This window comes from Leiobunum rupestre, chromosome 3, assembly GCF_980474605.1.
Source record: "Leiobunum rupestre chromosome 3, qqLeiRupe1.1.hap1, whole genome shotgun sequence".
In the NCBI taxonomy this organism is placed as follows: Eukaryota; Metazoa; Arthropoda; class Arachnida; order Opiliones; family Sclerosomatidae; genus Leiobunum; species Leiobunum rupestre.
The window spans coordinates 19,323,482-19,395,570 of NC_143386.1; the positions used below are offsets into that span (position 1 = coordinate 19,323,482).

The following is a 72,089-nucleotide window of genomic DNA, read 5'->3' on the forward strand; positions in this document are numbered from 1 at the left end:
TAATAATATATAAAGAGTGAACAAATCATAAAATTTACAACGTAGCGGACGAAAGGCAAACATAAATATCAAGAATTACTTCCTAAAAACGAAGTAGAGGGCAGCATTACCTAATCACGGGACCATTTCAACCTCCCGACTTTAAAGTTTTCTTTATCCCTCGCAAAACGTGGCCCGGCTGGTTTATTTTATTTATAGGTGTATATATTTTTTAGTTGTTTAGTTTGAAATATATTATCTACTCTGTTTAAATTTACTCTTTTACCTTAAAAGCATAGTAAGAGAGTTTCAAAAATCAGGGTCAACATAACTTGGCAATGAAATAAACGTTGGCACGTGTTTAATTCTTGTCTCGCTCAAAGTACCACCTTGGCCAACCGAGACAAATTAAAAACACTCGATAAAATTACTGACTGTCCGTACTAGTGGTACTCGAACATTTCTGTAAATTATCGATGGGTGGCGGTGCGACTATTGAAACTGTCAACTTACTTAAAGCATACAAGTTGTTGACTGCAGTGACGTAATTACTGCAGCCAACAATTGTTCTGCTTTATTTAACTATTATTTTAAGGTAAAAGAGTAAATTTAAACAGAGTAGATAATTTTTGATCTAAACAATATATTTGATACAATGCGATTCTAATATTAGCCATTCTCTTTCTAATGTTTTATGGTTGTACAAAGGATTTTAACTCAGGAAAACACTTGGGACGCGCAACGTCTAGCATATTACTTCAGAGCACATCACTTGTCGACAAATAAGTCCAGTTTATGACGTTTATGGGAATATAATTACAGATCTTGCCCGTTATTTGATTTCATGACTTTTGTGCCCTACACTGAGAGAAAAAAGTTCTGTTAAAATTACAGAAAATCTGGAAGCACTTCATGCCAGAATATTTCTGTAAATTTTACCATTTATTTTGTTTTTTTAGTATAACAGTAAGAGGGTTGTATTTTTTACAGTAAAAACTAATTGCACTTTTCACAGAATATGTGTAGTGAATTTTACAAACGTTTTGTTTTTTTCTGCAGAGCTACATCTCTCAAAATTACCAAAGTGAAGTTGTAACTTTTACCACAACTTGGTTTATTGTACAGAATTGATTCTGTAAAAATTACAGAAAAAACGAAGAAAAGTTTACAACACCTTAGTTTATTTAGCACATATTTTTTATGTAATTTTTACAAAAGCATATGTAATTATTACCACACCTTTGTCTATATAAAAATTAACTTATGTAAAAATTACAGAAAAAGTTAGTAAATATTACAACAGCTTTGTTTGTCCAAAAGCTTTGCTTCTGTAAAATGTACAGGAAAGGTGTAAAGGTTGCAGAAATGCAACAGTATAAATTACAAGGAGGTTGTACATGTTACAAAACTTTTTTTTATTTTAAACACCGAATTGTTGTTAATTCTATAGTTGCATCTACATTAAGCTAAGAAAAGTTGTAATTAATACAATAAACATGTTTCGTACATGTACCACTTTTCATATGTGTAAAATACAGAAAACAAGTCTTAAATGTTACAACTTTGTTAAACAGAATGGCTTAAGTGAAAAAAAGTAGCTTGAAAATAATAAATAAAAGGTTAACTATTAATTAAAGTACAATGTTTGTCCATTTAAATTAAAAAAAAACATTCGTTTCATACATTTATACATTAGGGCATTGCATTTCAACCAGTATTCCTTGAAAACAAAAATAGTTAAATTAAAATCTATATCAATATTTGAAAACTAATTATCAAACAATTAAAATCTACATACTTTTACTGTGTCCAGTCGTATTCTGAAACTCTGTTAATTAAATTTAATACTTTTGGATTTATCGGATCTTTCACATTTTTTGGATTGAATTTCATGATACATCTAAAAAAGGAAACAAAATTTAAAAACTAATTCAATAAAAATAGGCTTAACAAATAAATAGACTATCCTAGGTCCGCAATATTTGATATAAAATAAATCTAAAACTTATTGTAAAATTTCATCTGAAATTGTAGCTTCTCCTAAAGTACCAATTCTTGAAGTACAATATGAGAAAATACCTTTGAAAAAATTCAAGTGTTGCTGAACATTTAACAGGATACTGAATGTTTAAAATATAATACATGCCAAAAAACATTGACAATGCTTTTATTATATCCCTTCGATGAAAATGATCATTGACTAATCTGCCATCAGCTGTCACAAGAAATTGTCTGGCATTAGACAATTCATCTCCTATGAAAATAATATTTTGTAACTACACACTCATAATAAATTGCGCCAATTTAACTTACCAATTACAACTACAGATGGATGTACTGGAATTTTTTTTCTATTTCACTTGGCGGGGTTCCTGGCTGCGAAAATAAATTAAAAGTTAAAAAAATTAAGGAAAAATAGTTAAAAATTATTTAAAAACTTATTTAGATTCCAAACCAGTTATTAGAAATTAACAAAGGAGGCATTTGTCAAATAAACTTTGCAAAAAAATTCAAATATTTTAATTTTGAAATCTATATGAGTTTCTTTACCAAAGGGATACACAAATTTTAAGAAATTAGTTTCACCAACCTCTACTATTGGAAATATTTCATTTAGGTCATCGTTAAAATGATTCACTATTAATTACCACCCCTGCCACCAATGACTGCTTTAATGAGGTGTCCGTGGAATCATCTTTTTAACTTGATTTTATTTCAAGCTAAATTTTCTTCGTTGTCTCTTTTTTACTATTTACAAAAAAATTGCAAAGCATATTGGATTTCACATGAAAAATGTTTGGAAGTTTTCTTCAAAATTTTTTTATGTCAGTTTTTCTAAGTAAATTGCAGCACCACTTAATTCGAAAAGAAATGGCCACTTTTCTTTCAATTGTAGGGTCTCCATGCCTTCGCTTAAGTTTTTCCGTTGTAGGTCAAAACACTGCTTCATTTTTTCTTTCATCAAATTCTCATCCGGGGACAATTCCATTGCCATTTGGACTAGTTCTTCTCTCAAAGACTCTTGCACTTGGAGATCTTTTTCGCCTATTTGAATTGCACTAAGGGGGATTCGTGTAATTTTTGAGGTTTTGGCGATTCCTTTCACACGAGGCATAGCTTTTTCCGTTGAGCGAGATAAATTATCCAATCTACGGTATAGTTTATCAATAAATCCACTATAACCGCAACCAAGTTGTTCACCGTCAATTTCGTCCTTCACAGCATTTGGAAATTTTTTCACGAAAGTCTCAGCGATTACACGTATGTCACATCTTCTCGGACGCTTGCATTTTTTCAAAGCATCATCTAATAGTGCCCTCACTGTTGATCCTAAAATAGTATAATCCAACTTTTTATTCTGTTGTAAAGCAATTTGAGTCTTTTTGTTGGAAATATTAATAGAAATGGTGTAGTTTTCTATCGAACTGTCCTTACACGGGGTATCCTCCATAGCCTATATGTATATTGAAATCAATAAATTAAAAAATAGTTCATGTTTTAGCAGCAAGTGAAATTTACTTATAAAAATTTTGAAGGCCAGTTTCATGAAGAGTCATTTGTGAGAACCAAGTTGGCATTTTTCTAGGTGCCTTTCATAAGAACCATCTTTGGTGTATAACAAATTTCTCACTTGAAACTAGCCCTTATATGAATTCAAACATATACAAAAAAATGCTTATATTTTTCTTCAAGAGTGGAACAAAGGTGATGTCTATAAGGTATAATAAGTATTTGGGTACTTTTCTTGAACAGAAGTTTTGTTCACAAACTTTAATAACTTGTAGGTGGGCCTGAAATATTATATACCCTCTTGGCGAGAACATGGCCTGAGTTTTTCATTCTGCATTATTTTACTACATCAGGTGCCACCAAAAAATAAAATATGTAATAATATTTTTAAATTATTATTCTTCCATGGACAAGATACAAATTACAATTGGTGAGAAACAATTCAGTTCAAAGTCTAAGTCCCCGTTTCCTAAAGCCTTTTAAAAAAACCTCACATTACTTGTTACATGTCTGTTCATGGGGCTGCAGTTTGACGTTTATCTAAGTGGCTGTATAGCGATGATAGTCATGTCTTGCTTTTTATTGGCCCATGAACCAACTTTCCAGGTTTAAAGAGCGCAGTGGCGTAAATAGGCCAATGCACGCCACACGGGTTCACCTTAACCTAGGGGCCCACCAAATCCTTCATCTAATAATTTTGATTATCCCATAGAACCCATCAGCCCTAGATGGAAATCTTCCTGTGAACTAAGTAAGAGATGTCATCTATCCATCTCATATGACCATAAATGCCACAAATTCAAGGTTGTAAATAGACCAATGCAACTAATGTTCTTCTTTGGGGGACCAGCATTTTAGAAATCCATCCGTATGTACATAAGGCGGCCCAATTTAGCTAGCTATGCCACAGAAAGACCTAGAGATCTAACTGATAAAGGCAATAAACTTTAGAAAAAAAAGACAAAACATTTCAGTAATATGATACGTTTCAGTGGTCATCTCCAACTCATTAACAGAACAGCTGGCAGTTGACACAGTCGATGGACAAGATGTTTTCATTGACATTGTCAATTGACATTCCATGTTTTCTAAGAGACATTTTAAGTTAATACGATGAAATATTTTAAAGTGACAGTGTGCCTTTAAGTTGGGACTTCGCATAGAGAAGAAGTTTCTTGACTTGTACTGGCTTAAGAAAATCTGATTTTAGTAGTTTTTCATCAAGTAGAGTCATGTCACTTAGGTTTTCAACCCCAAGGTCGTCTAAAATTAAAATTAATTTCTCAACCAGCTCATGTGATGACGACGGTAAAGCACCTAAAACTATTGTTCTTAGAGCGAAAGTATTATTGATTTGTTAGAAATACTTTAATGTTTAAAGTTCTACAATAATTAGTAATGATAAAAAGCATGTTTTAAAGTTATAAAACTTTTTCCTAAAATAGTGTATCATTGTAATGGATAATAATCAGATAAAACTGCTAAAGGAGTTATTTTTGGTTTAATTATGTTCAACAATTCATAAGCATGCATATCTCTATTATACTCTGACGAGTAGAGATAAATTAAACAGAACAAATTAGTTTGCTTTTCTAAAAGCATGGTTTCAATTCGACAAAATATAATTTTATCTTCAGAAACATGAACACATACAAATAATCCTTTTTTATAAGTAGTTCCTTTATACTCAATTTTCTCTGTTAGTATGGTTTGACCAGAGTTTATTTTAAGTCTAGTGATATCATTTTTAACATCATCGTCAAAAATTTCCAAATCCAAAAATTTTGAATTTGAAAATTGTATTTCAGGAGGAAATAAAGAACCTGAAGCGAGATAGGCCTGTTGAAATTGGTGTTTTTCACTTAGTGTCTTTGTAATATTTATGAAATTTTTGGTATTTCTACAATATTTCTTGTAAACCTCGTGTTTACTTTCGAAACGTAATGTCCATAGGCGAATAAGGGGCCCAAAGTGCAAAATTAATTCTGGATAATGCTCAAGTAAAATGTGGTGTTTTGGCTTGAGTTTGTAGTCGGGGAATGAATGGAGCAAGTCTAATTTATAATCCCGAAGTTTGCTCATTAGTATTGCAACACCATTTTTCGAAATTATGGGGGCAGTTACAATTTCAACAATTTGTTTTAATTGTAAATAGAGGTACCATACAGCATCTTGTTTTTAACTCTTTCTTTGATAATTAGAGACAAGAGTCTCAAGAAACACCATATTTGTGATGCATCCCCACTAAGCTTCTTACAGTTGGCTTTAGTATGACACGGCCTATTCCCAGTATCCTTCCCTTGATAAGGAAACGAATCAATTAGCCAGTTTAAATAATTCCAAGAAAACCACTTTTCTTTCACCCAATAAGATAAAAATAAATAAAGGTCATATGCTACTACGCCTTCAAACAAATCATGTGCCAAACAAGGGGCTAGTCCTGGATCACACACATGAAATGTTTCCAAATTATTGAAAGGGGAATTAAATTTCAAGCCATTTCTGATAGTCGGGTCACTGTTCTTCGTAAGCATATCAATATCCTCATCATAAGATTGCTTCGTTCTTTTAGGAAATGTTTTGAATTCTCCTATTTGGTCAGCAGTTGCGAGGCAAAAGCGACAAAAATGACCACGTGAAAATGATTTTTGCAGACCTCCAATCTCGGAGTGTCCTAGGTTATCACCCAGAAGGCTTAGAACGTGTACTTTAAATTTTACTCCATTTTTTAAAGTTATACCTTCAATTTTCAGATCAGAAACTATTTTTTCACAGCACCTTTTAATTCCAAATTTTTGAAAGTTACGGTCCTTAAAAAGTGATATCAAAGTAGAAGATACTCATATTTGAACCATTTTTTCCAAGATGGCCGCCAAAACAACCCCAAATTTATTTCCAAAAACCAATTTTTGACCTTGGAAAAATATAAAAACATATTTTTAATTTCAATCTCAAATTTCACCTTGAAGATAATCCTTGACATCGACGCTGGACCCCTGACCACAACCCCTAAGCCTCGGTCTATTACCCCAACAAGTTTGGACACGATCGGACAAGCTCGGCCCGAGATATCGGCGGTAATATGTGACCCCACCAAATACTTACGCTTATTCACTTTTGGTGTCACTTTTTTCGTTTTTTCGTTTTTTCGCCATTTAAAATGCTAATTAGTTAATTGCGAGATGGGGAAACGAATTCGCGACCTTCGTTTTATAACCTTGGCAACTTTTGGCCCCACCCAAAATACTTTAAATAACTAAACTAATATAAATAAGTTTTTTCATTTTTTTTCGCAAATATTTTAATAGTTTTATTATTTTAAGACAATGCTAGTTTTAGTAAATGTAATCAAAAACACAATTAGTTATTATAATATTTAATAACTATGATATTTCAAACAATATATTTTTTTAAACACTTAACAACATATGAAACACTACAAATAAAACTAAAATATAATCTAACAAATTAAATTAATAAATAATAAAGAATTAAAGAAGGGGGTATAAATAATTTGAATGCTAAAAAATATAAAAAAACACAATGTTAAAAATATTTTAAGTGTATAATTAAAAATAATTATAATTACATCAATTCGTAGAAGGTATTTTTCCTCTTCGGTACAAAACGACATGTCGGATTGGAAATTCGGGCTAGAATTTATAAATATAAATAAATTAATCTATTAAAAATGAATATATCTAAAAAATATTTACCACAAGAATTCTTTTACTTTTTTTGTTGCTCTACCATCGCACGAATAAAAACACTGGTTTTGGTCTTAATCACTTCGATAGTATACAGTTCAAGAATGTCTGAATTAATCAAAGTAGATCGAGCGTTATGTTGTACAGTACCAACATGTTGAATTTGATCTAACACATGAAGTTCAGACTCAAACTTTTTTAAATTCTTGTGATTCCACCACGAAATTTGACTAGTATTACAAAATATCTGCATATATTTGCTAGATAATTGAAGAATTTCGTAGCAAAACCAACCGATTAACATTACCCTACAATGGAATAATAAATCATCGTACACAGTTCCTGGACGATAACATTTGAAACTTTTATCATGCACAGAAAAAGAACAAAAGTTTTTGCGATTTTTCAATTCGCGATTCGTAGGGTGCGACAAAAAATAAGGGATTTAACTTAAAGGAATATTTAAAAAAGGGGAATTTAAACTCAATGGAACCATATGGTTCGATTACTGTTTTAGATTCTAGAAATACAGTTTTTAAACAACGTTCTTCGAATTCTCTACAAATAGTTTGTTTTTTAAAAAGATTATTCATTCTTACTACTCGAAGAGAGAGAAATGTTAACGATCGGGGCAAAGAAACTACAGGCTTTAGATAGAATTCACCAGACATCTTGATTCTAGATTTCTCCTGGTAAAAATCCTTTACATTGAGATTTTATAGTTTAAGCCTGACCTATATTTTAAAATTTAAAAATATTGCCTTTGGGAATAATTATTAATTTTGTAATACAACTAAGGTTAACTAATTATCCCTATCCTTCTTAAACAAGTTTTTATAAATTAATAAAAAACAATAATATTTACTTTTAAACAACCTAGTACAAAATGTACTTATAAAATTGCAGTTAATATATTCAACAATTACCAAAATAAACATATAAGAAAATCAAACACGATATTAGTATAGAAAAAAGTATATAGAAGACATGAAAAAAATCAAAAAAATAAGAATAATAAATGACCAATGGGTAGTTTGAAATGAGCAATAGATTGTATCCCAGAGGAACTTCGTTAACATCAGATGTAAACAATAAATTTTCAAGAAATTTTTTAAATAATAATAATAATAATAAAAGAAAATATAAAAATCTAATACTAATAAAAACAAAAAAAAGATCTTTATATCAACCAATTAATTTAACCAAAAAATTAGATACCTGTCAAAAAGATAAGAATAGTACAATTAATGGAAAATTTATTGTATAAAAAAGATGAAAACAAAGGATGTTTAATATAGAAAAAAAGGGCTTTGCACCAATCCCAACATTAAATTAATAAAGCTAGTTAAAAAAGAAAAAGTAGATTATGAAGTATTAAAAAGAGCCTCCACTGCCTGAATTAAATTAATAAAGCTAGTTATTTTCGAAAACATGATTAAAAAACACTTAAACTCTTTAAAAAGAAAACATTTTAAATAAAAAATATAAAACATTACAAAAATTATTTTCTTTCACCAAATAAACAATAAAAAAATAAAAAACACAAATAAAGTTTTTTTAAATAAAAAATGTATATTTACAAAATTTAAATTTTATGAGATTTGAGTCCTATTTTTAAAAAAAAATAAATTTAATTTTTTAAAATAAATAAATAAAAAATATTGTAAATACCTTGAGTCGTAGTTGTAAAATTCGCCGACGATCGTTTAAATTCAAATTTGGTGGAAATAATTTGCAACTAAATAAATATATTTATCTTAATTATTGTAATTATTTTTTAAAATTAGTATTCCTTACCCTAAAGTTGTAACTATTTAAACTTCTTGTCGATCCAAATCATTAATAAAAAATAGAACTATCATTCCTAATTCTAAACGGATGGTATATCTTGTTAGGCGAAAGTCATTAGTTATAGTTAATTGTTTTTTCGAAAGAAAGAAAGTTGTTGTAATTGATAGAGAATTAAAAGATCGTGTTGAAGGTTCCTACGATTTCTATGTTGTAGAAACCATGGGATCTTATTTAAATTTTGATATAATCGCATATGTTTTCCAATTAAACGTAAAATTTCGTAAGAAAACCAGCCCTCAAGAGTGGTTTGAGTGTGGAACAGTAAACCGTCAAACTCAAAACCATCGTGGGGACAGAAAAAATTATTAGAATGAACGTCAAATAGACAAGAATTTTTATTGATTCTTCTAGAAAAAACTGAAGCAAAAACGGATGGAGATAATTTAAAAGATTTTTTTATAAAGGGGCACGCAAAAATGATTTTTTTAAAAGGTTCTACTAATGCTTGACACTCAAGAAAGACTGTTTTCATACAGTAATTTTGAAGTCTAATTGAAACATCGTTAATTTTAAAAAGATTATAATTCCTAACTTTGCGTAATGCTAGATATTTAAGTGAAAAGGGTTAATAGTGAGAGGATGGGAAATCTTACTGGAAAAAGTCAAAACTTCGCGAGATCCCAAGGTTTATAAAACGAATACGGTAAAGACACTCTTTTATAAGAATCATTTTAGAAATATTTAATTTTTTACATCCTGTTTTAACCTGTTTAAAATCAAGTCAAAAGACAATTTTTTTATCAAATACACCCTGCAGAAATATAATTTTTATCCCTTCGTTTAAATTTTATACCTTGCAGAAATATATTTCTTCCCATAGAATTTTAAAACATCTAACCCTGTAATTAACAAAATTCTTACATCTGTAATCGATTTTTAAAGCAAAAATATTAAAACTCTTCGGGTGTTTTCTTTTTTGTCACGGAAAATATTTGATTCAATGATAATAAAACTGATTAAATATAAAGTCCTTCAAAAAATAATTTTTAATTTTATATTTTTTTACATGTCTATATTTAAATTGGCATTCACAAACAATTTTAAATACCATTTACATAAAGATAAATTATAACTAGGTGCTATCCTTGTAGTATTAAACATTTTAATATTCAAGGTTTTATATTTTTGAAAAAAATAATGAAAAAATAAATACTTTTGGTATAAAAGGGCAAAATTTTACTATTAAAACAACAGCCTAAAATGGCTTCCACAAGCGATAGTCAAAGCTTCGCGAGTCAAGCAGTTTCAGTTTTTGATAGGCCTGAAGAGGAGATGTTATTAGATTCGGACGAATCGGATGTAGATTTTATTCAAGAGGTACGTCGTATGTCAAATATCGAAGAAGTCGGTATCGAATAATCAGTGAAAGTGAAAAAAGTTGAGTTTCTTACGAAACTAAAACTCCGAGAAAGAAGGCGAGCGACAAGGGCATATATCTAGATATTCAAATATATTCGTATAAAAACATTAATGAGATTATAAAAGAGTGAAGTTCTTAGCCAACACCCTATCCCTGGACGTTGTTTGAATCATAAACTCAACAAACAGGCTGAAAAAATAATTGACCAGACGGAAGGAAAAATTGTTTGCCCACCTACGAAGGTAAGTTAAACTCATTAATTAATTATTCGTAATAGTAATTAGAATAACATTTTAGACCTGGAAACGAAATTAGAATATGGAAGACTCCAGTGATTACGGTTCGGACATTTTTAATTATAAAAAGTTTTATAAAATTAAAAAATTAAGTCCTAGAAATTCAAAAAAGTGGAAATGTAAACAACTTGATTTTGAATTAGAACTAATAGATTTAAACGAAATCCCCACACATTTATTTTTTACAGTATTTGAAAAGATTCTGTCCCAAATTATCAAATACGTAAAACAAGAGGCACCAGGTTTCGATTTCCTCAGATTTGCAATTCAATCGGAAAATCTAGAACATCCAATTAACATTAAATTTATTAAAATTGATCAGTTAACTGTTTCTCGAATATTTAGCCATATAGCTCGCATTGCTCAATCGAAAAAAGATTTCTTACTAGATGGAGACATTAAATTCAGTATAATTCTTTTGAAATCCCCACAAAAAATGGGTAGAAATGTTTAAGCCTTAAAAAACAGAGATATTATTGATCTTGATGCTTTTTTAAAAACTAAAACCAATTTTTACTATATAAACAACATCGATAATTTATGCGTAGCGAGAGCCCTCACAGTCGGAAAAAACTCTGTCAAATTGCCGAATACAAAAAGTTAAAACTTCCATTAACAAGTGTTCTTAAAGAATATCGCTCCTTAACACTCTTTCGTAGTAAATTACAAACTAAAGCCGCTAAACAATTGCATGATGATGTAGGAATTGCACAAGGAGCTGTAGAAATTGTTGATATAGCTAAATTTAAAACATTTTTAGGCCCAAAATATCAGATAATAATATTTAAAGCAACGGAAAATTTTAAAATTTATTTCAAAGGTTTTCCCCCTTCCGAAAACAAAATTCTACTCGTAAAAATTGGCACGCACGTTCATTTAGCTAAAAATCTACATTCCATTTGGGGCGGCGTAGCTTCGTGCTTAGACTGTGATTTTTTTTTATTCCACCACACATAGAAACAAGCACCACTGCTTTGACACTAGAAATATTAAATGTAAAAGGTGTTTAAGTAAAAATTTTCGCGAAATTTTAGAAATTCCTTTAATTCGTTGTAAACTTTGTAATAGGTATTTAAAACAAGGGGAATGTTACAATTTTCATTTTAAAAATGAAACTTGCAAGCTTTTCCACAGATGTGAAAAATGCTGTATTCAATTTGAAACTTTAAAAACTCACAAATGTGAAACGGGTTGTAACTCTTGTAAAATTGAACATCCTCCTAATCAGCATTATGTTAAACAGTCAACCTTTAAAAAGAAACAACGATCCTATGTATATTTCGATATTGAAACTGTAATCGAGCTTAATATTCATAAGCCTATTTTGTTAGTGGCACAAAGTGAAATCTTAAATCAGCCTGTTGAAACCATGGTTTTTGAAGGACAATATTGTGTAAATAACTTTCTCAATTTTTTGTTTCAACATGAAAAATTTTACTTACGGATGGGAAACGGAAAAGAATAACAATTAGACCGAAATTTACCAACCTCGTCGTAATGGCCCATAATTTGAGATCTTTCGATGGAATGTTTATTATTTCTAAATTAATTAAACATGTCATTCCCGAGATTATTTATGATGGAGCCAAAATTCTTACTATTTATATTAAAGGGGTAGACATTCGTTTTGTAGATTCTTTAAATTATAGTAGTGCACCACTAAGGCATTTTCCTAAAATGTTTTCCTTACCTAAATCTAAAGGATATTTTCCCTATATTTTTTGGACAAGAGACTTTAAACTATTCAGGTAAAATTCCGGACGAAAAATTTTTTGAACCCAATAAAATGAAAGAGATGGAATACCGATAATTTAAAAATTGGTATTCACACAAACAGCTCGAACCGGTATATTGTATTAAATCAGAATCCAGAGCGTATTGTCTTTTAGATTGTAATTTATTACGCTTAGCTATGCAGAAATTTCGCATCTTATATAAAGAACTAATTGAAATTGATATCAGTAATTATGGGGTATTTCTCTTTCTGGGGCACTTAACAATGTTTTTATTGACAAGTTTTTAGAACCATATACCTTATGTATTATCCCGGCCATCGGTTTGACAAGTAGACAGAATCAAAGTGAGATTGCATTAAAATATTATCTTGGTAGGAGAAGGAAAATAATTTAATTTTGCAAACGGTCAGATCCGCGGCCGGGGAACAGGCTGTAGGTCCGTATTTTGAAGAAGGCTACTGTGTAAATCCACCCATAGTAATTGATGTAATGGGTGATTTCTGGCTCGGTTGTCCAATACATTTTTCTGGCTCGAGCTTTAATCCAATTATCTGAAAAACATTTAAAGAAATTAGAGAAAGAGAATTAGACCGAAAAGAATTTATTGAAGAAAATTTACCAAACCACACATATATTCAAATTTTTTAATGTGAGATATTAGACTTGTTGAGAAAAAATAATGAAGCGAAAGCTTTTTTTAGTAAAATTAAAATTATTCCTAAAATTAACCCTAGAGATTCTTTAGTTGGAGGGCGTGTAGAAACAATTAAGCTGTACCATGAATTAGACCCCTCAGTTGGAGAACAAATCCGATATTTTGACTTTTGTAGTCTGTATGCGTATTGCTTACAAAAATACGAATATGGTTGTAAAAATGTTAAAGTTATCACACACAACTTTGATTATGCACCTGACGCCTATTTTGGAATAATTAGTTGTCGAATCCTCCCCCCAGACACCTCTACTTACCCGTTCTTCCCTACCGTTTTAATAAGAAACTTTATTATCCTTTATGTGGTAGTTGTGTGATAAATAATGATGAAAAATGTACCCATAGTATTGATGAACGAGCTATAACGGTGGTTTTACCTTCGGTGGAAATCTACTACTCAATAAAAGAGTGTAAATACCAGCTGTTAGAAATTTTCGAGGTGTACCATTACAGTATTACAACCAATTTTATCAAACCATATATTGACATTTTTTAGAGCAAAAGTTAAAAATTCAGGATTTCCACCTAATATTAAAACATATCAAGAACAAAAAGAGTATTTAGACGCGATATACGAAGCGGATGGAGTAAGATTAGAACCTGAAGAAATTGTTGATAACCCATCCTTACATCGCTACTCCCAAATAACCGAGATTATAGCAGACACAACGAATAAATTAACAGACTTTCATCTAAACAACAACGATGTTGCCATGGTAGGTTATAAAAAAAAGCTGGCACCCACATTTAAAAAAGGTAATGTAATAATTGCTGCCTTTGTCACGAGTTATGGGCGTATTCATCTGCATAAGTTAATTAATAAGTTGGAAAAGCGTGTAATTTATTTTGACACAGATGGTGTGCAATTTACACATTTACCAAACGATTGGCTTCCCCCCCCCCCTCGCTGGTTATTTAGGTGAACTTACGTGCGAGACCCCGAATACATATATAACCAAATTCGTGTCCACCGGGCCAAAAAGTTACAGCTTTCAACTTGAAAAAATCCGACAATTATAAAACTAAAAGGGATAACTCTTACCAGGGAGAATTCAGAAATCATCCATTTCGACGCTTTAAAACAGATGATTTTTGTACCAAATACCGAGTTTAAGGTGAAAATTCCTTTTAACGTAATAAAAGATAAGTACAAAATGCTTTTACGTGTTGGCAACTTAAGTAAAACTTACAAAAAAACATTTTGTAAACGTGTGCTAAAAGAGAATATCTCTAGTGTGCCCTACGGCTATTTAGAATGTGAAGATGGCGAATTGTAAAATAAAATTGTCATCATTTAATTATAAGTCTAAAAAACATGTAACAAAAAACACGCAAAACAGGTTTCATTTAACCACATAGTTATCGTAAATGAAAGCTCTTCCGAAAATCGAGTGAATACTTTATTTTTAAATAACCTAAGATTTAAACTTTTAACTTCCAAAATTGAATTTTTACTAAAAAACGGGAATTAATGTATAATTTTTTGGTGAAGGAATTATTATGATTTATTTTTTATTCAAAAATGTTTTTTTTTGTATGTTATTTTGAAAGTTTATATAACTGGTGAAGGAATGATTTTTGATAAGAAACATATTATACTTTAATAAAATAATTTTTTAAATTTAAAATGTGTTTGTTGATTTTTACATATATTCTATAAAACAGTCAATTTACTAACAAACTACGTAGTATGTTGTCTTTGTTTAAACAGTAATGTCTTATATAAAATTTCTTTCACCATTTCGAATGATGGTGTCAGGGCCTACTATGTCAGGCAAATCATCATGGACGAACTCACTAATTAGATGGAGGAATGAATTAATCGATAAACCTCCTATTAAAATTATTTATTGTTATTCGGTTTGGCAATCAGGTTACCATGATTTATCTCAGTTTTTAACCGATATAGAGTTTATTCAAGGACTACCTCCAATGGACAGCGAGTTTTGGGAATCAAACAGAAATTCCTTACTTATTATTGATGATCTAGCAGATGAACTTTACAAAAATGACCAAATTGCTAAATTGGTTACCGTCGACAGTCATCATTATGAAATTTCAGTCATATTAATCTCACAAACCTTATTTCCTCGAGGCAAACAATCTCGTTTAATCTCTCTTAATATGTCATATCTAAATCTGTTTAAATCTCCTCGAGATTTAAGTTAAATTCAATATCTAGCTAATCAAATATATCCAAATAATACAAAATAATTAAAATGGCCCACGATATGGCTACTAGCGAACCTCACAATTCACTATTTATAGACACATCTGTCACCACTCCAGATAACTTACGATTAAGATCGTACACATTTAATCAAAACGGACCACAAATGGTAGTTTTTTCCAATAATAAATAATTTACTATATTATTATCAACTTCATTAAAGACAATGGCTCCAAAAAAGACAGTACGTAAAAAAACGACTGCTATTGCAAATCCATCTGGCAGGTTTAAAACACACTATCCATATTTAAATTTATTGTATAAATCTAAAGGAGGGATACGTAAAAATTTATTAGCTAACAGTTCTCCAACGCAATTAAAAGCCTTACAGACCGTTTGCAAAAACTTGAAAGGGGGTGGAATTGTGTTATCTAAAGCCAAAAAAAAACAATTATCTAAATATAAAAAAACAATACGGTTTTTGGCCAGTCCGAAAATTTCACAAAAAAAGAAACGTGCTTTGTTAATTCAGAAAGGCACGGGGTTCTTCATACCGGCCCTACTAGGATCTATCGTTCCTTTACTTGCCAATTTATTCAATAAAAGATAAAATGAAAAAAATGATTTTAGTTTCCGCATCGAGTGTCGGACAAATATCTCAAGAAAATAAACAACTTGTTTCTCCCCAGGAAACATATTATAACTTATTAGATAATAAGATGCAAAATATATTAACTTCTAATTTAAATAGTCGTTCCAAATTACGCGAATTTTTAAAAATACTGAGCGAGGTCAGAGAAATGAGGAAGGCAATACCAATACATAAAGTTGAAATTACCAACTTTCAAGCACCCGTACCTGTTGCCTCATTAAATTCCCCGTTCGCCTCGCAAATTTATTCACCCTTCAAGACGCCCGAGGGAGTTAACGCTGGGGAAGCCGCAGAGCTGCGACTAAATACTATGACACGCAAAATGAAAGACTATCTCAGCGAGAGAGAACAAAAAAAGTCCAGAGTGTCGCCCGATTTGTAAACAGCCGTCCAATGAGACCCTGGAAGAGTGTCAGGATCGGTGTTGATTACGAAACAATATGATTTTTTTTTAATTAGAACTTTTGGTAATCTATTAGCGGGAAACACTCCGATAAATTTATCTCTCGAGCGGGGGTCACACTTAAGTATAGATTGGATTTGATTAGTGTTCATCTTTCACGTCACTGTCAAAATGCATAATTTATCATATTGATCTTTTGTTAAGTTGATTCCCTTGATAGACTGCTTCAAACTTCCGTCTTCTTTTTTGAAATGTCGCACGTCGAAAGTCTCGTTACATTTTACGAGGTACGTGTCTCTTCCTAGATCGTATGCTTTGTCACAAACTCCAATGTCTAGGCTATATTCGGGACTTCTTTTTTTAAATTTCATCGCGGATGTCACTATTGTAGCACTAACACCAAATATTACAATCGCGAGACCCAGGAGAATGTGTACTTGACCCATGGTTAACAAAATGTTGAATAAAGACTGTAGCGCTCTACACTTGAATTTTAACTATTTCTTGAGCGTAAAACGCCCCTTTAATTATATTGCCGGTCAAATCTTTCACAATATACATACAAGGCTCTCTCGTAATCACTCTATGAATTTCAAATATTTCGGCTGTAAACGTTCCCCTGTATGCTTTATCAAATGTTGATTTTGCAACGGCTAAGCGAACTTTATCCCCATTTTTTAAAGTTGGCTTCCCAATCATGCTAAGATTACCATAATTTTTTTTCCAAATTGGCGATTCATTGTTTTTATTGACATCTTTAGGGGCGATTCTCGTTGTTGAATGTTTTCGAGCGTTATAAGCTTTTGCAATTAATGGTAGTTTATTAAGGTAATGTAAATCACAGGTCTTGGTAATTATTTTAAAAATTTTAGATTTTACCGTGCGAACAAGTCTCTCAATCATAGAGGCCTTTTTCTCGGAATATGTGAGGTAATGGTGTATGTTATAACGCTTTAAGAGAGAACGAAATGGAGCGTTTCTAAATTCTGACCCCGCATCGGTACATAAATTAAGGGGTACCCGTTTTTTAAAAATATCTTTGAACGCCCTAATAATATCGCTCGAGGTTTTGTTTTTTATTGGATGAATAAAAATGAATTTACTTAAGATGTCCTGAACTAAGATCGTCAAACGGTAATTGTTATTAAAAGTTTGTAAAAGAGGGAGGTCTAATAAATCGGCCATAAATGTCTCGCCAATAGTTGTTACATATAATTTGTTACGTTTAAAATTTAATCTCCTAGCTCTGTGTTGTGTGTAAGTTGGTTGTTTGTTGAGAAAATGTTTAATTTCTTTTTCCGAAATTTTGGGAAAAGTTTTTCTTAATGTAACACTGTCAGAATAACTGTGTGGGTTTTCAACATCGTAATAAACTTTACTTAATTGTTTGTCTGTTTTTGACACCACCATCTTTAAATGTATGTGTAGCAATAATAAAAACAGATTATAGTGAAAGTTTTTATTTTAATAAATTAAATCACTTTTTAAGTTTGAAACATTTTGTACAATATCAAAATATAATTGACTTTCTACTATTAAGGGGTCAAGGCCGAATTCCTTTTGGAATCTAACAACAATATGATCAAAATTAAATTGTGGAAGGGCTAATAATATCATATTTTCCACTCGGTCTTCAAAATTTGTGCTAAATCCTAGTTTACAAGAGACATCATGAGTAATCGAAGATTTACAATGCGGATTCTCACAATTCTCGGTAATTTCAAACATTTTATCCGTGAGCTCGTGTACAATTATGTGACGCATAATATTTTTTGCCGACAAAATTAAAATAATCTCCTGATCAATTGTATGTTTACAATGCTTCAATCTTTTCCACCCTGCTTGGTTGAGAGTAAAACCATAATTTGTTGAATAAAAAAGATGATACAAATGGTTTTTTCCTCTTGCGCAAGCTCGTACATCCACGAGTTTTTCCTTTTGTCCCTTAAAACAGTCGATTTTTATTTTTTAACCTTCAAGAGGGAGCCAGGAATGAAAAATAGCAACTTGGTCTTCAAAAAAATCCGTTATTTCCTTTTCAAATGTGAATAGAGATTGCCAGGCTTCCAAACTCAGTTCAAATTTGGCGCAAGTGTCTAGTCTGTAAATTTTGATGGATGGGTTGATATAACCTAGCACCGTCACTTCTTGTTTAGGCGAGAGACTGTGAGTTCGAGACATCTTTACAACTACGATTTCACGAAGCAACTAAACAATCTTTGCCCTCGTTGATTGATTTTTATTCCGTAATATACGTAACCTGACGCTCTTGGTTAATGACAAATCGGTTTTCGTATTCTCCAATAATAATTATGTTTTGAATATTAGTTAAGGGGGAAGAAAACTTCATTACCATCCGTAAACTACCATTTCGTTGAATTGAGAGATTGTTAGAATTTGCCGAGGAGTCGTAAGTTAAATCAAACGCGAATAATGTATTACCGTTTTTATAATTTTCGTAATCAATAGAATTACCAGTGTTATTTCCGAGTAAATCCATTGCCGAGAATAGTGAATAATATGACCTAGTGTAGAGGTTTTTATTAAAATCTGGAGTTAGAGCAGTTTCTGGGACATTCTGGTAATCCAAAGAAAGTTGTAAGAACGAGAGATTATTATGGTTAAATTGAAAGGGGTTTTCTTGACTGGCGCCATTGTAAGCAGAATTGTTTACCATTCTGATTATTACCCGATTTGGAATTTTACCTAAAAAATATTTGACTTCACGAAATCGCTCGCGCCTGCTGAGATTGTCAAAGTTTTAACAACAGTTTGTGTTAGATCGTACAAAGCTCTTTGTTTCTGCAGTATCGCATTATGTGCCAACTGGAGATCTGGATTTACAAGAATATGCTAAGCCGTGAGAATGGCATCTTCGACAATCAATTTATATTTATTATTAACATCTTCTTGGGAAATAATTATAAATTCATCGGAATTTTTCAAGAGTCGAATTCTTAAATTCACTTTGTTTAAAAGAAATTTGTCTATTTTACAAGAATCAACATGAAGTCAACCCATATATTCACAAAGTTTCGATCCTGCAATATCTTTACTTCTTTTTAAAATTCCATTGTTTTGTTTATCTTTATTAACATCTTCAAACGCTAACGCTGGGTCGCAAAACCCGTCTTCGTAATAGCCTTCCGCGGACTTGTAAGATTGTTTGGCTCCTTTATCAAAATTTAAAACTGCTAAATATGCTAAAAACGGATAGCAGTTGTTGCTAGATTGTACTAAAGTCTCATTCATAAATACGTCTATTTGACTAAAAATAGAATGCAATGGAAGGTTGCATAGGGATACTTTTTTCGGCTGCAGGTATATCTATTAAAATCCCGTTTTGTTCTTTTTTAACACGAATTCGAGTTTTAAGCATTAAGTTCGACGTGTCGATATAATAATCTCCCCCGGGGATAGAAAAATCAATCTGTGTAGCATTCGACAAGGGAGCTATAGGGAAATAATCTACAAATTTATTCCCCTCAATATTTCCATTAATTAAGGGTTCATTAAAAAGCTCCAACTCCGGACACATAGATTCAAATATGGTATCACCGAGACTATTTAAAAGATTTGTTCCGGCAATTTTACTATTTTTTTAACGACTCCTTAAAATTTTGACCCGCAACAACATCGTCCATTATTCTTTTTCCCATAACCAACCCTTGGATACCGAGTGATTTAGCTACGGGTCGAAAAAGAGGCGTTACGAATCTTGCTAAACTTTTAAAAATTGACCCAAATCCACGACCAGTTTGATATTGACTTCCTCGAAATACGTTATAGCCACGGCCTGTTTGTTGGTAATGGGTACAATATCTTTCCATGATGAGCTTCTTTAAGTGTACTTTTGACTAAGAATCCAGTCTTTTGAATATTAATTTAACAATTGCCTTTCCTGTCTTATATGGCAGGAGTTCACCGTAATCCGACCTTAAAGAAATTTCTATAGTTTGTATTTGATCATAGAGTACTGGAAAATAATCTAACAAATGAAATCTTTCAACTTGTGCTCGATTTTTATTTTTGTTTAATTTGATAATTCTCAGCAGGGGTGTGTTGGTGTGACCTGTAATTACAGGTTGTATAATATTTGTATAGACATAAATTCCAGATATTCCGTGGTTGAGATCTGCGGGGTACATACTAAATTCGTTAAAAAGAGGTCTTTCGATTTGATTGGGGGCAAATCCTAACATTTGTCCGAGTTTGGGGTTATCTATTTGAAAGGTTAAAAAACTCTTTCCGCCCAATCCTTTAACTGAAACTGTCGAATCTGAATTAAAATTAAACTCGAATTTAGCCCAGTTTTGTTGTGGTAATGAGTGTTTCATCGCAATTAAAACAGCTTCAATAGTGTGATAAACGCCCCTTGGAATTCGACAATGGAATTTGTCTACAACATTTAGTTTATTTTTTTTACCTTGTTCGTAATTGTGGAAATCAATATCACGTTTTTGTCGTCGACTATTCTCAACTCTGTTTAAATTGTTTCGAAAAATTATAAAATTAACTGTATTATCGAATTCTAATCTAATTTGAAGAGGGTCTAATGCTTTGCTTTTATAAACTGAGGAGATATAATCTATTTTATACTCAATTTGCAAGAGGTCTGCTAGAGGACCGAATATTTTAATTTCCAACCCACTCATTAACTCGATTTGAAAATAATATTTTCCATTTTCTTTGAAAATAAAAAATTAAGCCTTAAGCGAGACACGCGAATCAAAATATCTTTGAAGTTCATTTAAAAATTTAAAATGAAGGGATAACGGTTTAAAATTCCCGCTTAAATCCTTATCAGCCTCGTAATAATTACGTTCAAACGTATAACTGTCATTTTCCCAATTAGGCGGCTCAATTGGAATATTTTTATTATATCTAAAATCTATAACCGAATCCGACATAAATTTTTCCTCATACACTTTTAAAGGTTTTTGACTACTAATAACTCCATCTTGAATTTCTGGCGTGTTTATATTAAAAATATTTGCTAAGGTCCCGGTGAAGGCCACCTGTAGGTCTCGAGGGAATGAAATTCTTAAATAATGACCTCGGTTTATATCTTCGATTACGTAATGAATTTCGAACCGGTTTAAAGGGGGAAGTTTGTCGCCTGTTGAATTTCGTTTTTTAATTGCCTATGTAAAGATAATGGAATAATATTTACAAAATCATCTCTGACCTTCAAATAAAAAAGGTTGGATAATTGATACAGAGTAGAAAGCCCAATCTTCCTGCTCAAATTGCGGTATTTTTGTAGTCTCAATACGTATGTCGATAAAATTGTTGCACGAACTAAAAGTAATATTGTTTAAATTATTTAACGGGCCAAATTTTTGAATACCAGTAAAATAAATGTCTGATGGAATTTTAAAAAGATCTGCTAATGGATTTTGAAATTTAATTTCCATACCTACCGGTATTTCTAAATTAAAATATAAATTATCTTCATTATCGGACGATATCGCGGTTTTTAATCCATCAAACTGTCTCGGTTTACATCGTTCTAATAAATCGCATATAATCAAGTGTAATGTGAACGGTTGAATCTCATTATTATATTGTCTTTCTCCCTCATATCTGTCTGCCTCAAACACAATCGCGTAATTATTCCATTGTATTGGTTTAATAACAGGTTGAGACGGTAGATTAACTGCTATTGGAAGAGAACTTGGTAAATTATTTTCTTCGGAAGGATTTTAAACTTCTGGTTGGTTGATGTCTCCATTAATATTTGGAATTACAGGGTCTGTTGGTAAAATGCTGTTTAGATTTTCTTCTGGTTTCAGATTTGGCTTTTCTTCTAAATTTAGTTTTGGTTCAAGTTTTGGTTTTTCTTCTTGTTTCACTTCTAGATTTAGTTTCAGTTTCTTGTTAATTTTCTGTTTTTTCCTCCTGGGTTGTGATTGGATTTCTTCCACGGGAATTTGTCGTGGTAAATATTTTTGTTGATATTTATTTACAATTAACGCTTTTTTATTCGTACTTCGATAAAATTTGTTGCGTAAGTTAAAGATATAGTTTTGGCGTGATTTGAGAGTGGATAATTAGAAAGATAATCACTGTCGACAAAATCATTTTCTCGAAATTCCAAAACAGAAGCTAGGGGCGATGCTTGAGGTATTCTTACTTGAACATCTTTTGTAACTGTATTTTAAATTTTGAACTATCTTCGTTTCCATCTACTTTTACCGTATTTATTTGGATTTTTCCATTAAGTGTTTGATTGGCCTCAATAGTTTTAGCAAACTCGTTAAGTATATTATTTTGAAGAGATTTTGTAATAGTATTCTTATTTCGATCTAGATCACCCTCGTAACGTTTGGGTGGAATTTCAATTTTAATATAATCCCATTGATTTTCTTCGGGTGAAATAGCATCTGACACGTGCCCTACTTGGAAATGCGAATACTCCTTTGTTATATTTGAATAAGTTTCAGGAAGAATTATCTCTGCTAATGCCTAAGCCCATTTTTCATTGTTAAAATTTAAAGGTTTTGATAACTGTACTTTAAAGGTAGAAGGTGTATTTTCCGGGTAAATATCGGGTGATGCGTTCGAAGGTAGATATACTACGAAACTTGACATCTTTATAATGACAGTTTTAGTTGGGCGACATCTCGTTTTATATTAATAAAAGATTTAGCGTGATAGATCGGAAGGATTGGGAGTTGAACTTCAAACTATTTGATTAACATCCTTCAACGCTACCGATCTACCACGCTAAACCTTTACACGAAAGAGTTAAAATATCTATTTTTACGTAGGAAAAATAAGAACAATATGTTTATTAGAAAAACAAATTTATTCACATATTTTCAATCATTTGACAAGTTTTTTCAAGATTTTCCAAAACCTCAATGGGCGTTTCAACTTGATTAAGACTTAAAATTTGATTATTTTTACAATATTCTTGAAAAAAGATAATAGCTTCCATCTGCTCGTCAGACGGCATGACAAAGTCCGGTGGAAATACAACATTTGGTTTCATTGTTGAATTTAAACTTTCTTCGGACTTAATACCAGTTTTCTTTTTTTACGATGAATTTTCTTTGCAGTTTTATTATCGTGAACAAACCCATCTAACCATTCTTGATATTTTACGTTAAACTCGTTCAAATAATCAATAATTTGGTCGTCTAATATTTCTTCTTCGCTTGTGTATTTCGGCTGATTTGAATGAAGTCAATCGCAAACATCAATAATGAGAAGTGTTTTATTAGAATAACTAGATGTTAAATGGTTCATCAGATGCATCTTAAAACTCTTCGTTCCAGAAATAAAGCTTGACAAACCCAGTATTTAACACTAAATTTAAAACTATCTATAAAATCAAATGCGTGTTTGCGACATGGTTCTTCGTAATAACAAGGGTTCTCGGTAGGCGATTTGCATTTAATTTCTGGTTTCCCCATAAATTTTTTTTAACCTTTAAAGAGCTCGATTTTTGAGACGTCTTACGCTTACACATATCCTTTGGTTTTTTAATGTCAAAAGAATTATCATTTATAGAAATAGTTTTTATCGACATTTTAGATTCGTTTATTAGTTGTTTAAAGTATTTTGGGTGGGGCCAAAAGTTGCCAAGGTTATAAAACGAAGGTCGCGAATTCGTTTCCCCATCTCGCAATTAACTAATTAGCATTTTAAATGGCGAAAAAACGAAAAAAGTGAATAAGCGTAAGTATTTGGTGGGGTCACATATTACCGCCGATATCTCGGGCCGAGCTTGTCCGATCGTGTCCAAACTTGTTGGGGTGATAGACCGAGGCTTAGGGGTTGTGGTCAGGGGTCAAGCGTCGAGGTCAAGGATCATCTTCAAGGTGAAATTTGAGATTGAAAATAAAATATGTTTTTTTACTTTTTCCAAGGTCAAAAATTGGTTTTGGGAAAAAAATTTGGGGGTGTTTTGGCGGCCATCTCGGCAGCCATCTTGGAAAAAATGGTTCAAATATGAGTATCTTCTACTTATCAACTGTATGTGATCAACTGACGAACGCAACTCTGGGGGGATATTGACTAGCGTATAATACACACCTAATATTTTATGTTGGCTTTTAGCTGAACCTAACGGATTAACCGTCTCAAAGGCGTCCTGAAAAATCAAAAGTTACAAAGATTTTTCCCCATTTGCCAAAAAAAGGTTTTTTTAATATCTTCCCATCTAAGTAACGGATTTTCACCACTACTGTATGTCGGCTTAGGAAACTGTAGGATTTTAAGCGCTTCTCTATTTGATAGAAGGGTTTCTAGAGTTTTTTGATTGGAACATAATGAAAGTGAACTTTAACACCATTTGAGTAGCCTAAAAGCACCGAGACTGGCTCAACATAAGTTAAATTAGATTTAAAGTACTCATGTCTACGATGAATTGAAGAAAACTGTTCATTTCCCTTTTGAACTACATTTGTAGCAGGCAATTTTTTCATTACATCATTTATGACGTTATCATCAATCCCTGATGATTTCATTACGAGTCTTAGATTTTTGGAAAGCAATGAGTTTTCTACTGCTTTCAAGTTATTCATTTCCTCCGAAATAAATTTAACGGTAGAGCTAGGCACAAATTTCTTTGCTTGAAGTTTGTGATAAAATAGTCCCAAGTTTTTGACGTATAAATCGTCCATGCATTGATTTTCTGCCTGGGGCAAATTGTCCAATGGCGATTCTACTCTATCAATAATAGTTTCAAATTGAAGCTCCTTTTCATTCATTACGTTGTTTACAAATCTATATTCGTCACTCGTACTGTCATTACACGCGATGTAGTCTGGGATAGCGGCTCAAATGACATGTAAACGATGTCAGTTTTTCATACTGTCGTCGATGACATTTCTTAAAAGGGCAAGAAATAAATATTCCATCTTTCAAATGATTTTTTAAATGTTAAGTTAAACTTTTAATTTCACTAAATGCCAACTGGCATGATGAGGCAGAGCATGCGTATTGTTGTTCATTTTCATATGAATATTCAATTTCGTTATCAGAATTCAAATTTTTGTTACATGAATAATAATAATTTTTTGCCACCTCTGCCCGTGACTAAGAAATGAGTTGAAATCTTTCAAGACCTTTCCACATTTATATATTACACAAGGAAATTTAATATTTGGTATGTGTTTATGTAAAGAATAAAGTATTTTCTATAGTTATTCGTTGAATACCCTGCACATTCGTTTATGGTACATTTGAAAGCTTTTTCCTTCAACCGAGACTATAAATAAAGTAAAAACCCTTCTGTAATATATAATTGTACTAAAACAGAAATAAATAACATTATAAATTTTGAAATATGATATAATAAATTCCCATAAATATTTATTAGTAGGTAAATAAGTAACATAAGAATGAAAGAACGACAATTAGTAAAAATTATAACCAAACTGATTTTTAGAGTTTTAGCGCAACAAGTCTAAGTTTCCAGCACCAATCCCCCTAGTGTCAAAAACCTTCAGACAAAGATTTGGGAGCGGCATAATGTTCAAATTGACTTCTAATAGCATTTAGTCCTAGGGGATTAAAATTAAGTATTATGGAGTTTAATTTCAAGCTAAAATCGAATAATTAGAAATGGAGAGTCTAGAAATTTTAAGTACTATTAACTAGCAATTCTTATTGATTTGATTTTCGTAATTTGTTATAATAAGTCCATGGGCGAGTATCAGCTTTGAAAAAAAATAACTTTAAATCAATAGGCAGTGTCATACTTACTTGTTAGTAACCTTATGTTACTTATGACAGGTATTAGATCATAAAATCTAAAATAATTTAAAAACCATAAAAATAAAAATAAACTAAAATATCATCAAATTACAAATTAATTAAAAATTAAATTAATTTAAAATACATTAAAAAGTTATTAATTTTAAAATAAAGTCATTAATTTTAAAATAAAAATTAAAAAGTCATTAATTTTAAAATAGTCATTAATCTTAAAATAAAAAGTCACTAATTTTAAAATAAATTTAACAATCATTAATTTTAAAATAAATTTCAGTCATAATTTTAAAATATATTTAAGTCAATTTTAAAATTAATGTTTCTTAAACCTCACACTCGGTCATTATTGTTTGGACTCTTAATACATAGTGATTTTCTTAAACTATTTTTATTATAAAACATTAGGCCTATTATAAATTAGTATACATCACAAGACTGTGTAATATTTACATTTATCAACATCATGTGGAACACTACCCACCACCAGCGCTGATAGATACTAAAAATAATCATGTAAGAAATGCATCAAAAACGTTTAATTTTTATTTTATAAGCCTGATTTAGACAATGACAAATATAATATCATTTTTATCATATTAAGAAAGTAATCAAGTGTTATTTTTAAATTTTCATTAAATTATTTCATGAAAATGTTTAAAATTTACCTACATATTGAAAACAATATTTAAATTTTGTTTCGATATATTGATTTTAAAATAAAGGTATCAAACGTTTAGGGATTTTTTTAGAACTTTATATTTTGAATTGCATTTGTGTTATTATTAGGGTAATTAACAATATCAAATTGTTGACTGCCAAATCAATATCCTTTCTTCACATTATTTTAAACGTTTGAAATGTTTTAATTAAGATCTTGACTTTCAGTTATTAGTTTTATATTGACTTAAGACTCATTTTCAATCAAGATTTCTTAGTTTAAAAAAGGGATCTTGACAGTGCTACGTCAGTTTTTTTCAATAGTTGTTATCGTGGGGAGAAAAATATGACCACAATGGCGGCCATGGCCAAAGCTACGGAGTGGCAAGTCTCTATTCCGTGTTTTTGCGTCAAATCAGAATAGAAATGTACGTGATTGAATTAGACGCATAAGCTCGGAATTTTGTCCGAAAAAATCTTGATTGAAAATGAGCCTTAACATGGTTTAAAAGTTAAAAATTGTCGAAAATCATTTTGATTATTGTTCTCATAAGTAAAATTTCATCCTAAGAAAAATATTTACAAAACATTAACCCTTTGCTGTCACCCATGGGTATGGCCACACACGCTCCCGGAGTCCCACAGGTCCAACCTTGTTTCGGGCAAAACGCACAAAACAAAAGGTTATATTTACAAAATAAGGGTATTAAGGCGCATTGAAAATCAATATTAGTAGTTATAAAACAAGAGTGTAGCTTACCTCGTTTTCTTTTAGGTTCCGGTTACGTTTAAGGGCACTCTTCTACCGAGTTTGGCCGATGATATAGCGTATTTATTTAAGATCCTTCGAGACCGCTTGGCGCCTTTTACTCATTAGAGTCATGACAGGACGGTTTGCTTCCCTTCCCGCGCTCGCATTTCACGGTATATTACCGAAAGAGGTAAAAACCAGAGTTGTCAGATGTACGATCTGGATCGGATTTGTACGATATTTAGACGGTCGGTACGATATACCGTCCGAATGTAGGATCGTACGTCTATAATACGATCCGAGAGTTTTTGTCGTGAGTTCACTAATAAAACCATTGGTCTACAATAAATTTAATGAAACCATATTGTTCTGTAATAAAACTAATGAAACCATATTGTTTTATAATACATCTAATAAAACCATGAGTCCATAATTTACTTAGGTGTCCTGGTCACAAAACATTTGAGTTTTCATGTATAGAGGGGGTTGAGGAGCCGTACGATCCCAATTTTTGAAAATACGACCCATATCGTAGCTCTGCTCTGTATGACAATCAGTCTTTCGGAATCTGGCAACGCTGATAAAACCCCGAAGGTTGAGTCTAGACATTTTTTTGCGTCTGTCTGGGATCAATGATGGGCACTTTTCTTAAACAACCGCTCTGCTCACGATCTATTCACGTTCGCGAAAAACGGATACAACGGGGAATTCATTTCTTAATGCCGCGTTGTTCCACATGGACAACTCTTCTCAATCTTTAGACCTTAACACGGAACCTTCATGGGATCCCGAAGACACTCAGATACTTTGAGTACAATAATAGGAAGTTCGAGGAGTCGCAGAAGAAAGCCAAGCACAGTAAACCTGCGGGTAATATTAAGTTTTCTTCGTTTTCATGATGAAAGTTTAAATAATAAATTACATTGATATAAAATATTAACTTGCTTTTTATCATGGAAAGTTCAGGTTCATATACAGAAGCCGAATCTAAAGAGGTGACAAATCGACAAATTCAAATGGTCAAACTCCAAGAGGAAAACCGCTCACTAAAACGTTATATTTAAATACCGCATTTACCAACAGAAATATACATGTATGATCTTTATTGGAAATTCGTGACTTTATTTGCAGAACAAATCGTGCAAAAAGACGGCCTGATTTCAAAAAAAGACGAAGAGTTGTTGGACGCAAAGACCCTCAACCAAAACCTTCAGTATAAATTAAAAACACTGAAGCTTCAGCTTGATACAGCTACTAAAGCGCTGTACGCTGTATCGCTGCATTTCCCAAAGAAACGAGGTGAACGATGGAATATTAATCGAAATTATTTATATTTTACTAATTTGAATCTGCGGTACTTTATACTCATTTTAGGATTCGGCGCCGAGTGTTATTGTTCTTCTAAGTGCCATAAGGTTAAAGACCCAGAATACGAGAAGTAATATTTTATTTTTGGCCTATTTTAAATCTCGATGAATAATAAAGATTAAAAAACCCCTAAAAATTTTGTTTTCAACCAATATATGTTTTTTAGACCTATTTTCGACCATATCGGTGAAGGGTTCTTTAATCAAGTAACACCTGAAATATTTAATATCTGAGTAGATTATTTAAACAAATGACCTTGAAGGTAAAACACGATCATCTATTTTCTCTCTCGGGGCTAAAGACGATAAAACGGTGTCATACGATTTCAAGTCAAGAGGGGGGAGGGGTATTAACCAATGGGAAAAAAGGCAGTTCGCGCCTTCGATTTTGATGTTTACAGAACGAATTTCATTTTAGGTACCAACACGGTTTTTTTTCGGGGGATATAAATGTCGTTAATGGTAAATCGGCATGGGTGAAATAGTGTAACAATTAAACTGGCTCAGAACAAAACCTGTTTTTTTCGGGAAATCGGCCTGTCGGCGTATCAGGGATATTTTTTTGAAGGGGGAAATTGACGCTACTCTATTTTTCTCTCATTTTTGAGACTTGAAAGCACAACTTCCCGAACTCTCTTATCGCTCATTATTTTTTAGGGATGCCATTGGCTCAACTCTCTTTTCGCTCATTTTGAAGACACGCAATTGGCTCCAGGGCCGGCGTTGGAGGGGGTAAGCGGGGCAGAAGTACCCCTTCTCCGAGCCCAGAAAGGGCGACCGCCAGCCCATATGTTTAATTAAAAAAGCAAATTTTAGTTGTAGAATCGTCTCCTTCACAAACGTTGATTTTTTTGTTGAACACCAAACCAATTCCCCCCCCCCGCCGAAATTTTACTCATATCCCCCCAAAAGGCGACTAAACATTAGGCGGCGTTATCTCGAAATTCTCGCAAAAATCATGTATACAGACTACTGACATTGTTAGTAGAACAGGTATATTGGTCATAAGTAAAGGAAAAATATATAAATTCGCCATTTCATCATATCTAAGTTCTAAATTATACAAGATATATTTGGCCCAAATGACAACCCTGGCGACGCCCCTGTCCCCTTAACGAAATCTTTCTGGCTACGGGCCTGGAAATATACTGTTAAGAGTTCCATAATTAATTATCTATGATATTTTCTAAAGAAAGTCGTGTATCACATATGATGAAAATAATTCTATAATTTTAACTTTTAAAATTAACGGTGAAAATATTTCAAATCGACGGTTATAGAATAAAATATATTTTATTGTGAAAAAGTCGATTCCAAATATTTTCACCGTTAGTATACAAAAGCAAAAACGCCTTCTAGAATAATTATTAAGACTAGTACAAATGAAACCCTTGGTAAAATTTACAAATGTATGTTGCATTTCTGCCTAACCGACTTTCCAGTTATTACTAATTTACAGGAATACTCTGTAAAATTTCAGCATTGTTAGATACTGTAGAAATCCTCTGTAGAAACTACAGAACTTCAATAATTTTAACTATTATGAGTAAAAATAACAAACCCCTTGGTAAATTTTACAAACGTAAGCTGCATTTCTGCCAAACCAACTTTTCTGTTTTTACTAATTTACAGAAATATTCCGTGAAAGTTCAGCACAGTTAGAAACTGTAAAAATTTTCTGTAAAAACTACAGATTTTTATCTCAGTGTAGAGTAATATAGGACGTGACGTTTTTGTTTAAAGGACCTTGCCATTTTTAACCGAATGGTTTTTGGGTGGATGGATATATTGGTTCAAATTTTTATTTGATAAGCTAACCAAATTGACGTTTATTTCTTAATACATGATTAACCCGGTCTTCTTACTGTATAAAATACACAGTACTATCATATAATCGAACGTGTTTCATTCTGTTGTATGGGAGAGAAATCACTTGGTACATAAGCTATAGAACAATTAACTGACTTCTTAGTATAAATAAACTTTAAAGTTATATTGATATGTCCTCTAAGTACCGATTTAGCCTAAAAGTGTGTTTATCTGTCCTCTTAGTAACGATATAGCCTAAAAGTGTAGTTAATCTGTTCTCTCAGTAAAAATATTGCTAAAAGTGATGCGGAGACGATGGGAGTTGAGAGACGCTGAACGAAATGTTCCAGAGAGGGAGGGGTTGATCCGCCTAATAATTCAAAATATGATGACATATGTTAACTTTTAATAAATGTGTAAGTTCGAAATTTTATTTTCAAATTTAATTCACGTGGTAATTACCTCTGTCCTTTAAGTACCTATAAACAAATAATATATGCAATGAGCTTAAGATAGGAACACGCAGTTTAGTTCTTTGTCTTCTAAGTATCGATAAACATTAATCATATCAGGATAGGTTCGTAAACTTTTGACTTGCTTTGAAAAATAAAAAAATATCCTAGGATAGGTATGTGAACTTTTGGCTCCCCTAGCTCCCCTTGCACTCCCCTACTACTGTCAGGCAATACTTAATTTGCGCTCAACGACCGTTTTGCTTCGATTTAACTTAGACACGGCTCATTTAAAGCTCACTCCGATTTTTTCTTGCTTAATTGAACATTTGATAATTTATTAAAGCTGTGACATCTAAATTCAAATGGTATTGCTAAAAAGCAACTTTAGTCTCAAATTAAAATCTTTTATAAATGAAACAGAAGAATTTCAGAAGTCAGTAAGAGCTTTCGCAATTCAGAATATGCGTAGATTAAGGGAATTTTAATAAGATACTGAAGAATAATGTATTTAATAAATGTAAATACAGTGAAGGAAGTTGAAAATTTTTAAAGAAAAGATGTTTTATACATCAGATAATAAATATCCAAAATATTTATGGTATTGGCATATTTCTATCATTAGGATAAGAAAAGAAAAGACGATCCCAAATAGATAAATGCACAAAACTCCAAGGACGTCTGTGAAACAAATAGCGGTCAGTTGGCGATCAGTGAATGTCTGTAAGCATTGAGAATAAGAGTAACAGCTCGTCATGATATCGTGCGTTATTTTTCCACTGTCTACCCAGAAATTTGTGCTGTTGGGAATAGAAACCGTAAACACAAATTTATAGTGTAATAGGATAATATAAATAAGAATTTGAGGTATAAAATAGCCGATCAAAATTAAAAACAATCATATTCTGTGTGTACACTGAACTGAACTGTCATTGTAACACCAATTAGTATTTTTTGTGTACATTAGACTGCTAATGGTGTATCATACTCACTAAATAGAGAACCTATGCAGTGTTTCTGTTGATAGAGATCTGCTGAACGCTAATGACATTGGATGAAGAAATGATTTAATCTCTGACAAATGAAACCCACAATCTTTCTTCTTCAAAAATCTTTCAGCCAACAAACTTAATGCGTGCGAGTAGTCCAAAATTGCAGCCACATTTCGGTTATATAAAATATTGTCCATGTATATTGTATTGTTTTCATCAGTATCCAAGTATGTTACTATTGATGTTGAGTTGTTGGACTGGATTTGGTTGTATATATGACGACCAGCCTCTGTTTTACTTTCCTATAAATGGTAAATGTTCAAATTTTTAAAAATTAACAAATCTGCGTTTTTTTTTTCGTTTTGCAATTTATCCAATAAAACAGATAAAACAGAAATAATTTTTAAAGGGTCACGTGAGGTTTACTAAGGTCAAATTTAAGGAACTCAAATGCATACAAAAAATTTACTTTTTGCTGTTTTATTTGAACTGAGAATTTTATTATCAGTGACTAATAACCTTTAATTACTTAACAATAGTTAAAGGACATCATTGAATGGCTATTTTAAATAAATTATTTTTTGAGACGTTATTGCTTTAGCTGACGTCGCTTTTCCTCAAGAGACGTCCTGTTTCAAAAGACTTAAATTATAAAGTAACCGATATGGCCATGATATTGCCTTAAATGTTTAACAAATTTAAACCGGTAATCAACCTTGGTATATACATACTTTTGGTTGAAATAAGTATAATTATGCTTAATAACCAAATTTCGAAGTAAAGCAAACCATTACATTTAGCAATTTATACTCAGTTATCTTTTAAACTGAAGTGTCTGCTTACCTGGTTTTAAAATATCTAGACCATTAAAATAAATAAATTAAAATAATATACCGTAATTATATTTACTAACATAAAAATAAGGTATTACTTATTTAGAATGTTAGCCTATGATCTAATAAGCCCCAATGAGAGCGTGGAAAGATACACGATTTTCGTGAATACAATAGCAGGATTGGGAGATTGAGAAAAATCTGAAAACTATTTAGGTCAAAAAATTTAATATTAAGAGAAACAATCGACGAACATTTAATTTGGAAAAATATACCTTTAAGATCGATAACTGGTTTGTCCCTTCGAGTAAAATCGGAATAACATCCGGAAATTTTAGGAAATCCTCAAGTTGGGAAATAAAGTCTTCAGGTTTAGATTTTAGAATGAACGATAAAAGCGTTCCTGAGAATATCCAGCACATCAGGGTGGAGTAAATTATCCAAAAGGAAAATAGCACATTTTGACTGCACATGTTAGAGAAGCAATAAAAAGCTGGAAAGGGAAATTGTCAACGTGCTAAAAAAATCGAACAAAACATTGTCTCACATTTTAAAGTCAGTGAACTCCAGAAACGTAGAAATGACAATCCTGCTATTTCTAATATATCGTGCTTTAAATTAATTTTTAAATCAACCATACAGTTGAATATAGCTAATAATAAAAACAAGAAAAGTATTGCAAACCATACCTGAAAAATATTTAAATTTTATTAGGCTTTCCACTAAATGTGTTTAAAATATTCAAGAAAAGAACATTAACACTTTTCGACTCAAAAAGTTGAAAATTAATTTTATCAAAATTTTATTAAAATTTTTTAAAAGGAAACTTTTATTATTACATAACTTAAAATAACCAATTTAAAAAATAATATTGATTTCGAATAAATGCATACCCCTTTGGATACATTGGTCGAAATAAAGACTTGTTACCCAACCAGGATGTGGAGTGGTTGATAAAATAATATTAAACTTCTAATGCAGTTATTAAAAAGGTTCAGCCAGCACTTAAAACAATAAATAAATAGTAGAGTGTGGATTGTACGCAATAAATCTGCGTCTTAACTCTTATTAGTGTACCTAACAGGTTTTCAAGGACTTTATGAACCTCTCCAATATCACTTAATTTTTTGTATTTCGTTTACAGTCATTAAATCATTTAAAATTCTTTGTTGTAATGAATTGTGAAATTAACTAATGTGGTCGCCTTTATCTTCCGGATCTGTACAAAACGTCCAGTTTATAACTATATAATATAAAAAGTGGTGGACTTGTCCGAATTAAAGACCGAGAACAGGGCGAATTTCTAAACCTATAATCATGTACACTATCTTTTGACGAGTGACAGCTTAACTGACATCTATGACAAATTGATTGACATCTCTGACAGCTTGTGTGACCGCTTGGACTATTCTGGATATTGTACAATTCAAAAACAGTCTGAGCCGTCGGTCAAGCTGTCCAAGCTGTCACTCCTCAAGAAATCAACAAGTTCAGATATGTGATGGTCAAAATTCGCGCACAAGAAAATGGAATCTCTGTTCTCGGCACAATTTGTTTAATAAAAATAATATTATTTTAATTGATAAAACTAATAAAAGTCATAAACGTTTTCGCATTTTTAACAAAATCTGTAATAGGTAACAGGTTTAAATTTGGTCATTTTAACCGAATTCAATTGTAAATTTTTAAGAATGCTCTACAACGTTCTTATTGAAGGTTCTCGCCAATCGTTTACTGGTCAAAACAAATTGGCAACGTCATACTGAAAAATTAAAAAAGTTGCCTGTTATAGATTTCAGAAAAATGAGATATCAGAACAAAATTAGATATTTAATATTTGCTTCTAAAAAACCTCAAAGAAATAACTATTTCAAAGGTAGCATTTTTGGTTTTAAAAATATGACGTTTTAGGCTTTGTCTAAAAACACCTCATCGAAATTTCTATTGAAAAAGTGTGCAGTTTTTGGTTATGAAAAAATGCCGTTTAAGGCAATTTTTTTGGTAAACTTCGACATAAAATACTTTTTTGTCATCAGTGAAAGGAAATGTGAGGATTTACTCACGGCAAAATGAAAGATTTTCAGAAATGGGAAAAGATTCTCCATTTCTTTTTGGCTTCCTACCAAAATTGCTCCGACATCGGAATAAATAGGATTGGTGAAACGAACTACTTTAAATCTCTCTGGAGTTATTATGAATGGGCCCAATGCCACCATGACCTCCTAAACAACATTTTACTTTAAACACGTTACAATAAAAGGAATCTAATTTTCTTATTCTATGAATGTTTCTTCAGTCAAAAGCCATACCCTACAAGCTGCGAGGTGGGGTTGTGGAGCGGTAAGCACTTTCGACTCGCAGCAAGAGGAGCCAGGTACGATCCCATATTGTGGCACTGTTCGAAAACTCAAAACATTTCCTTCTGCGTTGAGTTTTCAAGTTCACCCCCCACTGGTTAAAGGGGTTTTCAAGTTTCAAGTTGTTTATTGTTATTTCTTTCCAAATATAAAAATTTCAACCAAGCTCTTTGGTTTACCCTTCCACAAAAACTTCTTGAGGTAAAAGGTAATAGTTAGTGTAGGCACGAAGGGCTTGCCACCAACCTCCTTCGAATTGAAACCAGGTGACCAGAATTATTGGCTTTAAAAGTAACTTGATGACTTAGGCCTAAGGTGGTGCCTTGGGTATTAGCACAGCTGATTATTACAGTCCATAGTGAAAAATGTAATCAATGTAAGACCAGTGCAATCAAATTTCGGTATAATTCCTTTAATTATGATTCACTTATTTTAATTAGACAAAATGATATCCAGGTGATAGGTTTATTTTGTATTTTTCTTATTTATTAACATTTTACTGTATACTTAATTTTTATTCATTTATAACAATTGCATTCATCAGTCCAGATCTATCTCGACTGCTGTGACGGTCAAATCATTAGTTTCCCACCTGATGTGGGTAGCCAAATTTCATGTGGAATCTTCAATGGGGGGATATTTTAATTTTTATGACTCTAAAACTTAGATTAGTTAAGAAAGTTGGAAATTGTCCCAGCCAGATTTAAGCCTTTTTAAGAAAATTCTGGAGCGTAGTTCGAAAGCTTGCTTATGGACAGGTTTTGCTATCCCCCCCCCAGTTATCTTCTGAAGTCTGGGCCCCGACCAAACAACGCCGGTTCCTCTGAAATTCGCCGACCCTTCTAGTACCAGTTTTGTTTCTTTTAACCTTTTTCTTTGTGCAAACGCTAATGATTAGAACTATTTGTAAATAAAACTATTTTTGTATCTCCTCCCTCGTCGACACGATATTTTTTATATCGCCGCTAAAAACCTGGAACGTACAGACCCTGGTACTGAACCTTTTCCCGTAAATTATTTTAGTTCGACTAAAGTCCATTCTTCAGATTTATAAGGGCTCTCCCATCTCCCGAATTAAAAGATTTAAAAGTCGCTTGATGACTTAGGCCCAAGATGATTCCTTGGGTATTAGCCTAGCTGATTATTATTTAAGGTGGGAAAATCTTCAAAGAAAACAAATAACAAAACTAAAAAATAGAACCTATTGAAGCTCGTTGAAAATTTGTTTATTTCATTGAACTTAAAAAGCGTACAGAGTAAGACGTTTGCTAGATCAACGAATTTCATTTTTCGCCAAAAGCAGCGCTGAAGAATTACATTTGAGTGAAAAACAATAAGAGGCTTGATTCTACCACATTTTGAAAAACTCCGATTTTTGGACCTTACCACGGTCGTTACTCCGAGCAAGTGTACCAAGGCAAAATATTTTTCCAAGAAGATACTGGTTATAACGCCACTGCCTAAGTTAGAGCTAAAACTAATATTGTAGTATACCGTAGTGTTGCTCTGAATTATGAAGGAAATGGGGAACATCTCAACGCAAACCGAATTGACAACCTTATTGGGTGTTTATTGATCATTTTAAATGTCCTCTCACCAATACTACCTCAACTTTTCCAAATGTTAAAAAATATTTTAAAGTTACATTTCGAAATGTCGCGTAGTTTTCGATACATCCATTTTAAGTGAGGAATGAATTTTTTTTAAAAAACTATAAAAAAATATCTTCGGATGTGAAATAACTTAACTTAATTCGAATTTACATGGTTCTTTTGCTGATAGACCTTCTTAAATAGATGGACAAAAGTTGAAAGTGAATATTCATCATCGAATGAAAATGGTTATCTAAACTTCATTTGAAGTTTAAAATTTTTCAGTTATACGAATCGTTCGGGAATCTGTAACGCTCTTGGAAAATCAGTGCTATAATTTCAAATTGCTGTAGTTTAAAGAATAAATCAGATTTTACTTGTACATCAAATATTTCTATTGTGAGAGAGCGATGAGGCTTATTCCACGACCAATGGTCACAGGCTGTTAACTCTTCCCCCTTTAAATTTGTTTTAAGTTCGTTCTTGCTTTTTTTTGCCGATTTCCAAAATATTTTTGGCATCCAATGAATAGTTTGAGATACTAGAAATTGAAATACTGCAAAAAAATGACAAATATGGCATTGACCCCTGAAAAAGGCCAGTAAATATCTAAATGAAACTAACCTTGATTGAAAGACATGTTCCTGCGCGTTTCATAAATAATTTCAGAAATTCTGTGCATTTAACCCTTGACCTCTTTATTGTAGGTTATATAAGGGGTTATATAAATTATTATGTTTCTCGAGAACTAAAAATATTATTACTACTAAAAATATTATATTGGAATTTAGCATTATCTGCTGAAATACATCCCGGGAATTCGAAATAAATAATTAAATTAATATAAGAATCTAGGTTAAGAGCAAATGTCTAAGTTTAAAGATTATAACCTACATAAAAAAAGATAACTGTCAAAGGTACAAAATCAATAAAAATTATTATTGGAAAGCGCAGGAAAATGTCTTTCAATGAAGGTTTGTTTCATCAAAATTGGGAAATAATTAATAAAGATATTTACTAGCCTATTACACGGGTGAAGACCAATTTTTCAATTTATCAATGTCTATTATCTCAAAAAATATTCATCGTTTGCCAACAATATTTTGGAAATCGGCTTTTCGCCAAAACGAGCCAAAAGAACTTATTTTAAATGAAATCTGAGGGAGTAGGGTTGACAACCTGTGATCATAAGCGTGAAATGAAATTACAAAAATCATAAAATGGGGCAAAGTTTCATAAGTATAAAGAAAATATATCTATCGTATTACTCGTTGTAATTAGTGGGAAGCTGTTGAGTAGAAGGAGTCGTCAAATGGTGTGGGCGAGAAAGATTTGTTGGGAAAGGAGTTACCCAATCAAACTCCTTTCATGGGGTAGGGTTAAGGTCGAAATTACGGTCTTTTGTTCAATTGTGACAAACCAACCGCAACTAACCTATCAGCAGCTGGTAATTGAATTCGACCCATTGATCAATTTCCCCGCCATTTGCGTTGAAAACATTTAACGGTTTACCATAGATTATCATTTACACATATAAAAAGTTGACAATTAAAAATTTCTCTTAACTAATATTGAATATTTCAATGAAAATGAATGTACATTAACTAGTGAGAAAGTGGTTAGAACCATGAGGTATCCTTTCTTACATTTCTCTGAACCCTCCCAATCATGCCGCCAAAAGAGCCATCCGGTAATTTGTTTCCCCATCCTCCTTCGCAGCTCTCTATGTATTTGAACCTGTTAAATTCAAAGTTTTAGAAGAATAAAATGCTTGACATATTGCTAAGATTAAATAACTGCAAATGACAAATTATTTCTATATTTATGCTTTATAAGTGATTAAGTAATAATTTTTGATGTGTCTTCGAAAAGAAAAATCAACAAAAGTTTTTTAAAAGGCTGAAACAATTTTAGAAATAACCGTAATATATATCAATTTTAAACGACTGAATTTCGAAAATATACACTAAGATTGTATAAATTCAATCGTTAATTTTTTTGTTATTGGTAGAATTTTACATGAAAACGTTTCATCACTGAGAATTTTAAATTTTAAGTGTTTGATCTACCTATAAAGTTTGCTTAAATCTAGCTTGACTTGTACCTTATTTTCATAAATTTCTCTAAAACATCCATTAGTTCTGCAACTGGTCCAAATATGTCCATGATTTCTCCATTAGAGTTCTTCTTATAATTTATCCAAGGCCACCACTGGAATAAGCAGTCACTGATATAAGGGTCTCATTTTAAAATCAATTATGGATGTAGATTTGATGTAGATTTTTTATTAACCAAAATAAAATTAAAACGAACTTTAAATAATTAAAAAAATTATTTAACTAATTTAACCGTAAGATTATTTGACACGACATGACAGGAAAAAATTATTAACAATCAAGTGTTTAAATTCTGATCGATAAATAAGTAAAGTTTGTGATTAAATTAATTTAATAGAACCTTACCCGTTTGAACCTTTTACTATAGATTTACACTCTAAGAAAATGGGGTGTACGAAAAGTGTAGAAAAGGTGTTTTTTCCAAACGCGCCTTATTTACACCTTTTAAAATCCGGAATATTTTTTGTGTTATAAGAATAACTCAGAATATACACCTTTCTAAAATACAAGGGTTAAAAAAGGTGTTTTTCTTTCGAGCACGCCTTTTTTAAACCTTTTAAAACCCCAATATACATTTTTACATATGATTATTTAATTAAATAAAAATTATCTCAGTTTTGAAATTCAATTCTAAGTAAATCTAAAAAAATTATTTTGTTAAAAATTAAAATATAGACAGTTTCGTATTCTACAGTATTTGATTACATTAATATAATTAATATAATTAATTATATATATTCTATATATCTATTCAAAAGATGGGTCTGAGGTTGCTGCTGTAAATAATTTTAATAATTTTATGGAATTAAAACAAATTTAACAAAATATATTAATATTAATAAATGAATTTTATAAGTATTTGATTTTAAATAATAAGTTTTAATGTGTGAAATATTTTTAAAACGTTTTTGTTATTCTAAATGATAGATGGCACTAAAGTAAAAACCAAATTATTTCATCTTGAATCCTCCTAGATTTCATTACCACTACACGAACGGACCACGCGCAAACGGAGCACGTGTCTTTGTTTACATTTCTATGGGTTTTTTTTATCTCGGCGCACCTTATACAGGAGCGTCTCATTCCAATCCGCTAATTAAACTTTAAAATGTATTTCCAAATTCCCACAGTGTATTGTATAGTAGCGATCACCGCACTTTATAAATCGAACAATCGTAAACAAGCATTAAAGATTACATTTGGTTCCGAGCCTAGGCTAGCTGATCCATAATATTATGGCTAGTGGCATGATGGTGAGTGAACTGTATTAAATTCCACTATAGTTACAAAACTAAATACTTAATCTTAAACAATTGTTTATCAAATGTATATATAGATGTCCGAATTATGGCACCTTAGAATGTGAAGAGAATTTCACATGCTCACCAGCCAAGAAGGCTTGGTTTATTAAACAACGAATGTTTGCATATATATTGAATGGCTTTGCAAACTACTTTATAAATAACTTCAATTGGTTTTTTTGGTACATTGGAAATTGTGTGTTTAGATATTCATAATTCGTAAGAAGTTTTAACTTACTTTTAAGTCTACGAAACATTGACTGGAATGTGTATGTATTCATTAAATTAGTTGGCCTTTTAAGCCTGGTTGACACTGAAGTAATTTACTGTTTTCTGTGAAAGCACTGCGGAATGCATAGTCGAAACAAGAAAATTTTAAAAACACAGAAATTAACTGTGGTGTGAATCAGGCTTAATACAATTATCAATTAGATTTATTATTTAAAAATAGCCTAAATTAAATTGGTTTGGATAACCAAGAGAAATCTGCGAGTATTAAGTGTATTGGGATTTACCCATAGTTGAGCTACATTGGCTTACGCAGATGGTACCAATGTTGAAAATTGGAGTCGCGATTGCCTTAAATTCAAGCTTAATTTCAAAGCCCAAATTTGTAATAGTGCTGTAGTTGATTTTAATAAAATTAATACATAGAATATTAACTAGATTAGTATATTTGTTTAACCTTCCAGAATATTTATAATATAGTTCTTAAATGTAACCTTTAAAAGTAGGTTTCAACTTTTAGGTAAATTTCTTATCAATATTCAATAAAACACCAGTGATGGATGAGTAAAGAGTTAGAAAGGAACCATAACTTCCCTACCATTGATTTAAAAATATTTAAAATCAAAGCGCGAAAGAATCTTCAGTTACCACCCCAGAAAGGTTCACTGTGATTTTAAATTAAAAATATATTCTAAAAATAACCACAAATTTGTCTTTAATGATTTGTGACTTTATTTTCACAATTAGAATTGTTTTTTTTTTATTTGTCCTTGTAAAACTATTTTTCATTTATAGTTTACAATTCAAAATTCAATAATGTTGTATTAAAGCTAATGAATAATCATTGTATCAAATGAGGATAATTAGATATAAATAAATTCAAAAACGAGCGAGCGGTAAGAAGTATTTTTAAATTATTATTAAATTCTTACTAAAATAACATATTGAGAACTCATGGTTTAAAGCATGTAGTTGTGCTAATAAAATTCGTCCCCCCCCCCGCATGAGGAAAGATTCGAAACGTATTATCTACAGATTTCAAACAATTGAACCCAATTGACTGCATTTACATTGGTGAGCTGACGATTAAGATCATTAGGTTCGTTAACTCATGGCCGCTGATCTGTCTAAACGGGAAGATACGAAGCTATTTTGGATAGAGTAATGGCAGTGCGACGTCGCACTACGTCACCCATGCTTTTTCCTATTCATAAAAAATTCGCGCCCACAATGGTGGCCATGCCCAAAGCTACGGAGTGCTACTACTCTATAGCTTAACCAAGAATGTATTTATTTTTACTCAGGGAGAATGAATATGTCGAGATTATTTTTAGCGTTTCTCTAATTCCACCCGTTGCCCCCCCCCGGTATGCTCCTCCGCTTTAATAAAATCAAATAATATTGCAATCTCATTGGTTCTTAAAAATTACGTTTTTCGACGCGATTAACGGTGCATCGAGGACGCAAAAAATAAGTACGCCTCCTCCCCCCCCCCCCTTAGCGTGACGGGGTTAGGGGTTCAACGTGTCCGTCGATAGTCTCGACATATTCATTCTCCCTGAGTAAAAATAAATACATTCTTGGCTTAACGAACGGCGAGAACTTAAAGGGTCTACTTCATAAATTGTACCTCGCACCCTAAATCCTAAAATTTGCGTAAATCATTTTTCGGTCTGAAATTGCAGAAGTACATTACAATAGAGTAGTATCAGAAGAGAAAACCATAGACATGATATCCAGGCTTAAGGACTGGTAACATAGTCAGTTATTTTGACTTTGTTTTTTTTTCGCGAAGGCAACCATTCTGGGGCAAATTTCGCCTACAATGAACGGGCGTAAACATCGGCGGTAAATAAGGAAACACGAAAAAAATTATTAAGTATGTTCAAATAAAGAACTTAATTAGATTTGTTATTTACAATAGTTTGACACCCCCCCTAATTTTTTTGGCGGTCACTGACTCTTTCATAGAAGTCGCTTTTTTATTATTCTGGAAAATGCCATATATTAAAACATATTTAACTGCTTAAATTTCTATTATCATCTTACTGTCGTGGTAGGGTACTATTTTCAAGGGTCGCCTCCTCCTTGTAATTAGGGGCCCGACACTGATGGCTGGAGGGCTGGGACTGTCCAAGCCACCGAGCTCCCAATACTTTTCGGGCGTTTTCGGTGTTTTAAGTGGATGGCGAGCTCGGTGCTTGGACACTCTGTTCATAGCCGCTACTCTCTGGTCAAGCGGCAAATCTTCGTAATACTGTTTAAAGAAATAAAATAGATCAGTAAATAAAAATCGCTGTGACTGAACTATACTATACTTTTTCGCAATCTTCGCACGCTTGACCAGGGAGAGCAGCTTTTGCCTTCTTTGTCCGTGGCGCCGGTTCCTTGTATTTGAACGTTGACTCCGAATTGACTTTTTCCTTCTTCGACGGGCATCTATGTTCATATTAATATCATAAATAAATTTATTTATTTCAAGTAATTCATGAATTCATAGCCCTAAAACATACCGATCGAAATCAGATACGTTTGTTTTCCATGCTGGTATTTTATAGTTGGCGGTTGGTTTGAACCCACATGGAACGGATGACGCCACTCCCCAAAATTTAATTGGGGTTCGGGAGCGTACGGTAGACTCCGTTTGTTTGGTTTTTTCTGGAGTCACGGCGGAGAACGGTTTTGTGACCGCGTCTTGCTCTCTAGTAAAGTCCGTTTCCTCTCCATCTGCAAAAGTCGAAAATTAGGAATTACATAATTAATAGATAATTTCTTTTCGTTTATTACTTTTTGTTTCTTTCAGCCGCTTCACTTCGGCCTCGGGAATAGCTATTTTCGAGAGCAGCTCTCGTTCACGGTCCTCTGAAACTGAAATAAGTACAAGAAGCTTTTTAAAAAACTACTCCTTAACTAATGTTCACAAACAATAATTTTACCTTTAACTTTGAATTTATGGTACTCCATAAAAATTGATAACTTTTCCGCTATGTCCGTCATTCTATTAGAGAGAGGATATTAGATATTGTTTTCTTTATGTAAACGAGCAAACATTTAAAAATATTTACCTCAAACGTTTTAACACGAGAGCAAAAATGTTGTGATTGTTGAAAATTGAAATATATGAAGTGAGGACAGGAAGGCTTACTTCCAAGTTTATATACCCTACCCCTACCATAAGTACCTACCCCGAAAAGGAACGGGCAGAATAATTTAAATTTTCCAGAGTCCAGAGCGAACCTTTGCACCTGTTGCAACAATTCTCGAGAATCTGTAAATGGGGAGGGGTGGGGAGCCCGATATATATATATGGATATAACTTAATTACTCCCGTCAAATTTCACTTCAAAAGAAAAGTAAATCAACGATAATAGTTACATACGAAAACATACACAATGAAAAAACATATTATATAAATAAAATATTTGTACATACAAGCATACGTACCCCCCTGTGCCCCCTGGCTACGCCACTGAAAACATACTAAGCGGAGTTAGTAATGAGATATCATATTTTCGGGTTACACCATACGTGTTGGCCAAGCTCTCCATTTTTCACTAATCTAATTTTAACTTTCTAAGACGTTGTTGGGTTCTTATGCACATTATACATTATCTTCCAAAGCCCCCCACCCCAAATTACTTTCGTTTTGTCAAAAATTACAGATAAGTAATTCTGCTATTTTAATTACTTCGAGGGAAATATTTAAGATATATCGAATCGCAGTTAGGTATTTACTAGCGCGTTCTAACTGCTACTCTCTTTAAAAGGAATAGGATTAATACAATGTTCTATGCGCTTTATTAACTAAATATCAAGTAAGGCAATTTTTTTAACAGATCGTTATAAGTAAAAATTATTTCCATGTATGATTACTACTTTCTGATTTACTTAAACCTAATTCGAAATATTAATTAACTTGAACTTAATATTAGGCATTATTGTAAGACATAGAAAAAGATTTAGTAAAGCCACTGGACATAATTTTTGCCTTGGCCAACTCGTTCACACCTGCAATTAATTCGATTCTAGTTTTTCCAACTTATCCCCCCCCCCCCCCCCCATGGGGAAGACCGATTTCAACATTGGTTGTCCGAGGTAGTTTTCCTTAAAGCGACTTAGGTTTGGCGAAACGGGCTTCTGCAGGTGTTACAGGGGGGGGGGGTAAAATCGCCTACCGATAACCCGCTCTTCGAAGCACCGCCGCACAGGCCTTAATACTATCCTAAAAAGACCATAATTTTCGGCGTAACTTTTGAATGTGTTAAAATGAGTTCTTTAAGACTTTTTACTTACGATAAATGTAAGCTTTTTTTTTAAAAAAGCTTACGTTATTACTGACGCATATACAATTTAAACATGAAAAAAGAGAAGCAAATTTTCGCGTTATTTGCAATTTTGACAATTGTGGTCGAACCTACAAGAAAGTGTTGTATTACCGACGACACATTTTAAAACAACAATGAAGCGGATGAACCTTTAATTGATGACCACATAATTAATAATGAAATTAGTGACCCAGACGAGGTGGACTTTCTTAACGATTTGGATCAAGATGAAAATGTTGCAGCAAATGCTAATAGTCGTCCTTTCGACTTAAAAAATGCAATATTATTGATATTGTTAAAATATAGTGAACAACATAAGTTGGCTCATTCAGTTATCCAAGAATTATCAAATGACTTACTAGATTTGTGCCAAAAACTATTAAGTGCCCAAGCGAAAAAAATATTTAACGGGGATGTTACATTAGACGCAGATACTCGAAAAGAAAATACGTTCAAGGATATTGATACGATGCAAGCGGTATTTGATAGCGTAAATTCGGTTCATAAAATGAAAAGAGCGTGTGTAACTGAACTCGGGATGGTAGAATCCACGCAAGTGACATTTGCGCAATCTGAAGATTCAGAAGAAAAGAGATATTTCCATTACGTTCCCTTGTTACGCACGGTGGCTAATCTCTATAAAGAGCAGGATGATTTTACATATCACGAAAACACCTCGGATGATTTTTCTGGACAATATGTCTCTCACTTTTTAAATGGGTCATTTTGTCAACAATTAGACAAAAGTAATCAAGGGAAATTAAATTTATCAGATATTAATTCACCAAAAACTCTATTTCTTCAAATATATTTTAATGAATTCGAAGTGGTGAACCCCTTAGGCTCCAAACGTGGACTCCATAAAGTAATGGGATGCTACTTATCTATTTTAAATAGAAAATATAAATATCGTTCCAAACTTGAAGACATTCACCTTATTTATTTGGCAAAGTCTAAGGATATTGATCACTACGGCTGTGCAGAATTTCTTCAACCACTTTTACACGAATTAAAAATATTGGCTAACGAGGGAGTTTTTATCGAATGTCTCAAAACTAACATAAAAGGTTACGTTGCTATAATTAGTGGAGATAATCTTGGTCAACATAAGGCAGGTGGGTTTGTAGCTTACTTCAGTGCCGGAAGAATATGCAGATTTTGTATGGCGGACAAATCTGAACTTGACGTTAAGAGGACTGAAAAAGATGTGACAATGCGAACGCTGAAGAGACACAATTATCATCTATCTTATGTAAAAAAAAATCCTAAAGAATCTAACTTGTACGGTGTTAAAAATGAAAGCCCTTTACTTCATTTAGAGTATTTCGATATTACACAACAACTATTACCCGATATTATGCACGATGTCCTAGAAGGGGTAGTTCCCTTTATTTTAAAAAAAAATTTAGCCAAATTAGTAAGTGAAGATAAAATTACTTTGGAAGAAATAAATAATATTATAGCAACTTTTCCCTTCGGTAGAATGGAAAAAAATAAACCTCAAACCCAGATTAGAAATGCAGTATGCGGCAATGGAAACCTGAAAGGATCGGCTTCGGAAATGTTTAGTTTATTTAGGCTTTTCCCAATAATGTTTCACTGGTATGTTGATGACGAATGTAACAATTTTAAAATTTACCAAATATTGCGAAATATCTGCGATATTCTTTTCGCTGATAAAATACCACTTCAAGAAATATTTTAATTAGAGAAATTAATTGAAGATTTTCTTGAAAATATTGTGCAAGAATACGGGCCTCAAAGTGTCACGCCTAAGTGCCACTATTTGATCCATTATCCTGATTTTATTAGAAAGTTCGGACCGCTGTTTCCCATTTCTTGCATGCGGTTTGAGGCAAAACATGCATTTTTTAAAACAATAGCGGTAAATAGCAAATATTTTAAAAACATTACAAAAACATTGTCAGTTAGACATCAAATGTTTGTAAGTTATAACTCTCTGTCCAGTAAAGTTAAGGGCATTCAAAACACCGGCAGTGGAAAATATATAGTGATCAAAGATTTTCCGCCGTCTTTACAGCAGTTAATGTTAAGAAAATTTCCTCTCCTTGAAAATGTTTTTGACGTATGATAATGTTTCATATTTGAAAAATGCACTGCTGGTGATGTTATCGAACACACCATTAGATGTATGGTTTTGTGAGATTAAGTATATTTTAGTTATAAAATCACAACTGTATATTTGCGGAACCATTTTGAAAACCAAAATATTTGATACTCGCTTACATTCCTTTGAAATTCAACCGGAATCTAGTCATTGGGCTTTTCTTAAAGCGGGAAATGAATTGCATTTCCATCTTTTAGATAAATATCCAATAAATGGAACACTATACATCTTTGGAATATTATTTCTAGAACTGTGGTCAATTTATTTCTAGCTTAGTCGTAAGATATGTTATGTATGTCTAATTGTTGAAAATCAATTTTAGCTTAACTTGGAATTTCAACGAATTTCCGATGTTAACGCAGACCAAAGGTTTCTGGAAATTTTGAAGAATAATTGGGAGAAGATCTGGGAATCTGCCCCAAAATCAGAAGCTAAGAATCTCAAAGTGGAAATAACGAACCATATTTCTTCCCAGACAGTGAAAAAAGAAAAGAAACGTATGCATTTTTATGACTGATTTTATGTTTATATTTAAGTTCTTTAATAATTTTTTCTATATAGGTGCAAAATATGCTGGAGGTTTAATGTTAATTCCAGCAATTTACAACGAAAATTACCAGAAAATGTTTTTTTTCTGATAAGGTAAAATTTTAATAAACGTTAATTATTTTAGTTATTTATTTATTTTATTTTCTTTTAAAGAACATTAAAAACATTCCGGTAGAGCCTGTGATTGTTTACAATGAACATGACATCCTACAATCTACCGAATTTAATATTTATGTCGATGCAGTGCCAGTTATTGTTTGCCACGATGTAATAACAGCTGTGGTGTCTTATTTCTGTTCTTATTGGGTTTTCCATTGTGCGTATCACCCGAAATTAAAAAAAAACACTGACGTTTATGGATTTTTTTGGGATTGAATTACAGTAAGCCTTGTAAGGCAGTGCAAGAGTTTATTCGGAAAATAACGTAAAATTGAGAAAAAAATAATAAAAGTCAACGTTTTCACTTTATTGTGGAATAAAAATTTTATATAACACTATACATCTTTGGAATATTATTTCTAGAACTGTGGTCAATTTATTTCTAGCTTAGTCGTAAGATATGTTATGTATGTCTAATTGTTGAAAATCAATTTTAGCTTAACTTGGAATTTCAACGAATTTCCGATGTTAACGCAGACCAAAGGTTTCTGGAAATTTTGAAGAATAATTGGGAGAAGATCTGGGAATCTGCCCCAAAATCAGAAGCTAAGAATCTCAAAGTGGAAATAACGAACCATATTTCTTCCCAGACAGTGAAAAAAGAAAAGAAACGTATGCATTTTTATGACTGATTTTATGTTTATATTTAAGTTCTTTAATAATTTTTTCTATATAGGTGCAAAATATGCTGGAGGTTTAATGTTAATTCCAGCAATTTACAACGAAAATTACCAGAAAATGTTTTTTTTCTGATAAGGTAAAATTTTAATAAACGTTAATTATTTTAGTTATTTATTTATTTTATTTTCTTTTAAAGAACATTAAAAACATTCCGGTAGAGCCTGTGATTGTTTACAATGAACATGACATCCTACAATCTACCGAATTTAATATTTATGTCGATGCAGTGCCAGTTATTGTTTGCCACGATGTAATAACAGCTGTGGTGTCTTATTTCTGTTCTTATTGGGTTTTCCATTGTGCGTATCACCCGAAATTAAAAAAAAACACTGACGTTTATGGATTTTTTTGGGATTGAATTACAGTAAGCCTTGTAAGGCAGTGCAAGAGTTTATTCGGAAAATAACGTAAAATTGAGAAAAAAATAATAAAAGTCAACGTTTTCACTTTATTGTGGAATAAAAATTTTATATATGGGTTTTTTATGGTTTTTATTATTGTATGGTATAAATGCAAATTAAAATGTTCTTGTGGAATTTTTAAATAAATTTTTCGTCAATTTATTTAATAAGCTATATTGTTGCACACCTTTACAGGTGTTAATTATAACCCTTTTTGAACCTTAAAATAAACTTCTTTTACACCTTACAAAATCTTAAAATACACATGTTTTACACCTTAAGAAAAACGGCGGGGTTAAAAACACTCTTCAAGGGAAGAAAAAAGCGTATAAAAGGTGTTAAAGGGTACTTTTTAAACGAAAAGGTGTTGCTTTATTTTGGTACATCAGTGTAAAAAAGTTATAACTGAACACCTTTGATGGTGTAAACTAACACCTCTAAAGAGAACAAATTTGGACCAAAAAAAGTTCTTCAAAAGGTGTTAACATACACCCCATTTTCTTAGAGTGTAGAAAATAAAACAAGTTGGCAAGCCAAAATATACCTCTCCTCGGAAGAATTGTCCCTAGTGGTATTAATTTCTCGAGATAACCCCAATTTAGAGTTATTTGTTAAAAATATTAACCCATTTCTATCCCGCCCGGTATAAAATTTTAATTATAATTAAAATAATTGAGACGAAACGACCAATTTTAATTTATTCAGAATATCATAAGTTAAGTAGTTACAACAGTAAGTTAGACGTACTATAACAATGCACAATTGAATTAAACCCTTTTACAGAACAAGTTTATCAGTTAAATATAATACGAAGCAAATTTTAATGAAAGAAATATCTACAGAGGCTTTTTGGAATTACTCGCTTACGAAATACTTGCCGCATCTTTAACGCTCATTTTATTTCAACACTCGCCCTTGATGAAGATACCGTAGATATCTGGTAGTGGACGACTCGTTCACTTCCTGTTGACGTTGTGACGCATACCACATGAAAAAGACCAATGCCGTCCAATTTCCAATATCATATAATGACTCGCACACCCAAGAAATCATTGACTGCGTTAGAAATCGTAGATATCCAAATGTATTTACAAGAAGCAAAAACCTTACCATCAACAAAGCACAGAGAGCCACTTGACTAACCGCCAGCTCTTAAAGCAATTAACGTTAAATTATATCCTTTGAATTAACAGAACTATATATAGGTCGTTAAGAAAGTGGACCACCCACAGGGTCTACCCTTTAACCCTCTAATCTCGGCTGACTGCGCTAAAACAAGATTTAACCTTTAAAAAATACCAGATTAGGCCTTCATAAATTCATTAATAAAAAAAGACTTTATTACCTATTATGCTTACGATGCCTGTCTTAATTTCAGTGAATCTAAGCAGCTATCGGTGGTTCTGTGGTAGAGCGCTCGACTGCCAAGCCGAATGGTCTGGGTTCGAAACCTGGGTGGCGCATTTGTTTTTAATCAATAGAGAAACGCTAAATTAGAATTTCTTCGATGCAATAATTTCAATTTCAATTCTATTTCAATTAAACCAAAATTTCCTACTCTATTAAAAGCTGAAGGTCTAATTTTCAATAAGGCGTAACAAGTGTCGGTGGTTCTGTGGTAGAACGTCCGCCTGTCAATCAGGAGGTCTCGGGTTCAAATCCCGCCCGATGCAAATTGATACTAAGACGAATACCGTGTACAACTGGTGGAAACCCTGCCATTGGACGTTGAGAGGTAGCATTACACTCAGCACTCGGTCCGTCCCAAAGTCATTAAGAAGAAGTTGGAGAGAAAACGCCCATATAAACACAACAGACTCAACATGCACAACCATCAGAACACAAACACAACAAATTCAACACTCACAACCTACGCATAAACATTACAAAAACGTAATACACCAAACCGTCACGACGGTGAGCGAAAAAACACCATCCAAACCAAACCGCAAATGCATCCGTTAACGCTCACCGTCACACGGTGGTTTTGCCAACCCTTTGAGAAACTGCGTACGCAGTGATTACACTTTGCACCGAAAATGCGAACGCGTTCGCAGTCCTGACAGACAGACAGACCCACCCACAGACCGACCCACAGACAGACACGGTCGTTGTATAACCCCTCCTAGGGGACTTTGTCCCCTCGGAGAGGTAAAAATGAAAATGATAATTTATAAAATAACGGTCTGTATCATATTTGTCGTAACCGTTCAGTCAACATTGAAATTAAGACAGAGTAAAGATAATAACCAAAAGTCATCAGAAGATGAGTTTTATAATAGGCACTTAGAACATTAACTAAATTGTAACAACCTTTCTAAGTAGAATGCGGTATTTTGCAAGCACTAAAATGCATTTACATAATTTAAGTAGTTTATGAAAAAAAAATGAAACTTGTGATAATTATTAAACATTAAGTTCTTATAATACTAAATAATAATAATCAGCTAGGCTAATACCCAAGGCACCACCTTAGGCCTAAGTCATCAAGCGACTTTTGAAGTCATTAATTCTTATCCTCAAACTTCAGTTTTTAGTAAGAACTGATAAGGTATAACATAGGTATTTTAAAATCTGATGTTTAAAAACGATTCTTACCTGAAACTAAAAATTTAAATTTAAATTTAAAACTTAAAATAACGTCATAATTAAGTTAAAATTATCCAAGTAAATTTGCTTACATATTGCTTTGCAGTTTCTTATCAAAACAATTAAATTTACATTCATACACAATTTCAAATTTATCAAAAATATGTAATTACAACTCATTTCTATAATAAAGCGAAAATCTTAAAATTCAGTCCCATATAGTAAAGTGTAGCAGTCATGAGAATGTCGTACGGCCAAGTTAATGAAAAGTATGGCCAACGATAAGACTAAACATCTTGAGACTATTAAGTTGAAATATGGCTGTCATTATTCTTCGGGTAAGGAGACTCTAATTTCAAATTTATCAAAAATATGTAATTACAACTCATTTCTATAATAAAGCGAAAATCTTAAAATTCAGTCCCATATAGTAAAGTGTAGCAGTCATTTGGCTTCGTAATTTAAAACTGCGCTCAGCTCTTATCATGTTAAACTACTAATTACGGCCATTTAGTAGGATATATTTTGACTAATGGTCTAATGACGCCTAATACAAAGCGACGCCGTGGTTTTGTTTTGTCATAGCGAACGCAAAATCTTCGGCGACTAGTGGTCACGAATATGTTTGTTGTACCACCTCTTTATTCCTTCTTATACCAGTGTCCAGAATTTGCCGCATTAAGACAGTTGTGTAAAAATGAAGTGTTATCTTACTTCCAAACTTATACAATTCGAACAGCCATTACACTAGAACTTTATATTTTAGCATTGGTTTTAACAAATTTCTTTTGGTGCGGCTAAATTTATCTTGAGTTCTGATTTTTGGGACCATCCATTTTGTCGTTTTTCTTTATTATTGTTTATACTTAAATAACGCAATCGCTGTTGAGAGTAGTGGTTGAATTAAATAAATTAGGGTTTGTCTTTAGAGTTGGCTAGTTTTAAATTGTTGTTCGTCAAGAAAGACTATCAGTCAAAGTACTCTATCACCTTAAGGATAGTTTCTCTTTCGAGAAGTTTAAGGATAATGTTTCACTACTGAAGCTGAAACCTTTTTTGTTCAAAGCTCTGGCAACATGCTCGCCAGGAATCAAAAGTCTTAGTGTTCAATCTGTTAAAGTGAATTCTCAAAGGCTTTTTCAGTATTTCAATATGGAAATATTTTGCTTTACTGATTTTGAAAAATCCTTAATATAAATGTAATTATGTTATTTTGGAATTTATTACAAATATCGTATTAAATGTCTCTTACTTCACAGGTTATTGCTGTAACTGATTGGTTTAGTACAAAATTATAATTTTTCATTTCACTGCCATACGACATTTTTAATTACAGACGTTGGTGTTCTTGGAAATGCACTTCTTCCTTTAAAAAGAAAGAATCTTTAAATAAATTGATTAAATACCAAAATAATTTCGTTAAAAATACAGTCTAATGTAACAAACATACTAATAACTACAATAAATCATTCCTTTAAATATTTTACTATTCCATTAATTCCACTTCTCAAAATAATTTGCTATCGAATACTTCACAAGGCAGGGCTTTTTTGTGTTCACCGGAGAAACACGTATATTATTCAAGATAATGAACGCTTCCAAGTAGTATAAGAGATTAGAGGTACAGGTTAGACTAATTGTCTAACAATCTGAACCTAAGTTCCCTAAAGTTACATTAACTATATCTGCTATCGTCATTTCAAAATTAATCTACTTCCTAGGTTTGAAATAACATGGCAACTTAGTTTTATAAGTAAATCTTATCACAGACTAAAGATTAGACAGAAATCTGAAATTTGTCCATGTAAATTTTTAAAGGAATTTTGTGAGTTTAAGGTCAAAGTAACAAGATGATTACATAGTTGTAAGGCCAGTCTGAAATGGAATCTGGTCTTAACGGCGCATTTGGACTAGTTAATGAAGTTTCACGAGTGCACATTTATGACAAATGCCTCCCATTCTAGCCGACTTAAGGCAATCTCGTTTTCTTAATTCCGTATCACAATTCCTTTTTTCCTGAAACTTTTTATATTTCTGATATTTAACCAAATTTGAGATGCTAAACACTGTAAAGAGAGTTCTTGTTTCAAATACATGTATATGTTTGAGCAAAAGATGGAACCCCGCAAAATTCTTTCAAATACATCAAACATCAAATTATCAGCTTTGCTATCTTCATCTTGGCATTAGGAAACTCTAATACAAGTTAATCGTATATATTTATTTTCGTGACCATGGTTTGAATTCTAGAATAAAATTAAATATTACGCAACGGATACTTCATGGTTTTATCATTTTTATTGTATGGTTAAAAATACACTTAAACACGCTAGCTTTCGGGTCGGAACCCCTCTTCAGGCGTACAGTTTACAAAAAAAAGTGTACGCCTGAAGAGGGGTTCCGACCCGAAAGCTAGCGTGTTAAAGTGTATTTTTAACCATACAATAAAAATTGTTAAACCATGAAGTATCCGTTGCGTAATATTTAAATTTTATTCTCTTATATAAGTTGTATGAAAAATTCCAAAAGCAATTGGTTAATGAACAATATCAAAAATTACAATAACAAATTTATACAAATAATTTAGGTAAAAAAATACACAGACGCGCAAATAAACGTAAGCCCAGGAAAACGTTTCTACGTGCAGAGTGCAATGCTTTCTGCAGTGGCGCAGCGACGGGGGTACCGTGTTACATTATACCCTCTTCATAATGGAAATGGTCGCCAAATCTGTATTTTTTTAAATGTTTAAGGGGGCCCCAAATTCAATATTCAAACTGTTCCCCTCCTAATCCAAAATGTTCCCACGCCCCTGGCGTTTAGCAAGTTTTTTAATCAAACGAGCTTAAACCTGTAACTTGAACAATTAATAAAAAAAACTAGCTTGGGAGTTATCGTGTTAAAATACAATGGAATGTAGCTATATGGACGAAGCCAAATTGCAAATAAAATTATTATTTTTAATTTACGTAGTTGCATGCACTTATCATCCTTATAAAATTTAACACGTAAATTAACAAAGAAACTAATAATTTTTTTATCTCATTTTATATTTGGCGTTAATTAGAAACTTAATTTCAAATCATTATTCTTTTCCCTAAAACCCAGGTGATCAGTATTTCTGTTCGTTCTTTGGCAAACACAATTGGTAAATTAAGCGCAAAAAGAGTTTATCAGTGAAGTTAAGAAGTGTATCATCTTTAGTAATGATTAACGAGTGAGAGAAGCTTATTTCCTTCAGTCACCAATGTTACTGATGAACTAATTTTTGTAAAGTGGTTTACATGTAGGTTCGAAAAATATAAAGATGTACTCGTGGAGACTTTCCATAAAATTTAAGATCATTAAATTAAGGAGCTTTCTAGATTGGAAAATTCTTCCTTCGCATCACAAAAAGCAGACAAAGATAGTGAAAAGTGTCATTATCTTTTATTTATTTTATGCGTTTTTAAATTGCTAGTGTAGTTCTAGCTTCAAAGCCATGATTAACAGTAGTAATTCACCAGAATTCTGTATTTCTACAATGCAGTCAGCTAGTAAATTGGATTTTCGAAAATGGGAAAATTCTTTCAATATTTTTAATTTCTTTAAAGTTTAATTGAAAGACGCTCAACGAGTTATTCTTAATTTTTTAGATCAATTAAATTAGTAGCTTTCTAGATTTATGCTCTTTAATGCAGTTGAAGAAGAACATCTTTGACATTAACGTAGACCATTAACTATTTACAGATATGTTATAAAACAATGTAGTAAATTCTCAAAGATTGATAATGTTTTTCGATCTCTAAAATGCTTTCTTGAACGAAAAACATATAAATAAGCATTTAATCTCTCAGAAAACTAGCAGATTTAATCATATTATAATAATAAATAGCTAGGTTATTACCCATAGCATCACATGAGGTTTAAGAAATCTACTGACTTCTTATGCCGGTTATACTGCGCAAGACGATGGTGAGAAACCCTTCATGCTTCACTAGCTATTACCGTTAACCTTAACAAGAAAAAGGGTACCGAAAACCCCCTTACGTTAACTTTTTACTTGAAAACTCAAAGCAAAAGGAGCTTTTCCGAGATTTCACGCAGTTAGGTTAGAAGCGAAAGTGCTACCCATTCTACCACCCCACAGTAATTATGTGAAATATAGATTTTTCTTAACGGCGGGTAGCAGTTTCTTGGTTCTATGTTTATTCAGAAAATATTAAGATTACCCCAGTGCTGTTATAATAAATAACCATTATATTCGTTATTGGTTTTTTTCATATAAATTAAGTACACATGAAAGTTTGATTAAAGTAAAACACTTTCCTAGTACACAAAGGTTAAATTAAATTCAGAGTTGGGTAAATAGGAGCTTAAACGTCATCATGCGTGAGAATTGACCATTGTCGACTTCTTTCAGGAGGAGTATACCGATTATTAAATTTGAAGAACGCCTTTTGTTATTGATTGTGCTAAAAAGGTCGTTACTATTTACTTCGGGGAACAATAGGGTAAGTAAATTTGAGCATGAAGCCAATGGTATTTACCATCGACTTTCGATGGTAAACAGCAAAGATCGACCCTCTTTGCAACAGAAGATCGACTTTTTGTATTTAGTTTCACATATAAATATTTTTTGAGTGGCACTATTGCTTTGACCGAAAAGTAGTAGAAATAGTAGCCTAACTAATAGAAGTAGAATTAATTATATGTTTCGTGTGAGCGTCTTTGCGCAATTGACATTTAAGTTTGTTTAAATGTTTGAGCCATTTTGAAGGAAAAATTGCCCAAATACAATGGCGTTGTCAACTAAATTCGTAACCAAGAATGGGTCGTTTAATAAATATCACATTCTTTCTTTCTGTTAAATTTTTACCTCTTTGTAAGTTGATGAAGCCGAATAGGGATCGTCTATAAAAGACCACATGTTACAAGGTATTTGCTATAAATTTACTAAATTTTATTATTTTACCCCACGATTATGTTTAATTTGTTCACCTACCGAGAGAGTCGAGTCAAAAAGTGGTCGTCTTTCTACAAGAACATGCTTTATCTTATTTTAGAATGCTCTTTTTGGGATTTTAGTTAGTTTCTAAAAGTATGTTTATCAGGAACATTCGCTTTCCTCAGTAAACAGATAGAGATCAAATATAATATAGTTTTTTTTATTAATTTAAAAAGTTAAATATTTTTTCAATTTCTGGCTGCATGTCGGGAGTTTCGGTTAATTAAGTAGAGGTCATCTATAATTTTTAAAATTGTAACATTCTATTTAATTGCATTTTAAAAAATTTCATATTTACACTAATTTTTAAATTGGCAGTTGAACTTAAATTCTAAATTGTTTTTAAACATTTTAGGTTTTACAAGTTCATAATAGTGTTCAATGAACTCAGGTTTTAATAAAGCAAATAAGGGGCCGTCTTTTAAAAGCAAAGAGACATTTGTAATTTTGTAATTGTCTAACATATACCTTTAAAGCAAACACTACTTTTAATTGGGCATCAGGAGTGATGGTGACGTTTTTAGTAACTCATGTCGATATCCATTATTCAGTATAACATATTCACTTTCCAATTAAGTAACAATAAAATTGTGTGCATACTACCATATTTAAAAACTTATTCGGTGTCTGGGGGAAATAAAGTATTACAAATTAAGTAAAATTAAGTCAAATAAAGGGAGTTTTTAGTGTTCTACGTGTTATATTATTTTGTTATAGTTTTCAAATAGGTATTTAATTCGGAAAATAGTAGTTTTTTAAATCTACGAATAAAAACTACGTTTTAAATCACTATGCTTTTATTTTGGCAGAATTTTTTTTCGTAACTATTGTGTTGTAAAAAAATTGCCTACGGCAGAGCCAAATTGAAGGATAAAAGTTTTTTCTAACAAATAGTATTATATATATTAAAACCTTATATATTGAGTGAAATTTCAAAATATCAACTAAATTTATTTAAATAAAAATTATTATTAACCCCAGATAATTTCAATTCAATGAGCCACATTCATAACTCATTTGATCCTATTGATTAAAAACTTGTTTTATTGTTAAGTAAAGAAACTCATTTAGTTTTTTGCGAAAATGGGCTTGTTATACATTTGTATAATCTTTCTTGTGACCTGAGACCAAATCATTATGTTTTGTCTATGGCTCTGAAGTTTATCTTCGTTGTTTTTTGTGGTACTTTTTTCACTTGATAAAAAGAGCTTAGCGCGAACCTAACTATTTTAAACGAAATATGAAGGTATGTTTTATAAAAGATAATTGCAAAATTGATTTGAATGATTTGAAAAATTCCATTTTTTATCTCTCTATATTTAAACAGGGTGTCTGGGGTAAATCGTCTAGGCCAATTTTCTCAAAACCTAACTAATCCAGAGATCCTAAATGTACATGGAATATTTAACGGCTAGATAACATTTAAGTAATCCAATACACGTCAGTCAAAACGTTTCAATGAGAAAGCTGTAAAGTAAACCCTAGATCGTACCAATAAAATTTGTTTAATCAAAAATGGTCAGTTTTCTTTTTGATATTACGTTATGAACCAATTTCAACCAAAACGAGTTGTTGCTACCTAAAATAGCTCTTGCGGAGCCATTTTTAAATTATTTTATTAGCATAACACTATTCAGTGTACCAAGAATAGGTTTTTTATCCAATCAAACAATTATACATCCAAACATTCTAATTGTTATTGAATAAACCATAGTGATAGTGTTATTTTGACATTTAAAAAATGAAATTAAGGAAATAAATCTCAAGAGAGGTAAAGGCTCAAAATAGTTTATTACGATTTTGGTTCAATATTCGATGATTCTTTGATATCACGCTGTTGATAAGGTGGAGCACCTACAAGCTGGAACCAAAGTCATCGAGTACTATCTAACGGCTGAATACATAGCAGCTAGACTGAGTCAGCTAAGAGAGCAAATATCGTTTCAAGAGGCTGGACTTTCTCACGCAGACTTAAAAGAGATGAAGTCGTTGTTTCATCTATCGTAATCTTCTAGAAAATATCTGAACACACCCATTTGGAGAAAGTAACTCTCTCGTGAGCCTTATAATCAGGGTTTAAGCACATGCCAATATATCAAAGGACCTTCGGTCAGCTTGCTAAACAAATAAGACGCTTATACTCTTTACAGATGAGGCTTATTAACCCGGGTTTAGATCCCGTTTTTGAAACCAGAGCTTATTTAGCAAAAGAAAACCTTTGGTAGTTAAAAAAAAAGTCTTTTTGAAAGGAAAAACTAGGATATTGTTTGAAATTCGGACAAGTGGCTATTCGTTAATTGGATATGCGGGAAGTCTTTAGACTTCCATTATGCCTTTAACCGTGGACTCTAGCAAACGGAGATGGTACCCGAAGAAAAACAAATATATAGGTTCTCGAAAATTAGCCTGAAACCCTAGTTCCTCCAACTAAAGTTGTTTCCAGACCAGGCGCCACACTAATCGATGGAATGGCCTTATTCAAATGCTTCACGGAGTGAACCACACATTTTAAGAGCTTTCGGATCAAAGTTTTGGCCATATTCTGCAAGCTGTTCAAGGTAGCCAAAGAATAGACGTGATATTCACATTAAATATTAATAAAAGAGTTTTTTTTGGCAAACGGAATCTTTGAAAATGTTGATAACCTCTCGATTATAATTTTTAATTTCTCTAGAAATATTAGATGTGATGATAATTAATTGGAAATTGAAAGAGTTATAATGATTAAGTACTTAGGTCTAATAATCGACAGTAACTTGAAATCACACATTCTTAACTTAATTAAAAAACTATGTTTGTATAAATTTCATCAAATTCGAAATTTTATCTCCTTGAAATATCTTAAAACTATGTATTATGCCTTAGTCCAGTCAACTTTGTCTTATGGCATAATTGGCTGGGGCGGAACTTATAAAACGTTTTTCAGTCCTTAAGAAATAATACAGAAATATTATAAGAATGTTTTAAGAAAGATAGAGTTGAACCTCGAAAAATTTGTTTAAAAATTGGCAGGATTTACAGTCAGACAGTTATACTCTAAATGTATTTTAATTTCTACCTTTAAAATTAGAGATTCGATAACACCTTGTAATTTGTATACCATTCGTAGGGCTGTGCGATTAGTGAATTTAGGCAACCAAGTCGGTTATCGAGTATCAAATTTTTTTCATCGAGTATTCGAGTCGAGTAATGTTGAAGTCGAGTCGAGTAATCGAACTTGATTCAGGTGAAACTTTCTGTTATTCGAGTCGAGTAACTAAAAAAAAACCCTCGATTAATATTTTTAAGTACTTGATTAGAAGCTGGTTTTATTCAAAAATTATTAAATAAATTTAAAAGGAGTGTAAAATAACTTTCAATGTTTAAAAATATTCCTTGAATTAAGTGTTATTTTGGTTGCAATTAAAATACTGAAAAACGTTATTAGTTTATCTTACCTGAATTAAAGGCTTCAAAAGTCGCTTGATGACTTAGGCCTAAGGTGGTGCCTTGGGTATTAACCTAGCTGATTATTATTATTATTATTATTAATACCCTTCCGTTAACTGCAACCTTGAAACTTTTCGTGGTGGAAGGGATCGAGTAACAGGTGGGGAGGCAACTTCCCACGCTGGCCAATCAAGGCTCTGCTTCTTCCTTAAGCCAAGGTGGGAGGTATCGTGCTGAGGGCTGAGTGGTACCGGGGAATCATAATAATGGTATTGTTAACTATCCCCTCGGGGTACCAGGCGACACCCCGTTGTATTTTAGAATTCCGCCCGGACAGAGGATTCAGGGCGGCGACCTTCTACATTCTTCTTTGCTCGTGGGATCCTTTATGAGATCCAATAAAATCACAAACAAAAAAACATTGGGCAAGGATCTGTTTTTGACAGCACCCGGCTCTAGCCAGGGGAAGGGTGTATCTCAGGATACTACCCTCCCTTCAACAAGTTCAGGCCATGTGTCTGTCCTGGAAGAAACCGAGCTGATGCATCCGAAGCCAGGTTCTACCAAAGACAGCACTCCGACTGAGGGAAGCAAGGTGAGTGCTTCTAAGGCTCGTACTCGCAAGAATAACAAGCGTCGCAAGACACTAAAGAAGTTGGCTGAAGACTCTGCAAATGGTAACTCCTCTTCAAACAAGAGAACAAGGGAGTCGAACCACGTCTCTCCAAGCTCTCAACAACAGGCTGCCAAATCACAGACCTTCAGTGAAGCTGTGGGTTCAACACGGATGGCCATCATAAAAGATGGCTTCCCTCAAAATGCTTAACCGAAGCTGAAATGGGAACAATCCAGCGTGGAATTCTGGAGAGGATAGATGGGATACCCTCTTCCTCGATTCTGGCAATTTTAGCCCTGTTTTACCTGCGCAAGGATGACTTCAGAGGTAACTGGTTAAGTCAGTAGTTCGACCACAACGAACAGGTTCTCCAGGGAACAAGGCTTTTGGTAACAAAGGCCAGTGACCTGCCGAAACCTTTTATGGTCGCTCCCCGAACAAGGGACGTCTGGACGAAGGACCCTAAAGCTCTACTCAGGCGTCTACAAACCTTCAACCGCGCGTTGAACACCAACTGTTGGAAGGTGCTTGGCAATTCCGAGGAACCGCCTGCCCTGCCATCCATTGGTTTTTCTAATGGATGGTGAATCGGTCAACGCCATCAAAGCAGCAGGATTTGTTGCGGAGACCGGTTTGGATAGGGGTGTGGCGACACCAGTGAACCTCCAAACTAGGCCCGTCACCACGAGCATTAAGGTGGTGCAGATAAACCTTCATCACTGCTAGGCAGCCTCCGCTGTACTCTGTCGAAGGCTTGCTAAGGAGCAAATTGATATTGTTGTTATTCAGGAACCCATGGATTGCCAAGGGTAAAATCCTTGGTCTTAATAGTGCAGGTAGTGTCTATTATGACTATAATTCCGTCTCACCTAGAGCTTGTGTATTGGTACGTAAGGAAATTCATGCCCTTCCGCTTTCAATCTATCTCTCTAGGGACACCGCCGTGGTTAAAATCATTTCCCCTACTACTGATGGGAATGGTGAGCTCACGCTAGTATCTGCTTTCTTTCCTAACGATGTTGCTCTGCCCCCACCATCACAGGAGGTGACCATTTTTGTCAATCACTGTGAGCGGTCGGGAAAGAAACTCATAATAGGTTGTGATGCGAATGCTCTTCATGTTATCTGGGGCAGCAACGATCGTGGTGAGAAATTAATGGAATACGTGGTTAGTACGAAACTTCATATTCTAAATAAGAACCATGTACCAACTTTGGTTATTCGTAACAGAAGTGAGGTAATTGATCTCACACTGTGTACAGAAAATGTCGCATATCTAGTTAATGATTGGCATGTGCCTAGTGAACCATCACTGTCGGATCACAGACACATTTGCTACAAAGTCAGGATGAAAGTGTTTCAGGTTTTTACCGAACTTCGCAATCCCAGGCGAACCAATGGGCTTGGTTATAGGGATGATTTATATTTTCATCTGAAGGATGATAAGCCTAGGCTGTCATCGGTGCTGGATTTTGATTTGGCTGTTGATATTATCGACTCCTACCACCGCAACTGTCCGGTTAAGTCTGCCAACAAGCCAAGGTTAGTTCCTTGGTGGAATCATGAGATTGGCAAACTTCGCAAAGAAACTAGGAAGCTTTTTAACAAAGCTAAAAGGTCGGGTGATTGGGTTGCCTACAAGCACACCCTCACTGCCTACCATAAGGCCATCCGTGAGGCAAAGAGGGACTCGTGGATTAATTTCTGTGAGAATGTCGTACGGCCAAGTTAATGAAAAGTATGGCCAACGATAAGACTAAACATCTTGAGACTATTAAGTTGAAATATGGCTGTCATTATTCTTCGGGTAAGGAGACTCTAACTCCTATGTTAGATGTACACTTTCCTGACATTAGAATTACGAACAGCACTGATTCTGAAGGGAAGATTGGGCGGTGGCGAATAAAATTGTCACGCATTCCAGACTTTTTTGGGCAATAAAATCTTTTAAGCCCTATAAGTCTCCAGGGCCGGATAGGATAATTCCCATTCTTTTGCAGGAGGGCATTGATATTATTTGCAAATGTTAAGTAGAATATATAGGTCTTGTATTGCCCTTGGATATATTCCTAGCACCTGGAAACTTTCTAGGGTGATCTTTATTCCGAAGCCAGGGAAATCTAATAATCTCGAGGCTAAGACCTTCCGGCTAATCAATTTGACTTCTTTTTCTCGAAAGATTTTGGAAAAATTGGTAGACAATTATATTAGGGGGAGGTTATTTCTCAAATACCTCTCTCGGCGGCTCAGTATGCCTACCAAAAAGGCAAATCTACTGAGACTGCCCTTCATGGCATAACTAATTGCATTGAAAGGGCTATTAACTTTAAGGAAATAGCTTTAGCAGTTTTTCTTGATATAGAGGGCGCTTTTGATAAGGTGTCCAGCACAGTCATCATGAAGGCTGAAAAGAGCTTTGGCATTAATGACACTGTGTCTTTGGATCAAAGCTATGCTGACGAATCGTGTGGTGGTATCCTCCCTGCTTGGTTAATCCCTTATGGTGCCACCAGCCGTGGTTGCCCGCAAGGTGGTTTTCTACCACCTCTGCTCTGGTGCTGGTTGTGTATGAACAGGGATGGGTGCCGCTGCTTTAGCTATGCCGACGATATCGCCATCACCTTTACGGGTAAGTTGCCCAACACTATTAGCGATTTCGTAAGAAGGTCTCTTGCATCAGTAGAAAACTGGCTGTACCATTGCTCTCTTATGCTGAAGTGGTCTGGTGGCCTAGAGTCCGCTTTAAGACTGTGCGAGCTATCTGCGCACTCTACAAAGGCTGGCGTGTGTCAGCATCACAGGAGCTATGAGAACAGCCCCAAGTGCTTCTCTAGAAATTCTCCTGAACATTCTTCCTTTCATAGAGGAAGCTGCTGCTATGGGAGCCTACAGGCTCAACCAGAATGGTTGGTGGAAGGCGAATATTTGGGATAATAGCCACACCAAGATCTACGGGAAAATTTCAAGTCAGTTACTTATCTTCCTAGCGGGTTCTGATATCATGGTTACGAAATTACATTTAAGTCAGCCTTTCAATACCTATTGTCTAAGCCGTACGGAGTGGGCCAATCACAGCACCCTCAGGGCGAGATGAGAAATCGCCTGGTTTACCGATGGGTTTAAGACCCACTCTGGCTCTGGTTCGGGGATGTATTGTCTTTCTAGCAATCTTGGTTTCTTTGAAAGCCTTGGTGTTTATGCTAGTGTTTTTCATGCGGAAATTGCCGTTATCTGCTTCTGTGTCGACTTTTGTCTTAAAAAGAAGCTTCATGGCAAGGTCATCCAAATTTATTCGGATACTCAAGCAGCCCTCAAGGCTCTCAACCAGTTTCAGGTCCCTTCAAAACTGGTTTATAGCAGTTTGAATCTCCTCTCGGAGCTAGGCACCAACAATAAAGTTCTGCTCTATTGGGTTCCTGGCCATCGGGGGTCTTAGCCAAGAAGGGGGCAGAGGCTGGGTTCTTTGGTCCTGAACCTGCCGTTCCTATTCCCTCTAGCATAGCTCGTGGCCTTATCTGTTATTCTATGACTGACCGTCAACAGAAGCTTTGGTTTGAGATGGATGGTCAATGGCATGCCAAGGAATTTATACCTGGCTCTCGCTTTCCAAATCTAATATTAGGTTGGTCGATGGCCTACTAACAGGTCACTGCCTCCTTAACAGACATCTTTACCTGATTGGAATCAGTGATGATCCAATCTGTAGGGCATATCAGGTTGAGAAGGAAACCGCCTCTAATGTGCTTTGCAGGTGCGATTATTACTCAGCCCAAAGATTCGAGCATCTTGGTATGCATCAGCAAGAAACCTCTGATTTCTAAAATATGCCGGCCAAGAGGATTTTCCGTTTTGTTTCGGATATCGGGCTTTTCAAGTCATAACGTTCGGGTTGTACAATGGACCTCTGGTCGAAGTGCGCGAACGGGCATGTCATTAGCCCTTCACCCCTTTCACTTATAATAATAATAATAACCCATGAAATTGTATAAAAAGTCGGAGCGTGCATTGTGGGAGGTTAGTTGTACAGTGTTTCTATTAATTGATGTGCATAAACTATAATAAACCAAATTATTTTAGTCCGAACCGGTAGTTGTTTTTGCGACCTCACCGAGCGAACATTACATGCCGTCAGAAATGGGATGAACTTCACCAGGTAATTTGCCATGCAAATTAGCCTTCTGTCTTAGAAGACATCTAATGGTGGCTTCATTTCAGCAATTAACTTAACCTTTTCCACGTCTGGACAGATTCCCGAGGATCACGGCACGAGTTAACGGTTGAGCAAGGCCTACTGATGTATAAGTGCCGGTCGGTAATACCAAATTACAAAAGAAACGAGATGCTAAAGCGCATTCCCGAAGGTCATCTTGGAATTGTCAAGTGCCGGGACAGGGCTAGGCAGTGTGTCAGAATTTAAAGCCTGCGGTACCTAGTAAAAAGGACCATACCACCGGAGGTCTATCATCATAGTGCCTAAGCCAGCGTCCACCTAGCTCGGACAGGTGACAAATCCAGCATGGGTAGTAGAACCCTACTACTGATGGTCGCACCTTTGGCGCAGGCCACTCAACCCAGCAGAAGGTGCAGCAATGGGTGGACCACTTCGCACAAAGCAGTAGGATTAAGAGTGGATGCTGTAGCAACTCCAGCCGACACCGTACCTACGTAGGTAAAGAGTCATACCCTTTGGTGAGAGCTCCTAAAGGGGAACGCCGGGCACACAGCAATCCAAGCAACCCGGCACAGCTGGCACCGGAGATCCCGGTGGGACCCCAAAAAGGCCGGGAAACAGGACCACCGTGCCCTAATACGGAGGCCCGCCACCCCACAGCAGGCTACCCAATCCGCCGAGGTGGCCAGTTTGCACGGACCCTCTTCGTTAGCCTGAGCTGAAACTCAGTTTCCAGCCCCTACCTGACCGAAGTCGGAGGTGGAGATAGGACCATTTGATCAGAGCTAACATCTCCCAGCGAGCCACCGCCCTTAAGGGTTACAAGAGCCGGACCCTGACTGCCCGGTAAAGCACACTCTGACCCGTTAAGGGCCGACGACAGGGCTAGGCAGTCCGTTTGGTGCCCGGCGTTGTCCCGGGAGATTGCAGATGCGGTCAAGACCGGTGAAAGGTGTCTGAAAGAGACTACTAACCGCCAACAACCACTAATGCCAACGGAGTTTCTTGAACGACCGTGCCAGACGGCTGCGATGGACTTGCTGTACTGCGAAGAAAGATGATATCTCCTGATTTCTGATTATTATTCACGGTACCTGGAAGTAACCCAACTAAAAAGACCAGTCCACCACCACCATCATAGAAGCAACTAAATCTGTTTTTTTCTCGGCATGGAGTTCCGGAGGTGTTGCGTACGGACAATGGTTTGCAATTAGCAGCAACCAGATCGGAGGCATTCCGAAAGTTCAGACTCATATGGGTTCAGGTCAGTCACTTGCAACCCTAAGTTATAGAGTTGGCGGTCAAGATCATTAAAGGCTGATTGAAGAAATCCGAGGACATCCATTTAGCTCTACTGGCTTATCGTTCCACGCCATTAGCAAATGGATACAGTCCGGCGGAGTTGTTGATGAGCAGAAGATTACGCACTTCGGTCCCGACTATACCATCCCGTCTCCTACCGGCGATACCACCCCGATACGTCTTGGTCCAGAGGGAGCGATGATCAAAGTTTCGCCACAAAACTTATAACGATAGGCATCACGGCACCCGAGACATATCCGATCTATGTAGACGCGACCGAGTTTGGCTCAAAGACAAGAAGGTAGAGGGCAAGAAGGAGAGTTGCCAAGGAACCGTTACCACCTTCTGCCTTTGCCATACATTGAGATCGAGTAAAATGGCCAGAGCCTGGAACTGGATCAAGCATCCGGCGGTCAGGGTCGAGAGCTACGCGGTCCGAGTCTTCCACTGCCAAGTGCCGTCTCAAACCTGGGTCCATCCACTAACAGTCCTCACCAAATTCCAGACCGAACAACAACTCATGTTACCACAAGATCCGGACGTGTTGTCAAACCACCGACACGATTGAACTTTTTATGCAGTACCAAGCTGTCACTATCTTGGGGGAAAGATATGTTATTTGGGCTGCAATTAAAATACTTAAAAACGTTAATAGTTTATATTATCTAATAAGGCAACACAGGATGACCTATGAAATTGCATAAAAAGTCGGAGCGTGCATTGTGAGAGGTTAGTTGTTCAATGCCGCTCCAGTACAGTGTTTCTATTAATTGATGTTATTAAACTGTATTAAACAAAGATATTTTAATCCGAAACGGTAGTTGTTTTTGCAACCTCGCCGAACGAACTTTACAAATTTAAATGACCATAGTTTCTACAACTTAGTAGTTTTCCGTTTATTGCTCCCCTAAAAGTTGTAAAATACCCTCTTTGAACATTGAAGCAAAGAGGATAGATAAACGAGTTTAGGGAGTAATCGGGTACCCGACTATGCAATTTTTTGGTACTCGGTAATCGACGAGTATTCTCCAATTACTTATTCGAGGTCGAGGTCGAGTACTCGACGTCCAAAAAGACCGAGTACTCGATGATGTTCGCACAGCCCTAGCCACTCGTTGTGTTACCAAAATGAACTTTAACATAAATAGAATGTCAAAATTTTTTGGCCAAACACAAGCAGAATTTTTGGGTCCCAAATTTATTGGATATTGATTTTAAAAATAGCTCTATTGTTCCCATTTTCAAGAAAGCAAAATTTAAATGGCTTTTAGAATTGGGTTATCAAGAATTGTATAGTTTTTTACATTTTGATTAATTTTTAAAATTTCAATTTGTTTTTTTTTCTAATATATTTCTATTGTATGACCACCGTGCCGAAGGCAATTTTGGTTTAATATTAATGAGGTTACCCCTACCACGCACGAGTATTTTACTCTTGTGGACTGAGGGGTATTAATTATTTAATTTTCCATTAGTGTATTATCACATTAATAAATTGATAAATAATAAAATAATAATACAGTTTCTATTCTATAAAGGCGACGGAAAGAGTCAAGCGGTTCCGCTAAAGGTTTATCTTTAAATCAAATTCATGCAAGCCGCAAGGTAAAGAACTGAAAGCTGGAATTAAGAGAAGAAACGGCAAAGACTAGACCAAATGTCATAGTACGTCACCTGTTTAAAAAAATGCGTCAAACTAACCAAATTTACGGCTGTAGATGAAATTTTTTTAATGACGAAGAAGCTGACACGCATATAGTTTTACACGCAAAACACGTGTCTAAAGAATGCATATGTTTGATGTGCGTATCCATTGATACCGTCGTCCTTGTTTAATTTTTAGCGTTCAACGTTCAAATCGACTGCAATGTAAAAATCAGCAGTGGAACTTGGACTGGTTGCGATACGGTTTGTTTAATGGCTGACCAGGGTAAGAATAAAATTTAAACGGAGGAAAAACATGGATTTTCAGAACAAAAGTTTATTTAAAAACTGTCGTGAGCTTTCGACACGCGGGTCTTTGTCCAACTAAGAAAGCAATCTAAAATTTTTGATATATATACAGTTTCTTATAAAACTCAAACAAGGTTACAAAAAATGTTAAAAAATACAAGGTTACAAAAAATGTTAAAAAAATTTTAAAAAATACAAAGCAACTAATTTCTACGGGTAGGGTACAGGAGTTCCTTATCAAATAACCCCCACAGTTTTGCTGTTTTACTCCCTTCATCAAGGTTGAGTCTACCAATGTCATTTATATAAACACCTTCAATAAATTTTCTTTTAAAATAATTCGATTCCCTGTATAAAATGTTTGGTTCATTAAAATTGATCACGTGATTCTCATTTTTTCCAGATTTCCAAATATGCTCTGCCATACCATTTTCGGGGTCCCCCAACTGAATACAATTCTTATGTTCGTAAATACGTTTTTTAAGGGGACGTTTCGTCTCTCCAATATAGGGTTTTCCACAGCTACAAATAAATTTATAAACTATACATTTCTCATTGAAAATTTCCATATCTTTTTTAGATGAATTATTTTTAAAAATACGTTTTAAGTTCTTTCCACCTCGGTTTACAAGGTTTATATTAAATTTGCTCTTAAGGAGTCTGTATTTCGCTTTTATTTTTTACGTAAGGAAGAACTATATTTGGTTTAGGGTTGGCAACAGATTGTAGTTTTAAATTATGAGATTGAAAAATTCCTGATATTACAGGTTTAGGATAACCAGAGTCGATTAATTGTTTTTTTAATGTTTGTTTATCTACATCAGGGGTATCAGAGATTGCTTCAATCCTATGTTTCAAACTTTTTACAATCCCTAGTTTTATCTTATTACTATGATAGGACTGGTAGTAACTCGAAGGCTAAAGATGTGAATACCAAATTTAACGAGTCAAAAACGACATGTTGAATCGCGTCAGTTGCACCCGTGTTTATAGATGCTCTTTTCCAACATACAAAGAGAGCCTATCAACAAACTGGTATTTGGAAGCGTAGCCTAAAATCCATTCCAGACATTATGTACCAAACAGATGACTACGGCTGGATAGTTGATAATGATGGGAAAATCAAAATTTTTTGAACGAAAGGGGAACCCACACTAGAAGGTTATCGCGTATGCAAATCGAATTGTACTTGAATTGCGAATGGCCTCAAATGAACCTCGGCTTGTAAATTGTTAAATTGCACAAATATGGGTGATGACTCGGTCGAAACCACTATGATTTCAGAAGTAGAAAGTGATTCGTGTTAAACAACGATTAATATAAGTTTTTGAAAATATTATTTATAACATATATCGAAATTTTCTGCCTGTAATAATTCGCGACAAAATTAATATACTTTGTGGCTATTAATAGGTAATACAAATAAGCCGATACCACCCTGTCATGGCGATTGGCGAGCGGAAGCCGAAATGGTAGTGCCATCCTTAGATTATTGCTGAACTAATTAAATGTTTATATTAGCAGACTATTTTTTTCATGATTTGTTCACATTTTTGTACACTTCTGTCTCGCTCAATTCAATTATTATTCTAAAAAAAGCTTAAATAATTAAAATAAGTTAAAGTAATATATTCAAAAGATTACGTTTAGTTTTAACTTTATTAAAATATGCCGTTTTATTTTTCGGTCCCGGGATGTTCAAATAACAGAAGAGAAACGAATGCTTTCAGTGGACATTCGTTTCCTGAGAATAAATATGTAGCAAATATATGGATTGAAAACATACGAAATGCTGGAATTGACAGGTAATATTATGAAATATTTACTACACAACACGAAATAAAATTTCATTTTCTTTAGGTATTTAACGCCAACTTCACAAAGTAAAGTTTGTAGGGAGTATTGTACTGGAGGCAGGAAATCTGTGTTGCATCCTTGTCCTACAATATTTCCAACATCCATGGATGCTGATACCATCGCAGTGGAGGAATTTGCACGTGAAGAAACATGCCAGGTACTTTAGTTAAACAATTTGAATTAACAAACCCAATAGTAAATTAATTTTTATTTCCTAGTATGGCACGACTCAGTCCAAACCCTTACTAGTGAAGTCCTTGGAATCTACCAGTCGTGCAAAAGAATTGGTATAATACTTTAATATCGGTTTTGGCATGAACACTTATAGCAATACTTCTATTTTTTTAGACATACATGGATCACAATTATTTCCTTTTCGATGACGTTCACAAATTGAGAGCCAAAATTTTGGACCTTCAAAAATTTCTATTTTATATTAAAATTGAAAATTCGGACTTGAAAACTTGTACAAAAAAACTCGTTAAATCAAATCGGGAAATAAAATTAGGAGTTGACAAGTTGAAAACAGAAAATAACTTGCTGAAAGTAGACGTAATTGAAATGCAGAAAATGGAAAATTACAGACTGAAAGAAGATGTTGACATTCTGGAGGAGAATGTTCGATTAAAAGCAGAAAGAAAACATGACACGTTTGAATATTATGTTAAAGATGAGGCAAAACTTCAATACTACACTGGTTTTTCAGACAGGAACAATTTCTTCAACTTATACAATTTCCTGAAAGAGGATTTCCCGTTTATAAATTTTTTTTTGATATAAAACAAAATGAAACTCCAAAACAAGAGCGACTTACAATCCTACCAATGGTGACTCAACTTCCTTTAGTGATGATGAGACTTCGATTAAATCTTGATGGCGATGATTTGGCGTACAGATTTGGGGTTTCTAACACCTCCATTTCTAGATACTGGAACACTTGGATTAGTTTCCTAGAAATAAGGCGTCGGCAAGTGCCAATTTGGCCCACACCAGAAATTTGCGACAAATATAGGCCATCAGTTTTTAAAGAAAAGGGTTATGAAACTGTGGATTGAATTCTGTATTGCACTGAAATATTTATTGAAACCCCTCCATCATATAGAATACAGGGTGAAACTTACTCTCACTACAAACACCATAATACCTCTAAAGGCTTAGTAGTTTCCGCTCCAAATGGGTTTGTGATTTTTGTTTCGGACTTAGCTCCTTGAAGACTTTCCGACAAAGCTTAAAATTTGAAAAATGAAGAAGCTTAATGGCTGATCGAGACTGCTCCATTGTCAAGTTTTGAATGTATTCGATGTCCTCCTCTTTGAACACCGCTGTTGCTTTACTGAGTATGTCCTCTGCCAAGATATTTAATTATTTTAACCCCACAATAATTTCTAAAAATGATTTAGGAGTCCTCGGTTGGATTTCATTGGTCGATGGAAAAGGGAATTGCTCTTGAGTGAAATTATGGCCAACAATGATATCTGACATCATTTTCCGATCTTCATAAATTTCCGATAACAAAGAAATAAGTCGCATACGTTTTAAGTCATACGCGTCTTTCTGAAGTGGCACAAAATTTTTACGCTTCTCTACCTGGCTTGTGACAGTGCTAAATCTCTCTCGTGTATCTTTATTAAAAACTAAGTCAGATTATGTGTTATGATTTTTGGATCTCTGGGTTTGTACCATTGGCCCTCTCTCTCTGTGACTGATGTTTTTACTTCTCCGAGGGGACAAAGTCCCCTAGGAGGGGTTATACAACGACCGTGTCTGTCTGTGGGTCTGTCAGGCCTGCGAACGCGTTTGCATTTGTCGAAAAACCGTGTTTGCAAAACCACCGTGGGACGGTGAGCGTTAACGGATTAATTTGCAGTCGGGGTTGGTTTGGTGGTTTTTTTTTTTCGTCAACGCTCGCCGTCACGACAGGTTTAATTCAGTAGTTTGAATGTTTCGCTATTGTAATGTTTATGTGTAGGGTGGTAATGTTGTGTTATTGTTATGACGTTTGTGGGTGTTGAGTTTGTGGTGTGTATGTACGGGTGGTATCTCTCCAACTCTTTCTTATTGACTTTTGGGACGGACCGAGTGCTGAGTGTAATGCTACCTCTCAACATGAAATGGCAGGGTTTCCACCAATTGTTCACGGTATCGAACCCGAGACCGCCTGTTTGACAGGCAGACGTTCTACCACAGAACCACCGACACTTATTACGTTTCATTGAAAATTAGACCTTCAGCTTTATCGAAAGCGTATTTAATAGAGCATGAAATTTTGGTTTAATTGAAATAGAGTACGATTTCGTGAAAGATTTAAATTATTGCATCGAAGAAATTCTAATTTAGAGATTTATCATTTGATTAAAAACAAATGCGTCACCCAGGTTTCGAAC

At 33.6% G+C, this 72,089-nt stretch overlaps 2 protein-coding genes across 2 annotated transcripts; one reads left to right on the forward strand and one right to left on the reverse strand.

Moving 5' to 3' along the window:
* The first annotated feature begins 28,324 nt into the window (after positions 1-28,324).
* LOC149949758 (uncharacterized) lies at positions 28,325-47,653 on the forward strand. The gene is made up of 6 exons (XM_090170248.1): positions 28,325-28,380; positions 28,477-28,563; positions 28,642-28,809; positions 28,885-28,948; positions 47,334-47,508; positions 47,573-47,653. Exons 2-5 carry the CDS (start codon positions 28,527-28,529, stop codon positions 47,395-47,397), a joined length of 333 nt encoding a protein of 110 aa, XP_090026374.1. The 5' UTR covers positions 28,325-28,380; positions 28,477-28,526; the 3' UTR covers positions 47,398-47,508; positions 47,573-47,653.
* On the reverse strand, positions 42,544-43,555 carry LOC149949759 (uncharacterized). Its single transcript, XM_090169056.1, has 6 exons — positions 43,495-43,555; positions 43,346-43,426; positions 43,072-43,285; positions 42,877-42,997; positions 42,608-42,815; positions 42,544-42,548 (listed from the first exon to the last, which is right to left on the reverse strand). Exons 1-6 carry the CDS (start codon positions 43,553-43,555, stop codon positions 42,544-42,546), a joined length of 690 nt encoding a protein of 229 aa, XP_090025182.1.
* Positions 47,654-72,089: the final 24,436 nt, after the last annotated feature.

Coding starts and splice junctions, on each gene's coding strand:
- LOC149949758 (XM_090170248.1), top strand. CDS start 28,527: ATGGTCAAACTCCAAGAGGAAAACCGCTCACTAAAAC. Junction 28,564..28,641: donor GGAAAACCGCTCACTAAAAC/GTTATATTTAAA, acceptor CTTTATTTGCAG/AACAAATCGTGCAAAAAGAC. Junction 28,810..28,884: donor GCATTTCCCAAAGAAACGAG/GTGAACGATGGA, acceptor TACTCATTTTAG/GATTCGGCGCCGAGTGTTAT.
- LOC149949759 (XM_090169056.1), bottom strand. CDS start 43,555: ATGACGGACATAGCGGAAAAGTTATCAATTTTTATGGAGTACCATAAA. Junction 43,286..43,345: donor GCGGCTGAAAGAAACAAAAA/GTAATAAACGAA, acceptor CGACTTTTGCAG/ATGGAGAGGAAACGGACTTT. Junction 42,816..42,876: donor CGTGCGAAGATTGCGAAAAA/GTATAGTATAGT, acceptor TTCTTTAAACAG/TATTACGAAGATTTGCCGCT.